Consider the following 72089-nt stretch of genomic DNA (forward strand, 5'->3'; position numbering starts at 1 on the left):
TGCGCGAGCGAGGCAGAAGACCTCGCGCATATGCGCGAGAAGAGGCGCGCATATGCGCGAGCATGTGAAATGAAGAAGTGCCGAGACAGTAGGACTTGCGCAGGGACAGGGCGCGCATGTGCGCGAGCAGATGAATCCAAAATTGCCGAGACAGAGAGTCTCGCGCATATGCGCCGGTGATTGTCGCGCATATGCGCGAGATGTGCAGTACAGAGAAATGAGCCACATGTCTTTGCCATGCAAGTTATATTAAGATAACTTCATTTCTCTTCAGATATAATAGCAAGAAAACCGAGAAGGCCCTGGGAGATTCTCAAATTTTCTTTACATTTTAGAATTTGATTTGCGCAAGAACCGCCCGTCTGATTTTCAATCCGAGTTTGGTACCGTATTTCTCTCGTCAAAGACTTCGACAAGATGTAAGTTTTATTACTTTTCTTACATGGTTCAAAACTAGATGTTGAAGGAACCAGAGTTTGATTTATATTATGTGTTCCTGAGATTGTGATAATCGTATAATCGAAATCGGATCGAAGAATGGACACCGTATGAAATTGTTATCATTTTCCAGATTTGATTTGATTGAGAATATATAGATTTGGTATTGGAATTGTGTTTATCGATCGATTATGAGTTGTTGAGATTGGTATCTATTGATATTGTATTACCGGTATCTCGAGATTGTGCCGTTATGCCGTCAAAAGTTGATTAGATTGAGAATTCTTGTGTTGGGTTGTATATTGATACTGTACTCTTCAATAATGTTATTCCAGAGTTGGTATTGAAGTCATCAAAGACTGAAAAGAGCTAGATTGATATTTGATTTCGTTGACCAGACTGATCTATGAAAAGAAAGGTATAAATCAATGTTAAACCGGGAAGATACGACTCGGGTAAGAGATATCTTGAGTTTCCCAAAAACGTATACTTTATTGTAACTGCTTGGATGTTTGCAATTCATGAGATTGATATGCTTAGTCTATTGATTTACAGCGAAGCATGCATAGAGTCTTTGGCAAATGTGCCATGTCTTTGGCAGAGGTGCCAAGTAACTAGACATTTGGTTTATATCGATGTTGCTTAGGAGTAGATCGACTCCTATTGTAGAGATTCGATATAGAAGGCTAAAGTCTGGGAATAAGAACGTACAAGCATCTAGCTGGGAAGAGTAGGTGGGATACTGTTGCGTTCTTATTCAAATCGGGATCCCTAGATAAGAGTCGAGTCAAGAATAAGAGTTCAAGTGTTTGATTTATTGGTTGGTATCGATTTATGCTTTCGTAGATTACGATGCATATTGTTTTACAAATGTTATATGCTTTTGGTATATGTTTATATGAACTACATGTATGCGTTTTTTATACTGGGAATATATTTCTAACCGGAGTTATCCGGCTATTGTTGTGTTTGTATGTGTGCAAGACAACAAGTGGGACTGGATCAGGGTCAAGAAGATCTTGAGAGATCGAGATTAGAGTGGAGATCCGGGCCTAGATGTAGAACTGGTTTTCAACACTTGATATGTCGTTGTTGAACCTTAGTTTGTTATGACTTTCATTTGTACAAGAATTGTACTTTGATCATGTTGTAGATATTAAACTTGATTTTGTAATGTAAATGAGGTAGGACCTAACTTATTGTAGATTTTGTACACTTGTTTATAAAGTGCTCAACTTTTAAAAAAAAAATTTATGACCCAGTTTATTTAATTGTTCCCAATTAATCCTAATGATGATTGAAAAGAATGAGTTAGCATTCGGGTCCCCACATCAAGTGACTAGGAATCAAACCGGAGGGTATAGAATTGGGATTCCGAGCATCGATTCCATCCAGGGATCAGATGTTTACCTCTCTGATAATGAAGAAATCTGAGCTTCGGTTACAGAAATATGCGGTGCAGACAGACTTGATTGTGCTACCGTTGCCGGAGTTTGATATTATTCTCGGTAGTGACTGGATTTCGTTGACCGGAGCTGTCATAAACTTCTGACAGAGATCATTATATGTCCGACCTCCGGCGGTAAGCCGTTTATTTTTTAGGCAGCTAGACACCAGCAGATGTCGCACATCATTTCCTGCGTGTGTGCGAGGAAGCTCATGAAGAGAGGCTGGCAGGTGTTTTTGGCCAGTATTGTGACAGTGTCAGAGCTAATAAGTCAGAGGCTAGAGGACGTCGATGTGGTCAATGATTTCCTCAATGTTTTACCTGAAGATGTTTCAGGCATTCCACCGGATATAGATGTGGACTTCTCTATCGAGCTTATGCCATGTACCGTGCCTATTTCAAGGCGCCATATTGTCTAGCACCTGTAAAGATGAAATAACTGAAGGATCAGATACGGGACTTGCTAGATAAGGGTTTCATTCGCCCTAACCTTTCTCCATGGGGCGCACCAGTACTTTTTGTGAAGAAGAAAGATGGCAGCATGCGACTATTTATTGACTACAGGGAACTAAACCATGTCACAGTCAAGAACAAGTATCCACTGCCCATGATCGAGCATCAGTATTCTCGAAGATATATCTCCGATCTGGATACCATCAGCTGAAAGTAAGACAGTCTGACGTGCATAAGAAAGTGTTCAGGACGCGTTATGTGCACTATGAATTTAGTGTGATGCACTTCGGCCTGAAGAACGCGCCAACGATCTTCATCGATCTACTGAACCACGTGTTTCAGCCATATTTTGATATATTTTTCATGTTTTTTATAGATGACATACTGATTTATTCGAGGAGCGGAGAGGAGCACAGTCAGCATCTGATGACCGTACTGCAGACTTTACAGGACAGACGGCTGTATGCCAAGTTCAGTAAGTGCAAGTTCGGGCTAGACAGAGTGGCATTCTTGGGCCACATTGTATCTCGGGATGGTATAGAGATCTATCCCAGTGAAGCGGAGGCAGTCAGAGATTTGGCAGTGCCTGAGAGAGTGACAAAGATCCGTAGCTTCTTGGGATTGGCTGGATATTACAGGAAGTTCATTCAGGGCCTCTCTTCTATTGTGGTACCTATGACCGCCTTGAAAAAGAAGAATGCCAAGTTTATCTGTGGATCAGAGTGCGAGGAGAGCTTTGACGGGTTGAAGCAGGCATTGACCACTGCACCAGTTCTATCTATGCCATCATGTCAAGGAGAGTTCGTGGTTATATAGATGCTTTGAAGCTCGGTTTGGGCGCTGTTATGATGCAGCATGACAGATTTATAGCCTACGCATCCAGACAAATGAAGATCCATGAGATGAACTATCTGACTCATGACCTCGAGTTAGAGGCAGTGGTATTCTCCTTGAAGATATGGAGACATTATCTGTATGGGGAGAAGTGCATGATTTTCATTGACCACAAGAATCTGAAGTACTTATTCACACAGAAAGATCTGAATATGAGATAGAGGAGATGCCTAGAGCTAGTGAAGGATTACGATTGTGACATTAGCTACCATCTAGGTAAGGCTAATGTAGTTGCTGATGCCTTGAGTATCAAGATCACAATGATCTCTCAGTTATCAATTCAAAGACCATTGCAGGCATAGATTCAGCGGTTTGAGCTTGCAGTTTATGACAGGGGCAGTGCCCCTAATCTTTCTATCCTGAAAGTGCAGCCGACACTGAGAGACAGAAATCAGGCAGGGCAAACTTCTGACGAGCAGTTGCTGAAGTGGAGACAAAGGGATGAGGCTAAGGGCCAGAGGTTTTATTCAGTTGTGGACGCCATAGTCAAATATAGGGACCGACTGTGGGTTCCTAGTGGTGATTCCCTGAGCAGATATCTTGAGCGAGGCCCACAACACCCTGTACTCCATCCATCCAAGGAGTACGAAGATGTATAAGGATCTTCAATCTCTTTATTGGTGGCCGGGCATGAAGAGAGATATTCTGCGTTTCGTCTCTGAATATTTGACATGTTAGCAGGTCAAGGCCGAACATCAGAGACCTGCAGGGAAGCTGAGACCACTCCCTATTCCCAAGCAAAAATGGGAGAATATTACTATGGATTTCGTGACAGGGCTCCAGAGGACGACTGGAGGATATAATGCCATTTGGGTGATCGTTTATCGGCTCATTAAATCAGCACATTTTCTACCGATCAGGAAGACTTTCACCATGACTCAGTACGCAGAGCTGTACATCAGAGAGATAGCCAGATTGCATGGGATTCTGGTGTCCATCGTGTCAGACAGGGATCCTAGGTTCACGTCTGCGTTCTAGAAGTGTAATAGCCAAGCCTGGTGTACGGTATGATTTAAGATTTCGTATGATTATTGACTATTTGGTTGAGTTTTAGTATAGTGTGATGTTAAGAGTTGTGTTTATGGGTCATAGTATTGTTGGTTATTATTGTTTTGTGGCATTGTTGATATTAGTTGTTGTGTAGTTGTATTGTATCAACGTTTCGATTCGATCTTTGTTGCATAGAGTTGGTTGTTGGATGCAGAGGGGACCGCACCCGCGGTCATATTGGTACCGCACCCGCGGTCTCATGTTCAGAATTGTGATGTTTTTCCAGTAGCTTCACCGCACCCGCGGTTCATAGTGCAGCGCACCCGCGGTGGATTGGCCAAGACCAGAGCGCACCCGCGGTCTTTTATGGAGCGCACCTGCGGTCAACATTTTCAGATTTTTGGTTGAGTTGCCGAGGGCACACCGCACCCGCGGTGCATGAACAGTAGAAGCGTGTTTTGAGATTTAAGTGAGTTAATTGAATGAGTGGGCTTCATTTCTCTCATTTCCTTTCCCTCATTCTCGATTTTTCTCTCATTGGAGGCTAGGGTTTCTTCATTTCCTTCAATTCCTTTCTTTAATCCAAGCTTCTTGTTGGTTATTTGTTGAGAGATCAAGGTTATTTTGGGATCAAGGAAGTTAAGGTAAGCTTTTGGTGTTATTTATTCTAAGTTTTGGTGTTGGAGATGATATGGGTTGTTGATGGTGTTGGTTTTATGGCTTTATGGTATTTTTGTTGGATTATTGAGTTGTTGATGGTATTTTATATGGTTTATTGTTTTAGGAATTCAACCAAGGGTTTAGATTGAAGGTGTTCTTGTTGGTAGTAAGTGGAATCTCATTCTTGTGCTCACACGATAATATATGTATTGTGTTGCAATGTTTTAACATGTTATTCCCTTCCATTTGATTCATATTATTTATAGATATACCTTGTTGTATATTAGAGGCAATTGAATGTCTCAATTGTGAAAAAAAAAAGGGAATACAAGAGATAGAGTATGCAGAGTGTTTGATAAAATGCCCAAAAGAGAGTTCAAATGTTTTATGGATTGATAGATACATAGTCAGAGATTGCATGCAATTAGTTGATCAACGACCATAGGCTTATATCCCTCAGAGTTATCGATTTATATCGATGGGATATAGGTACAGAGAGACAGAGATACTATATAGATATCAATCCAACAGAGAAAAGAGAAATACCATCTTATTGTTATATTATTGCTATGATATTCATGATTCAGAGTTGATGGTATTTAATGTTTTTAAAGTCATGTTTTACAGAGTATGCTATGTACATTGCTATGTAAGAGTTCCCCTTGCTGAGTTTTATACTCATTTCAGTTATTTTATGTGATGCAGATAAGAGCGATGGGTCGGGACGTTGATTGTGGGCCGGAGTCATATGCATACCCAATATGGAAGGAAGAAGATATTTTGATAGCATTTTGGACATGATCACAAGAATGATATTTTGCTTTTTGTTGTATCATTTTATTGATCATGTGTATACTTTTGATTATATATGAAATGTATTTTGAATCCTTCCTCCCTTCAAAGAAATGTTTATTTAAATTCCGCTGTTATTTTACTAAAACGGGTCAGAGGTGTCACATTTAGTGGTATCAGAGCCAGGTTCTTCGGACCAATGCATATGACTTCGTCTACTTTCAACAGTTCGGGTATGTCTTCTTCTACATCTATTCATTGTTATCTATTGATATGTTATGTGTTAGCACATTGTAGGAGTTATGCCTCCTAAGAGAAAGGCTGCAGAGGGTGAGGATAGTTCTTCCTCTAGAGTTGTCGATGAGTTCGGAAAGTTGTTGAAAGAGCAAGCTAAGGTCCATAGTGAGCAGATCCAACAGTTGCTCCGTCTGCAAGGAGCAGGCCAAGGGAGAGGCCAAGGTAGAGTTCCAGTAGTTCAACCAGTTGGAACCGATGGGATTTTTACTGCTTTCATGAGAATGGATCCGCCGGAATTTGCAGGAAGCACTGATCCGTTGATGGCCATAGAATGGGTCAAGGCACTTGAGGCTATTTTTGATCATCTCAACTATGGGGACAAAGACAGAATCAGTTGTGCAGTGTTCATGTTAGTCAAGGCAGCACGCATTTGGTGGAATGCTACCAAGGTTAGTGTGGATATTTCGACATTGAAGTGGCAAGAGTTCACTGATCTTTTCTATGACAAGTACTTCCCAGACGCACTTCGAGCTAGGAAGTTGACAGAGTTCTTGGAGCTTCGACAGGGAGGTTTGAATGTCGATGAGTATATTCTGAAGTTCGAGGAGGGCTGTCTGTTTGCCCCGTATATTGCTTCCAACGACAAGGATAAAGGTGCTCATTTCATTAGAGGCCTTCGAGCAGAGATCCGGAGAGACATCAACATGTCGAAAGCCGTGACATTCAAAGAGATTGTGGCTAAGGCTTTGTTTGCCAAACAAGATGAGAAAGACATTGCCAGAGAGAGACAAGCGAGGCAGCAAGCCATTGCTCAGAGAGGCCAGGGTTCGAATCAAAGAGGAAATGATCGTTTCAAGGGGAAAGGCAAGTTAGAGTTGAGTCCTAAACCACCGGCAGTTCCATTTGATCCCGAGAAACCATTGTGTCCCAAGTGCGGTAGGCATCATCGGGGAGAGTGCAGATTTGGTACTCATACTTGCTACAGATGTGGCACTGCAGGCCATATTGCCAAGGATTGTCCGAGAGGCTCGAGTAAAGAGAAGGTGTAGGGACGCATCTTTACCATGACGAAGGAAGGTATAAACCATGATTCTTCTGTGATCTCTAGCACTATTTTAATTTCAGGCAGAGTAGCTACGACATTGATTGATACAGGTGCTACTCATTCTTTTATGTTTGAACTATTTTTGAGATCTTTGGGTATCGTTCCTTCTGTTCTTCCCCTCCAGTTTAATGTTGTATTGCCTTCGGGGGATGTGTTGTGCCTGACATCTATTGTGTATGCGTGCTCTATTCAATTTGATGAGCGAGTGGTTTATGCTGATTTGATTGTTATCCCTATGGTTGCGTTTGATATTATACTTGGCATGGATTGGCTATCAACCTATCGTGCAGTGATTGATTGTGTTGCTAAGACGGTGAAATTTGCAGATGATGGCAATAAGGAAGGTATGCTCGCCAGTGCAGGTACTTCGCTGGTCCTTCCTTTTATTTCATGTCTTGAGGCTAAGAAGTTGTTGTTTAGAGGTTGTGATGGGTTTTTGGCTTCGATTGTGGATGTGGATAGAATTGTGAAATTGAATATTGATGATATTGATGTGGTGAGAGAGTTTCCTGATGTTTTTGAGGATGATGTGACGGGTTTGCCGCCGGACAGAGATGTGGAGTTTGTGATTGATCTAGTTCCAGGTACGGTTCCTATTTCTAAGGCTCCGTATAGAATGGCCCCAACAGATATGAAAGAGTTGAAGACGCAGTTGCCGGATCTTTTGGATAAAGGTTTCATTCGGCCGAGTTCTTCGCCATGGGGAGCTCCGGTTGTTTTCGTCAAAAAGAAAGATGGGTCTTTGCGGCTTTGTATTGATTACAGAGAGATCAACAAAGTGACTATCAAGAATAAATATCCGTTGCCACGGATAGATGATCTTTTTGACCAACTGCATGGGGCTACAGTGTTTTTGAAGATTGATTTGCGATCTGGCTATTATCACTTGAAGGTTAGGGAGTCTGATATCCCTAAGACGGCGTTCCGGACCAGGTATGGTCATTACGAATTTCTTGTGATGTCGTTTGGTCTGACTAATGCTCCTTCAGTCTTCATGGATCTGATGAACCGAGTGTTCAAGTCGTATTTGGATGGCTTTGTCATTGTTTTCATTGATGACATATTGATTTATTCCAAGACCAGAGAGCTTCATTCAAAGCACCTCAGATTTGTTCTTCAGTTGTTGAGAGAGAAGCGGTTGTATGCTAAGTTGAAGAAATGTGAGTTCTGGTTGGAGCAGATTTCTTTCTTAGGCCATGTTGTCTCGAAGGATGGTATAGCTGTTGACCCAGTAAAGATTGAGGCGATTCAGAAGTGGTCTATTCCTACCACAGTATCAGAGGTACGCAGTTTTCTTGGTTTGGCGGGTTATTATCGTCGTTTTATTTCAGATTTCTCCAAGATTGCCCTGCCGTTAACCAATCTGACGAGGAAAACTGTGAAGTTTGAGTGGTCCAATGATTGCCAAAGTTCATTCCAAGAGTTGAAAGATAAGTTGACGTCAGCTCCTGTACTTGCATTGCCCAGTGGTTCAGAGGACTTTGTTGTTTACACTGATGCGTCGAAGAAGGGTCTTGGTGCAGTGCTGATGCAGCGTGGGAAAGTTATAGTTTATGCTTCTCGCCAGTTGAAGGACTACGAGAAGAATTATCCTATGCATGATTTGGAGTTAGCAGCAGTGGTTTTCGCCTTGAAAATCTGGAGACATTATTTATATGGCAAAAAGTGTGAAATTTTCACGGACCACAAGAGTTTGAAGTATTTGTTTTCTCAGAAAGAACTCAATATGAGACAGAGACGGTGGTTAGAGCTTGTCAAAGATTATGATGTGACGATTAGTTACCACCCAGGGAAGGCAAATGTTGTAGCGGATGCTTTGAGCCGTAAGTCAAGTTCTTCTTTGAGTTCTTTGATTCAGAAGCCATTGTTGTTGGACTTGCAGCGAGAAGAGATAACTTTGGTGGTTCCGGGGACCATTGCTCGCTTTTCAGCGTTGGTTATTCGGGCTACATTGACGGACAAGATCCATAGAGAGCAGGCCATTGATGTTCAGTTGACAGAGTTGAAAGCCAGAGCAGAGGAGAGAGGTAATTCAGAGTTTGGATTGAATGGAGATGGTTTGGTGACTTTCAGAGGCCGTATATGTATTCCTGTTGGTGATGATATTCAGCGAGACGTCTTGACAGAGGCACATACCGCGCCATACTCGACACATCCAGGCAGCACCAAGATGTATCAGGATCTTCGTAGACTCTATTGGTGGCCAGGTATGAAGAATGATATTGCCATGTTTATTTCTCAGTGCCTAACTTGTCAGCAGGTGAAAATCGAGCATCAGAGACCTGCTGGGACATTGCAGTCATTGCCGATTCCTCAATGAAAATGGGAGCACATTACGATGGACTTTGTGACTGGTCTTCCAAGGACGCAGAAAGGTCTTAACTCTATTTGGGTTATTGTTGATCGTTGACCAAGTCAGCGCATTTTCTTTCAGTCAAGACGACGTATTCTATGAAGCAGTATGCCAAAGAGTACATAGCAGAGATTGTTAGACTTCATGGTGTTCCTGTGTCGATCGTGTCTGATCGTGACCCTAGATTTACTTCAGAGTTTTGGAAGAGTTTACACAGAGCTATGGGTTCACGGTTAGCATTCAGTACAGCATATCACCCCCAGAGTGACGGTCAATCAGAGAGAGTTATTCAGATTCTAGAGGATATGCTCAGAGCTTGTACTATCGACTATCCTGGTAGTTGAGATTCCAAATTGCCTCTTGTTGAGTTCACGTACAATAATAGCTACCAAGCGACGATTGGCATGGCACCATATGAAGCACTTTATGGCAGGAAGTGTAGATCGCCATTGTATTGGGATGAGATTGGTGAGAGGAAGATGTTGGGTCCAGAGTTGGTCCAACAGACAGCTGATGTTGTTGGTGTTATTCGAAAGAGGATGAAGACAGCACAATCGAGACAGAAGAGTTATGCTGATGTGCGTCGTAGGCCGTTGCAGTTTGAGGTTGGCGACCATGTGTTCTTGAAGATAGCACCTCTCAAGGGTGTGATGCAGTTTGGCAAGAAGGGAAAGTTGAGTCCGAGATTTATTGGCCCATTTGAGATCTTGGATAGAGTTGGTGATCGAGCTTACAGGTTAGCACTACCGCCAGATCTTGACAGAGTTCATAATGTTTTTCATGTTTCAATGCTCAGGAAGTATATTGCGAATCCTTCCCATATTCTTCACCACGAGCAATTGGATTTGACGCCGGATTTGACGTACCAAGAGATTCCGGTCCAGATTCTGGATCGCAGAGTTAGATTGTTGAGAAACAAAGAGATCAGCATTGTTAAATTCCATTGGAGGAATCATCTGATTGAAGAAGCCACGTGGGAACAAGGAATGAGATGAAAGAGAAGTATCCTGAGTTGTTTGCGCAGTGACATCAATTTCGAGGACGAAATTCCGTTAAGGAGGGGAGATTTTAATAGCCGAGCCTGGTGTACGGTACAGTTTAAGATTTCATATGATTATTGACTATTTGGTTGAGTTTTAGTATAGTGTGATGTTAAGAGTTGTGTTTATGGGTCATAGTATTGTTGGTTATTATTGTTTTGTGGCATTGTTGATATTAGTTGTTGTGTAGTTGTATTGTATCAGCGTTTCGATTCGATCTTTGTTGCATAGAGTTGGTTGTTGGATGCAGAGGGGACCGCACCCGCGGTGCATGTTGGAGCGCACCCGCGGTGCATGAACAGTAGAAGCGTGTTTTGAGATTTAAGTGAGCTAATTGGATGAGTGGGCTTCATTTCTCTCATTTCCTTCCCCTCATTCTTGATTTTTCTCTCCTTGGAGGCTAGGGTTTCTTCATTTCCTTCAATTTCTTTCTTTAATCCAAGCTTCTTGTTGGTTATTTGTTGAGAGATCAAGGTTATTTTGGGATCAAGGAAGTTAAGGTAAGCTTTTGGTGTTATTTATTCTTAGTTTTGGTGTTGGAGATGATATGGGTTGTTGATGGTGTTGGTTTTATGGCTTTATGGTATTGTTGTTGGATTATTGAGTTGTTGATGGTATTATATATGGTTTATTGTTGTAGGAATTCAACCAAGGGTTTAGATTGAAGGTGTTCTTGTTGGTAGTAAGTGGAATCTCATTCTTGTGCTCACATGATAATATATGTATTGTGTTACAATGTTTTAACATGTTATTCCCTTCCATTTGATTCATATTATGTATAGATATACCTTGTTGTATATTAGAGGCAATTGAATGTCTCAATTGTGAAAAAAAAAAAAAGGAATACAAGAGATAGAGTATGCAAAGTGTTTGATAAAATGCCCAATAGAGAGTTCAAATGTTTTATGGATTGATAGATACATAGTCAGAGATTGCATGCAATTAGTTGATCAACGACCATAGGCTTATATCCCTCAGACTTATCGATTTATATCGATGGGATATAGGTACAGAGACAGAGATACTATATAGATATCAATCCAACAGAGAAAAGAGAAATACCATCTTATTGTTATATTATTGCTATGATATTCATGATTCAGAGTTGATGGTATTTAATGTTTTTAAAGCCATGTTTTACAGAGTATGCTATGTAAATTGCTATGTAAGAGTTCCACTTGCTGATTTTTATACTCATTTCAGTTATTTCATGTGATGCAGATAAGAGCGATGGGCCGGGACGTTGATTGTGGGCCGGAGTCATATGCATACCCAATATGGAAGGAAGAAGATATTTTGATAGCATTTTGGACATGATCACAAGAATGATATTTTGATTTTTGTTGTATCATTTTATTGATCATGTGTATACTTTGATTATATATGAAATGTATTTTGAATCCTTCCTCCCTTCAAAGAAATGTTTATTTAAATTCCGCTGTTATTTTACTAAAACGGGTCAGAGGTGTCACAAGAAGAGTCTGCATCAAACGTTGGGTACTAAGTTACTATTCATGTAACGCCCCAGATTCGACGACTGTCTTCACTGTATCAAGACGAGTCTTTCCAGCGTGCTTATGTCCTCACTCACACGCACCCTGTGAAACTTCCCAGGAGGTCACCCATCCCAAAATTGCCCCAAGTCAAGCACGCTTAACTTTGGAGTTCTTATGTGATGAGCTACCGAAAAGAAGATGCACCTTCGTGATATGAGTAGTACAAATCAAATCTTTTAAGCCCTCTTCAACTGTACAGTCTATTACATTGAACAGTCTCGGAATCCCTCTCATTCCCGTGTGGGTTCGGTTCATTCATGTTCCCTTCACCTAGAAGCCTGCCAGGAGCCGCTCATTGTCCGTGCAACTGATGGCACCGGCGATCACCCCCCCGCCCTCTTCGGCCCCGGGCCTCACATATGCCCACCAGCTTCCGCTTGGTTCGTCCCCGAACCACACCGTACTAAGAGAGGTCGGCTCTGATACCACTTGTAACGCCCCAGATTCGACGACTGTCCTCACTGTATCAAGACGAGTCTTTCCAGCGTGCTTATGTCCTCACTCACACGCACCCTGTGAAACTTCCCAGGAGGTCACCCATCCCAAAATTGCCCCAAGTCAAGCACGCTTAACTTTGGAGTTCTTATGTGATGAGCTACCGAAAAGAAGATGCACCTTCGTGATATGAGTAGTACAAATCAAATCTTTTAAGCCCTCTTCAACTGTACAGTCCATTACATTGAACAGTCTCGGAATCCCTCTCATTCCCGTGTGGGTTCGGTTCATTCATGTTCCCTTCACCTAGAAGCCCTCTTCAACTGTACAGTCCATTACATTGAACAGTCTCGGAATCCCTCTCATTCCCGTGTGGGTTCGGTTCATTCATGTTCCCTTCACCTAGAAGCCTGCCAGGAGCCGCTCATTGTCCGTGCAACTGATGGCACCGGCGATCACCCCCCCGCCCTCTTCGGCCCCGGGCCTCACATGCCCACCAGCTTCCGCTTGGTTCGTCTCCGAACCACACCGTACTAAGAGAGGTCGGCTCTGATACCACTTGTAACGCCCCAGATTCGACGACTGTCCTCACTGTATCAAGACGAGTCTTTCCAGCGTGCTTATGTCCTCACTCACACGCACCCTGTGAAACTTCCCAGGAGGTCACCCATCCCAAAATTGCCCCAAGTCAAGCACGCTTAACTTTGGAGTTCTTATGTGATGAGCTACCGAAAAGAAGATGCACCTTCGTGATATGAGTAGTACAAATCAAATCTTTTAAGCCCTCTTCAACTGTACAGTCCATTACATTGAACAGTCTCGGAATCCCTCTCATTCCCGTGTGGGTTCGGTTCATTCATGTTCCCTTCACCTAGAAGCCCTCTTCAACTGTACAGTCCATTACATTGAACAGTCTCGGAATCCCTCTCATTCCCGTGTGGGTTCGGTTCATTCATGTTCCCTTCACCTAGAAGCCTGCCAGGAGCCGCTCATTGTCCGTGCAACTGATGGCACCGGCGATCACCCCCCCGCCCTCTTCGGCCCCGGGCCTCACATGCCCACCAGCTTCCGCTTGGTTCGTCCCCGAACCACACCGTACTAAGAGAACCTGGCTCTGATACCACTTGTAACGCCCCAGATTCGACGACTGTCCTCACTGTATCAAGACGAGTCTTTCCAGCGTGCTTATGTCCTCACTCACACGCACCCTGGGAAACTTCCCAGGAGGTCACCCATCCCAAAATTGCCCCAAGTCAAGCACGCTTAACTTTGGAGTTCTTATGTGATGAGCTACCGAAAAGAAGATGCACCTTCGTGATATGAGTAGTACAAATCAAATCTTTTAAGCCCTCTTCAACTGTACAGTCCATTACATTGAACAGTCTCGGAATCCCTCTCATTCCCGTGTGGGTTCGGTTCATTCATGTTCCCTTAACCTAGAAGCCTGCCAGGAGCCGCTCATTGTCCGTGCAACTGATGGCACCGACGATCACCCCCCGCCCTCTTCGGCTCCGGACCTCACAATTCAGTACCATCCTCAGACTGACGGGCAGTCGAGAGGGTGATTCAAATTCTGGAGGACCAACTCAGAGCTTGCATGATCGAGTTCCAGGGCAGCTGGGAGCCGAAATTACCTCTTTTAGAGTTCACGTACAACAATAGCTACCGAACATCGATCGGTATGGCTCCATGTGAGGCATTGCACGGGAGAAAGTGTCGGTTGCCAGTGTATTAGGATGAGGTAGGAGAGAGGGTATAATTGGGCCTGGATATTGTCAGGAAGACCACGGAGTTGGTAGTCAAAATTCAGGACAAGATGAGGACCGCTCAGAGCCGTCAGAAGAGTTATGCAGATCAGCGGTGCATGGATCTATAGTTTTCACTGGTGGATCATGTATTTGTGAAGGTCGCACCGATGAAGGGTGTAATAAGGTTTGGGAAGAAGGGCAAGGTTCGTCCTAGATTTATAGGACCATTTGTGTAATGCCCGATTACTCGTACAAATGATTAATGATGCGTTTTCGCAATTTATTATGTAGTTGTTTGACTCATTATGTTTCAGGTGTTTATTGAGGTATGTAGAGTGAGATTGGATATGATTTATATATTGTCCATGGTGTATTGAGAATGAATACATGTCTAAATAGTGGTAGTAAGATGCGTAGATAAAGTAGTGTAATGAAAGTTGGTATGGAAATACAGGAAATGAGATGAAAATATGATAGTTCTTACGGGTTTTAGCATAATGATTTGGATATTTATCCAAATTTTGTGAGGCCACAACCATTAGAAAGATAAGATATAAGTTACAACTTTCATGTTTTGTGTGTTGTCCATATCGTTGTGGAAGACAAGCCAAAAGCGCCCTGAAGTGTGTCGTGCGTATCATCATTCCTACAATGACACATTTTTGTCGATTGATCATAAATTTTTACTCAGGCCTTCAATTCACATGCAACCAGTTGGAGATGCAAGCCAAGACATATAGCGACAACTTTCATTTTTACCACATTGTCAGATTATAAAGGAAAGAGAAGTTTCTGGAGCGATCTTTGATGAAACTGTGCGCAGAGGCAAAATGTTTGGCGCCCGAGCGGTAAGATCTTACCGCCTGAGCGCAGTGCCCTAAAAATTCAGTACTTGGGTTTAATGTTCCATGCTCAAGCGGTAAGGTCTTACCGCCCGAGCGCCGCCTTATTTATAAGAAGATAAGTTGCAAAATTTTCAAGGCTTCTTCAACATTCTTCTCCCCTTTTTCACAGCAAAACTCGAGAGAAACACAAGGAAACCTCCTCCAAAAACTCCTTTCTTCTTCTTCTTCCTCATTTTGAAGCTATTTTTGCATTCTCCATCACAAGAACATCTTAGGGGTGTAAGTTTTCATCTCTTTTGATTGTTATACATGTAAAGGACAATAAAGGAGTAACTTTCACCTAGTATAGACATAGTGTAATGCCCGAGATTTTTATTCTGTTAATCTGCGGTTATTGATTATGAATTGATGTGATTATAGACGGACCACACCGAGACCAGATTTGGTAAAGCATGTGATATGACTTATGTGCGAGGACAGAACCCCTCACGCATATGCGCGACCACGAGTCGTGCATATGCGCGAGACAGGCAGAGAACCTCGCGCATATGCGCAAGAAAGGACGCGCAAATGCGCGAGCATGTACAGGGAAGAAGTGCCGAGACAGTAGGTCTCGCGCATATGCGCGAAGTTGGGGCGCGCATATGTGAGAGCAGTAGAACTCAGAATGCCGAGACCAATAGGTCTCACGCATATGCGCCGGGGAAGGTTGCGCATATGCGCGAGATGTGCAGCTTGAAGAGTGAGCCACGTTTCTTTATCATGCATGAGATATATATAAAAAATGCAATTCCTTCATTCAGACTCAGCAAGAAAGAACGAGAAGAGCTCCTAGGAAAGCTTCTATTCTTGATTTTAGAATTGTAAACTTTGGGCAAGCCAACCGTCCGATTTTCAATCCGACTTTAATACCGTGTTCCTCTCGACAAGAACTTCAACGGGACGTAAGTTTTGCTACTTTCTTTTATGATTTGAAAATCTGTTATGGGAGGAATCATGATATGACTTATATTATCTGTTGCTGAGATTGTTGTCATTGTATAATCGAAATCGGATCGAAGAACGGATACCGTATGAAATTTTTATCATTTTCAGATTTTATTTGATTGACAATATACAGATTTGGTATCAGATTATGTTTGATGATTGATTATGAGTTGAGATTGGTATCTATTGATATTTGTATTACGAGATCTATCGAGATTGTGCTGTTATGCCGTCGAAACAGAATGAGATTGAGTTCTGATTATATCCAGTATTTGTTGGGTTGTATATTGATATTGTACTTCTCAATAATGTCATTCCATAGTGGGTATTGACGACTTCGAAGAAATATCAGAGCCAGACTGGTATTTGATTGCATTGATCAGACTGATCTACGAAAAAAAAGATATAAATCAATGTTGAACCGGGAAGATACGACTCGAGTTAGATCCGACTTGAGTTTCCCAAAACCACATACTTTATTTTATTGCATTTATGTTTGCAATTCATGAGATTGATATGCTTAGTCTATTGATTTATAGCAGAGCATGTATTGAGTCATGGGCAGATGTGCCTAGTCATTGGCAGAGGTGCCAAGTCTTTGGCAGATCCGCCAAAACACTAGATGTTTGGTGGTATTGATGTGCTTAGGAGTAGATCGGCTCTTATTGCAGAGATTCGATAAAGAATTCCAATGTCTGGGTTCGACCGTGATCCCTAGATTAGGAAAGAGTCGAGTAAGAGATTATGAGTCAAGAGTTTGATTTACAGTGTTATATCGATTCATGTCTTTCAGATTATGATACATGTTATTGATATCTGTTCCATTCTTTTATAACTGTTTATATGATTGCATGTATACGTTGTTTATACTGGGAATATATTTCTCACCGGAGTTATCCGGCTGTTGTTGTCTTGGTATGTGTGCATGACAACAGGTGGAACAGGATCAGGGTAGAGAAGAGGATGAGAGATTGAGATTAGCGTGGAGATTCAGACCCAGAAGTAGATTTGTTTCATCACTTGATATGTAGTGAAGGAACAGTAGCTGTTATGAATTACTTTTGTACAAGATTTGTACTTTGGATCTAGATTGTTGATCTTGTAAATGAAATAAGATTTATTTCATATATTGCGCACTCAAGTATTTAAAAAAAAATTTTATGCCCCAATTTACTTAATTGTTACATTTGATCCTAATAATGATTAAAAGATGAATTAGCGTCCGGGTCCCCACACATAGCGATTGGTTTATTGATGTATTTGTGTGGGGACCCGGGCTCTCACTCAATTCTTTTCGGGATTAATTGGATCTTTATTCAAAAATACGGGTCAAAATTTTTCTTTTAACATTAAATCAAATGTTTATAATTCAGGCACAAGATAATTCTATATTCATTTCATTACAACAAACATAATATACATGTCTCGTTTTATTCATATTCTACAAACCAGTAATTAAATACAGTACATATCAAAAGTGCAACTACTAGTTCATCTGCTACGCCCGTGATCACCACGCTATGTCAATCTCTCATCTCTGTCGCGACCCTGATCCTGCCCTACCTGTTGTTATGCACACATACAGACATAACAACAGCCGGAAACTCCGGTGAGAACAAATCCCAGTATAAAACATGTATACATGCTGATACGAAATCATAAATCATGCATGAAAGCAATAACAATGGCTCCATAGTCTATGAAACCGATCTATCTAAACATGCAACTCAAATCAAATCATGTCTTGACTCGAATCGACTCTACTCTAGGGATCCCGGTGTGAATAAGACGTCACTGTCTGTCACCTACTCTCCCAATCGAGGTAACTGTACATCTTATTCCTAGACTTTGGTCATGTCTGTATCGAATGTCTACAATCGAAGTGAATCTGATCCGAAGCGTCGATACCACCGAACATCTAGTTTGGCAAGTCTGCCAATGACTCTCCTATCTCAAAGGCTTGAATATAAATCTATAAACAAGGCATCATCATATCAAGAGATTTGAATATAAATCTATACACAAATCACAATCATATCGAAAGATAAACAATAATTATAGTATGTGATTTTTGTTGGGAAACTCAAACTGAATCTCATTTGAGTTGTGTCTTCCCCAAACAAAACATGAATTATACCTTCTTGTCGTCGAATAAATCGAAGTCTCGCAGTAGGGATATCGAACCTGTCAATCCAAATCTGAAATGACAATGTTGAGATGCACAATATCAAATCACAACTCAAACTAATACTAGTATGGTTCAATATCAAATCTTGATACAATTCAACGGTATAACGGCATAGTTTCTCGATACCGGTCCATTCAAATCTCAACATATCTCAACCAATCATAATCCTCAACTCATAATCAGCACAATCTATGTGTCATATCTCAAAATCTGAATAAGCTCATACATATATATGCTGGAAATTCATAACAATTGCATATGCCCTCATTTTCTCGATTCGTTTACGTTTCTACGATGTCCATGATCTCAAGAACATATGATTATAAGCATAACAGAATTTCCCCAACACGTAACTTCAAAACATGCTGAAACATAACAAAAATTACATCATTTGATAGCCCTTGAAGAGAGGAGCTCATACCCGAAATCGGATTAAAGTTTGGATGTGTGAATCTTTCAAAATCACAAGCTCAAGAGCACAAGAGAAGTTGAAGCTTTCTCCCCTGAATCTCTCGATTCTATCTGCTGAAGAAGGAAAGGAACAAGGACAACTCATTATATTGCATGGTTAAGGGCAAGTGTTATATTTTCCAAGTAACACGTATGACCGCGGGTGCGGTAGTTCATGAACCGCGGCTGCGCTCAAGCTTCGGCAATCCATTCATTTTCCAAAATCGACGACCGCGGGTGCGCTACATATAAGACCACGCGTGCGGTGACATCAACGCAGGTGCGGTTACATTTGAACCGCGGGTGCGGTGTCATTTCTGTAATTAATTTCCAACTCTCTGTCCATCAACCGCGGGTGCACTCCTTCTTGGATCGCGGGTACGGTGACCCTACTGTAAAAATGACTAACTTTTTGTCCATGTACCGCGGGTGCGGTGCTTCTCTAGGCGCGGGTGCGGTCCCTTTCTTCAAGCAACACTTCATCTTTTCATTTTATCCACATACAATCTAGGGCATTACATTTCTCCCCCTCTTAGATATTAGTTCGTCCTCGAACGTGAAATTAATTAATCAAACTACGAACAAACAGCAGTAAAGTCAAAAGCTGAATAAATACTCACATCCTGAGAATAACTCGGGATATTTCTGTCTCATATCTGTTTCTGTTTCCCAAGTCGCTTCTTCAGTGCCATGACGACTCCAATGGACTTTCACTAGCGGAATAGTCTTCGTTCTGAGCTGTTTCTCTTTCCGATCAAGTATTTGTATTGGTTGTTCAACGTAACTCAACGTCTGATCCAGCTCAGCTTCGTCAGGCCGAATAACATGAGAATAATCTGGCATGTATCTACGTAGCATCAATACATGAAAAACGTCATGTATTCCGGATAAAGAAGGAGGAAGAGCCAGTCGATATGCTCGGTCGCCAATCTTCTCAAGAATCTCGTATGGACCGATGTATCTAGGAGACAATTTCCCACGCTTGCCAAATCCGAAAATGCCTCTGAAGTGAGGAATCTTCAAGAATACTCTGTCCCCTTTTTCAAATACAAGCGGTCTACGTCCGATATTGGCATATTTGGCTTGCCTATCCTGTGCTGTTTTCATTCTCTTCTGGATTATCTTCACCTTCTCAGTCATCTCTCGAATCATATCAGGCCCAAGTTCTGGTACCTCAGATATATCATCCCAGTACAACGGAGATCTGCACTTCTTGCCATACAATGCTTCAAACGGTGCCATCTTTATGCTCGTTTGATAGCTGTTGTTGTACGAGAATTCACACAACGGTAGTGAATCTTGCCAACTAGTGCCAAAGTCTAGCGCTACAGCTCTCAACATGTCCTCTAAATTCTGGATAGTCCGCTCTGACTGTCCATCTGTCTGTGGATGATTAGCAGTACTTAGGTGCAATGTCGTACCTAAAGCCTGCTGCAGACTGTGCCAAAAGTGAGAAGTGAATCGTGGATCACGATCTGATATGATAGACTTCGGCACACCATGTAATCTGACTACCTCTCGAACATATATCTCAGCCATCTGATCATGTCTGTACGTCATTCTGTACGGAATAAAACACGCTGATTTGGTTAATCTGTCTATCACAATCCAAATCGCATCACAACCCCGGGATGATCGAGGTAACTTCGTCACGAAATCCATGGAAATGTGATCCCATTTCCATTCAGGAATAGACAAACTCTGAAGTAAACCTCCGGGCTTCTTTCTTTCGGCCTTTACATGTTGGCAATTTAAGCACTTAGACACATATTCGGCAACATCTGATTTCATCTGTTTCCACCAGAACTGTGTCTTCAAGTTGTTGTACATCCTTCTGCCACCAGGGTGAATGCTGAACCGACTACAGTGTGCTGCTGACAATATCTGTTGTTTCAACTCTGAAACATCTGGCACTACAATACGGTTATTCACATACAGGACAAAATCACGTACCTGATATTCAGACTGATGTCCTGATCTGACCATCTGAATTGACTGCTGTATATTCTGATCTGTTCTTTGAGCTTTTTTGATTTTCAAAATCAAATCTGGCTCAACTTGAATCGTAGCAAGTCTTAATGGTTTACGATCTGTGTCAAATTCTAAACCAGACAAACAACAATCTTCAACTAAATTTGAAACACCTATCGTCGATAGGGATAGGGCACAAACCTTTCGACTCAAGGCATCTGCTGCTGCATTTGACGTCCCTGGATAGTACTTGATCTTGCAATCAAAATCTTTCAGTAGATCAAGCCATCTACGCTGCCTCATGTTCAACTCTGACTGAGAAAACAGATACTTCAGGCTTTTATGGTCAGAGTAAATCTCAAATTTCTCACCATAAAGATAGTGACGCCAGATCTTCAAGGCAAAAACAATAGCCGCCAATTCAAGATCATGAATGGGGTATCGAATCTCGTGTGGCTTCAGCTGTCTAGAGGCATATGCGATCACATGACCTCGCTGCATAAGAACACATCCCAGCCCTCTGTGAGATGCATCACAATATACAACGAAATCGCCAGTACCTGAAGGAATCATCAAGACAGGTGCACTGGTTAATCTCCTCTTCAATTCTAAGAAGCTAGACTCACAATCCTCAGACCACACAAATGGTGCATTCTTCTGTGTCAACTGGGTAATCGGCTTCGCAATACTGGAGAAATATTTAATGAATCGTCTATAGTATCCTGCCAGACCCATGAAACTGCGTATCTCTGGCACCGAAGTCGGTCTCGGCCAACTGATCACAGCTTCAACTTTACTCATATCCACAGAAATACCGTCTCCAGATATGATATGACCCAAGAAGACAACCTGTCTCAGCCAAAACTCACACTTGGACAGTTTAGCAAATAATCTTTCATTTCTCAATGTTTGCAACACAATTCTTAAATGATTGGCATGCTCATTCAGATTCTTTGAATACACCAAAATATCATCAATAAAAACAATCACGAACTCATCCAAGTACCTTTGAAAGACACGGTTCATCAGTCCCATAAACACCGCTGGAGCATTCGTTAAACCAAAAGGCATGACAACAAACTCATAATGTCCATACCAGGTTTGGAATGCTGTCTTCGGTATATCAACGTCTCTAACTCTCAGCTGGTGATATCCCGATCTCAGATCGATCTTGGAATAGATAGATGATCCCTGCAACTGATCATATAAGTCGTCGATACGAGGCAAAGGATATTTATTCTTTATCGTTGCCTTGTTCAGTTGCCTGTAATCTATACACAATCGCATCGAACCATCTTTCTTTCGCACAAATAGCACTGGTGCGCCCCAAGGAGATACACTAGGTCTGATATATCTCTTGGCTAGCAAATCTTCTAGCTTTGCTTTCAATTCTTTCAACTCAATAGGTGCCATTCTATACGGAGCTCTCGAAATAGGAACGGTACCTGGAACAAGATCTATGCTGAAATCCACCTCTCGAGCTGGGGGCAACCCTGGAATCTCGTCAGGAAATACATCTGCAAAATCCCGTACTACTGGCAAATCTGTCAATGTGGGGCTCGATTTAAGTAAATCTACTGAATAAATAAGGAACTCTTCTGCTCCTTGTTGCAACAATCTACTCATAGTCAGAGCAGATACTAAGGGAATCCGGGATCTGGAACCCTTACCATAGAATTTCCACTCCTCTGTCATTTCAGGTCTGAATCTGACAACCTTGTGAAAGCAGTCTACGGTGGCTCTATACTTAGTCAACATGTCAATCCCGACAATACAATCAAAATCAGATAACCCAAGTACAACACATTCTAAATCGATCTCATGCCCTTCAAACTGTAGTACACAATGTCTAACTGAAGTCACAGATATCATACCACTTCCCAACGGAGAAGAAATAGACACTACAGTAGACAATGACTCTACAGGCAATGCATGTGTCAATGCAAAATGTTCTGATATGAATGTATGTGATGCACCTGTATCTATCAATTCATAGGCAGGATAACCACAAAGAAAACAGTTACCTGCAATCACATCGTCTGGTGCATCTTGGGTTTGCTCTTCCGTCAATGCAAACACCTGAGCCTGTTGTCTAGAAGGTTGGCTCACTGTCTGGCTACCTCTGGCTCTGGTCAGGGACTGTGTAGGCGTGGGCTGGAAGGAATGGACAGACGAAGCTTGCCTCTCAGGCTGAGTCACTGATGCTGATGACCCTGCACCCTGAAATCTCTGTGCACCTCTCTGGGGACAGACTCTGGCAAAGTGTCCCTGTTGCCTACATAGGTTGCTTCTGCCCATCACTCCCTGACACTGCTCAGTGGCATGCCTACCACCACAAGAACTGCAATAAACACCAGTATACTCTGCACTCTGGCCAGGACCTCTCTGTCTTGACCTAATGGAGCTCGACGAACTGCTCCCTGACTTCTTAAACTGTCTGCCCTTTGCCTTCAGAAAATCCTTCTTGCCACTACTACTGCTTCCACTATCAAATCGAGGAAGAGGTGGTGGAAACTGTGCGGCAGACTGTGGCGGTCTCTGACCCTGAACACTATAGGAAGCTCCTCGCTGTCTAATCAAGCCAGCCTCTGCTCCCTTCGCTCGATTCAGTGCCTCAGAAAAAGTGTTGGATCGCTCCGTGTTCACTAGGGTAAAGATGTCCGGATTCAAACCATTTATGAATTGATCTGCAACTGCCTCATCATTCCCTGCTACATGAGGTGCAAATCAAAGCAAGGACGAAAACTTGGCAACATACTCTTCTATGTTCCACTGCCCCTGTCTCAAGTTGGCAAATTCGGCCCCTTTGTCTTTTCGATACGACACTGGAAAGAAACGTTGATAAATTCATTTTTAAAAACTTTCCAAGTAATATCAATACCTCGATGTTCTAAGGCTCGTTTCTCTGTTAGCCACCAACTCTTGGCCATTTCTTGCAATTGATGTCCCACCAGCTTCACTCTACGTTCATCTGTATAGGCAAGTGATTCGAATAACATCTCTATATCATCCAACCAGCTTTCACAATCCACTGCATTTTCTGTGCCCTTCAAGGTAGGTGGATGGAATGATTGAAATCTCTTCAACAAAGTCTCCATCGGTGTCGCAGTAACATCCATCTGAGTACCTGACGTACTACCTTGTTCTAGCACTTGTCTTGCAGCTGGTTGCGGTATCCTTCTAGGCGGCATATCTGATTATCAAACAGATTAGGATACAATCTATACAATCTGTCTCAGCCCTCCTCTGATCATATACTTCTGATCCAGAATCGGTTCTGATTCAGTCTTTACAAGTATATGCTGTAAATCAACTCAGATACAATACAACATATAATAGGAAAAGCATTAAATCATGCTAGCACATCAAAAGCAAGGAAGAAGACTCGATCTACCCCCGCTCATTCTATTCTATCTCAGTCTACAGAACCTACTGCTCTGATAACCCTGTTGTCGGGACCCGGGCTCTCACTCAATTTTTTTCGGGATTAATTGGATCTTTATTCAAAAATACGGGTCAAAATTTTGCTTTTAACATTAAATCAAATGCTTATAATTCAGGCACAAGATAATTCTATATTCATTTCATTACAACAAACATAATATACATGTCTCGTTTTATTCATATTCTACAAACCAGTAATTAAATACAGTACATATCAAAAGTACAACTACTAGTTCATCTGCTACGCCCGTGATCACCACGCTATGTCCATCTCTCATCTCTGTCGCGACCCTGATCCTGCCCTACCTGTTTTTATGCTCACATACAGACATAACAACAGCCGGAAACTCCGGTGAGAACAAATCCCAGTATAAAACATGTATACATGCTGATACGAAATCATAAATCATGCATGAAAGCAATAACAATGGCTCCATAGTCTATGAAACCGATCTATCTAAACATGCAACTCAAATCAAATCATGTCTTGACTCGAATCGACTCTACTCTAGGGATCCTGGTGTGAATAAGACGTCACTGTATGTCACCTACTCTCCCAATCGGGGTAACTGTACATCTTATTCCTAGACTTCGGTCATATCTGTATCGAATGTCTACAATCGGAGTGAATCTGATCCGAAGCGTCGATACCACCGAACATCTAGTTTGGCAAGTCTGCCAATGACTCTCCTATCTCAAAGGCTTGAATATAAATCTATAAACAAGACATCATCATATCAAGAGATTTGAATATAAATCTATACACAAATCACAATCATATCAAAAGATAAACAATAATTCTAGTATGTGATTTTTGTTGGGAAACTCAAACTGAATCTCATTTGAGTTGTGTCTTCCCCAAACAAAACATGAATTATACCTTCTTGTCGTCGAATAAATCGAAGTCTCGCAGTAGGGATATCGAACCTGTCAATCCAAATCTGAAATGACAATGTTGAGATGCACAATATCAAATCACAACTCAAACTAATACTAGTATGGTTCAATATCAAATTTTGATACAATTCGACGGTATAACGGCATAGTTTCTCGATACCAGTCCATTCAAATCTCAACATATCTCAACAAATCATAATCCTCAACTCATAATCAGCACAATCTATGTGTCATATCTCAAAATCTACATAAGCTCATACATATATATGCTGAAAATTCATAACAATTGCATATGCCCTCATTTTCTCGATTCGTTTATGTTTCTACGATGTCCATGATCTCAAGAACATATGATTATAAGCATAACAGAATTTCCCCAACACGTAACTTCAAAACATGCTGAAACATAACCAAACTTACATCCTTTGATAGCCCTTGAAGAGAGGAGCTCAAACCCGAAATCGGATTAAAGTTTGGATGTGTGAATCTTTCAAAATCACAAGCTCAAGAGCACAAGAGAAGTTGAAGCTTTCTCCCCAGAATCTCTCGGTTCTATCTGCTGAAGAAGGAAAGGAACAAGGACAACTCATTATATTGCATGGTTTAGGGCAAGTGTTATATTTTCCAAGTAACACGTATGACCGCGGGTGCGGTAGTTCATGAACCGCGGCTGCGCTCAAGCTTCGGCAATCCATTCATTTTCCAAAATCGACGACCGCGGGTGCGCTACATATAAGACTGCGGGTGCGGTGACATAAACACAGGTGCGGTTACATTTGAACCGCGGGTGCGGTGTCATTTTCGTAATTAATTTCCAACTCTCTGTCCATCAACCGCGGGTGCACTCCTTCTTGGACCGCGGGTGCGGTGACCCTACTGTAAAAATGACTAACTTTTTGTCCATGCACCGCGGGTGCGATGCTTCTCTAGGCGCGGGTGCGGTCCCTTTCTTCAAGCAACACTTCATCTTTTCATTTTATCCACATACAATCTAGGGCATTACAATTTGACAGTATAGGAGCTAGAAACATCGTCTCAACCCAGTATTTGTACACTTGGACTATAATTTGGCATGTTCTTGAAGTAATAAATGAGTAATATTATGTATTTCAAATGCTTCCCAATGATTATTTCTAAAAGTACATAGTTAATATGTTTATTGATGAAAACATAGCACCATATCCCATTGTTATGCTTTAAATATGAAAGACATTCATGAATAGTGAAGATGGGTGCTATGTCATGAACATGAACATGAACATGTAAGAAAAGGAAAATGACTAATTTTTATATGATATATGATCTTGTTGACATCATGGGTGGTTTTAAGTCCACCAAACCTATTGGCCAGTATATGTTCACGGGGCGTGGGGTTGTGAAAGGTGCTCCGTGACGTCCCACACAGTAGTAGCTATATAATAAAGCAAGCACAGTAGTACATGTCAACTAATGAGGCTCAAGTACAAAAAGGAACATGAATATATGCTATGGTATGACATGATTTACAGATTCATTGTTGATCACGACTTGATATGTATGTTCTTTCTATGCATATTGATACGTATAAGTGGCAATTTATTGAGTTTTATAAACTCACGTAGCTCATGTATTACAGGATCAGGTAATGAAGATACATAGGAAGCCGGTTTGCCAATTGATGCTTGTGACGTGCCTTACTTCAACAAGAACCTGGACATCTTATTATATAGCTTCCGCATATGTTTTATGATAAATTTTATGTCATGGTTTAAAACGACGTTTATGATTATATGTATAACGATACCACATATGTTTGTATATGAAAATATGCTTATATATATGCATCGATGTTGTTGCTTGAGTTTTGGCTTTTACAAAATGTGGGGACATCATGCCAAAATTTTTATAAACCGTCAAAGTGATACTCTTATTTGACTTACTTAATAATAAAGGATATCATCAAACCCTATTTTGATTATGAGTATGAGTATCATTAATCGTGTCAAGTATAGAATAAGGGTGTCTTAGTTTACATGGTATACATGGGGAACTCGGCAAGTAAGTATCTTTTTATCTCATAGTTTATGCTCAGTTTTGTGCTTCTATGTGACCTACATGTAGGATAAACGACGATGCCTCCCAAACGCAATGTACAAGAAGGAGAGTCATCTAAGGGCAAGGCCCTAGCAGTAGAAGGTGAAGGAATTGCGTCATGACCTATAGACGATTTTGCTCAGCTGCTCCAACAACAAGCTAAAGTCCATGGGGAGCAGATACAACAATTACTTGAAATGCAGCGGACGACGCACAAGCAGGCACAAGCACAAGCCATTCTACCCAGACAAGGGCATGTTCAAACATATGTGTATGATCGCTTTCGACTTCTAAATTCTCCTGAATTGATGGGAAGCACTGATCTAGCAGTAGCAGAAGAATGGTTAAGTTATTGGAGTCCATCTTCTCGTACCTCCATATGGAAGATACTGACAAAGTAACTTGTGCCATATTTTAGTTAACGAAACATGCAAGAATATGGTAGGAGAGTGCAAAAGTGGCATTACCTGCGAGACCATTGACATGGGATAAATTTACGTCCACGTTTTACAACAAATATTTTAGCAAAGATGTACGAGCCAAGAAAGCCAGCGATTTTCTCAATTTGAAGCAAGGAACCATGTCAATGACTGAATATATACAACAATTCTAGGATGGAGTTCAATATGTACCATATATATCATAGTATGACACAAGTGAGGGCGAACACTTCATGCGGGGACTTCACTTTGAAATTAAAAGAGATGTACGAATTTTGAAATTTTCTACATACGGGGAGATAGTAGAAAGAGCACTTATGGCAGAACAGGATGACCAAGACATTGACAGAGACAGGCAACAGCAAAGGCAACAGTATTTTCATAAGATTTAAGGAACAGGACAAGGCAAAAAGACTGATAGCAAGGGTCCTCGAGCAGAGGAACCCCGTGGCAAGGGTCCCCCTCCACGTAAGGAATAAGACAGACCACCTTGTCCTAAATGTGGCAAAACCTATGGCAGGAAATGTATGAAAGGTACCAATGTTTGTTATCGTTGCAGAAAGCCAGGGCATCTTGCCAAAAATTGTCCAGAGAGTTCTGATAAAGTACAGGGACGCCTCTTCTCGATGACCAAAGAGGAAGTGGATGCGGATACATCAATGATTACTAGTATGTTCTTGATTTCTAGTATCACTGTGATTGTTTTACTAGATTCAGGGGCCACGCATTCCTTTATTTTAGAGCCGTTTGTATTTAGACTGAGCATTACAGCAAGTACAATAGAGACACAACTTTCCATAGATTTACCTTCCAGGCAAGAATTACAGACATATCAGATTGTGCGAGGGTGTCCAATATATGTCCAAGGGCGTGAGATGTATATCGATTTGATAGTTTGAAAATGACCGATTTTGATGTAATACTGGGAATGAATTGGCTCTCGAAGTATAGAGTTACGATTGACTGTGGCATGAAAATGATCAAGTTATCGCCAGTAGGAGCTGAACCATTCACAGTAGCAAGTGCAGGTATATCCTTACCTTTTTCGATAATCTCTTGTTTGAAGGCATGTAAATTACTACAGAAGGGGTGTCAAGGATGTTTAGAATCTGTTCTAATAATTGACCCACCTGTTCGTGAGTTAAAAGATACATATGTAGTTTGTGGATTTCCAGAGGTATTTCCCGATGATATAACAGGCTTACCCCAGATAGAGAGATCGAATTTGTGATTGATGTTATAGCAGGAACCCATCCGATCTCGAAAGCTCCTTATCGATTGGCTCCTACAAAAATAAATGAATTGAAATAACAGTTACAGGAGTTACTTGATAAAGGGTTTATTAGACCGATCTTTTCACCGTGGGGTGCACCTGTTTTATTTGTGAAGAAGAAAGACGGTACCCTTAGTCTATGTATTGATTATAAGGAGTTGAACAAAGTGACAATCAAAAATAGATATCCACTCCCCAGAATTAATTATTTGTTTGATCAATTACAAGGAGCTGCTATCTTTTCAAAGATTTATTTACGATTAGGCTATCATCAACTAAAAGTAAAGTCAGACGATATCTCAAAGACAGCCTTCCGAACCAGGTATGGGAATTATGAATTTCTTGTAATGCCCTTTGGACTAACGAATGCACCAACTTCTTTTATGGATTTGCTGAACATAATTTTCAAGCCATTTTTAGACAAGTTTGTGATTGTATTTATAGATGATATTCTCATCTACTCACAAACTGTCGAGGATCATTGAGAACATCTGAAACTAGTTCTGCAAACTTTGAAGGATAAAAATTTATATGTCAAATGGAAGAAATGCAAATTTTGGCTTGAACAAGTAGCATTCTTGTGTCATATCATCTCCAAAAAAGGTGTTTTGGTTGATCCAAGCAAGATTGAAGCAGTTAATAACTGGCCACGACCAACTACTATTGTTGAAGTACGTAGTTTTCTTGGGTTGACTGGTTATTACCGTCGTTTTATATCAGGATTCTAAAAAATATCATTGCCCTTAACTGCTTTGACAAGAAAATATGTGAAATTTGTATGGAACAAAGCATGTGATCGCAGTTTCCAAGAGCTAAAGATAAAATTGACATCAGCACCGGTTCTTGCAATTGCAGAAGGACCGGGAGGATTTGTAATGTACAGTGATGCGTCAAAATAAGGCTTAGGAGCAGTTTTAATGCAGCACGGGAAGGTGATTGTTTATGCATCAAGATAATTGAAGGAATATGAAAGAACTATCCCACACATGATTTAGAACTGACAGTAGTGCTATTTGCGTTGAAAATATGGGGCCATTATCTGTATGGTGAGCGGTGTGAAATATACACTGATCACAAGAGTTTGAAATATTTTTTCACTCAAAAAGAACTTAATATGTGACAACGACATTGGTTGGAATTAGTGAAAGATTACGATCGTGTTATTAATCATCATCCCGGTAAAGCCAATGTTGTTGCAGATGCGAAGTCAAAAATCCAATTCTATTGCCGCAATGCAAGTACAAGAACAAATCTTACGGAATTTACAGAACTTGCAGATTGACATTATTCCAAAGGGAGCTGCAATCTGGTTATCATCCCTCATTGTTCGACCAACACTTGTAGACAGAATCATTGCCGAACAAAGTGTAGATAATGAATTACAACAACTGAGACAGCGAGATGAGGAAAAAGAAATTTTGAACTTTGGATTGAATGGGTAAGGAATTTGGACAAATCGAGGTAGATTGTGTGTGCCAAAACAAGGAAAGATAAGAACCGACATTCTTATATATGCTCATGCTACACCCTATTCAATTCATCCAGGAGGCATGCAAATGCACAAATATTTAAAACCATTATTTTTTGTGGCCAGGTATGAAAAAGGACATTACTCAATTTGTTGCACAATGTCTAAATTGTCAACAGGTCAAAACTGAACATCAAAGACCAGCAGGACTCTTGAAACCATTGCCCATTCCTGAGTGAAAATGGGAGCATATTACAATGGATTTCATTCTTGTTTGCCAAGAACACAAAGAAGATTAAAAGCTATAAGGGTTATTGTTGATCGACTCACAAAATCAGCTAACTTTCTTCCAGTGAAGACCACACCACCTACACGAAGAATCAATATGTTGAAGAATACATCAAAGAGATAATGAGGCTTCATGGCATCCCAGTATCCATTGTATCTGATAGAGATCCCAAATTTACGCCTGCATTTTGGAAAAGTTTACATCATGCTATTGGAACTCGATGAGCATTTAGTACAGCATTCCACTCTCAAACTGATGGACAATCAGAAATAGTAAATCAGATCTTTGAAGATATGTTGAGAGCCTGTACTATTGATTTTCAGGCAGTTGGGACAGTAAACTACCGTTGGTTGAGTTTATATATAACAATATTTATCAGTGAAATATTTGAATGTGTTAGGATCGGTCAAGGGGAGAAATCGATGAACTAGAATAGCTCGGTTCTTGAAATGTTGAACACCGATGAATTAAATCGAGTTTGGTGTTCAAACCAAGCGGAAATTACTCGAAATAATCCTTCGTAGAAACCGATTAAATATTATCTAAACCATTTAAAATATATGCAAGTTGAATGAGTAAAAATATTTTAGTTGGAGCATTTTATCAAACAATTTGTATGCAATATTTTGGTTTTTGAAGAACACATAAAATGCTTCAACAATGCTTCTTTAAAACTATAAAAATGATAAGTAAATGTAATAAACAAATAGACACGAATTTGTTTATGGATGTTCGGAGATTTAAATACTCCTACGTCACCCCTTCTTCCCTTTGGGAAGGATTCACTAGAAGACTTTGATTTATACAACACTTTGTACAAAACCATTCAGCTAGGACTTACCCACTGCCTAAACTGAACTCCTAGCACTCAAGATTGTAGGCAGCACCTCACAATCATCATATTGTTTAATGTCTCATATGCAAAGACTACATACACAAGTTTATTGTCTTTGTGCAAGACTCACTCAACTAATATTTGAAGTTCAACTCTCTTGTATATGTGTGAGTGATTGTGTGTGAGGAATTTATCATTTACAGTGTACATCTCAAATGTATCCTCACACAAGGGCTTGTGCTCTCAACTAGCTGATTTCTTCATGCTAACTGCCCATGCTTTGAATCCTCTTCAAAAGCTCTTGTTTGATCTTCAAGATGTTGTATTTATAGGCTCCAACACTGACATATACGTTAGACACAAGAATATGACCTTTTGGAAATTTTCTGTACTGTTTCTGGAATTGCAACGGTCAAATTCGTCTTGCTGGACATTTTCCCGACTGGTCAACTCAACTGGTCATTCAGTTCAACTGGTCAGCAGCTGGTTCGGTTCAGTTCAGTTGGTCAGCTGCTGGTTCGGTTCAGTTCAGTTGGTCAGCTGGTTCGGTTCAACTGGTTTGGTTCAGTTTCAGCTGGTCTGGTTCAGTTCAACTGATCTGGTTCAACTGGTCTTCAGTTGGTCAGCAGCTGGTTCAGTTCAGTTGGTTTGTCATCTGGTCAGCAGTTGGTTCAGTTTCAGCTGGTGTGCTGAAATCAGCCTAGCTGATTGCAGTTTGTGCAGAACCAGTAACTTCATCGTCATTTATCAGCATCTTAAGCTTCGATTCAGACTTTGACTTTTGAAGATGATTTGTAGATCATCGTCTTATCTTTCCAGCGCATAGTGAATCGCTTCATTTTGATAACCGAGCTGAGTGATATGACCAAAATACCGCTGCTGCTCAAACCCAACTGATTGCTGTTTTCGTATGATCGGTTCGGTAATTGAGCGATCAGTTAGACCTTGATAACATCCGATTTTGCCCAACTTACGTGAGATACGACTTGCTCCAAATTGAGTTTTCTAATCAGTCCAGTTGGCGGATTGTTATTTGGATCTTCCCGTTGAGATATATCTTCCTAACACTGAAGCTTGCCAGAAATTCAGTTTGTGCAGAATTCGGTTTTAGTTTGCTTCTTGTATTAACAACTTCACACTTGAGTAAATATGTTAGAAACACAATAACAAGTTTTGTTAACATCAAAATCAAGATTAAGAACTTGAAAAGTTCCAACAGAATGGCACCATATACTGCATTATATTGTAGAAAATGTCGATCTCCGGTACAAGGGGATGAAGTAGGTGAAATAAAGTTATTAGGCCCTGAATTGGTGCAACAGACAGTCGAATTGGTAAACAAGATTAGAGAAAGAATGTACACTGCCCAGAGTCGACAAAAAAGTTATGCTGATGTGCGATGACGTCAATTGGAATTTCATGTCGGTGACCATGTATTCGTAAAAATATCACCATTGAAAGGCATTTTGCGTTTTTGTAAGAAAGAAAAATTAAGTCCAAAATATATCGGTCCTTTTGAATTCTTGGACAGAATAGGAGACAGAGCCTACCGAGTTTCTTTACCACCGAATTTGTCAAATTTTCACAACGTTTTACATGTTTCCTTGTGACGAAAGTATTTGGCCGATCCATCTCACGTTCTTCATTATGAACCACTGGAGCTTGCATCGAATCTCACGTATGAAGAATGGCCAGTCCAAATCCTCTATAGGAAATCCAAAGTGTTACGAAGCAAGGAGATACCTTTAATGAAACTATAATGGCGCAATCATAAAATCGAAGAAGCAACTTGGGAGTGAGAAGACGAAATCCAACAGAGACTAAATCCAAAGTGTTACGAGGCAAGGAGATACCTTTAATGAAACTATAATTGAAGGAGAGAATAATCGTAATGCTCAGTTACTCGTGCAAATGATTAATGATGTGTTTACATCATTTATTATGTAGTTATTTGACTCATTATGTTTCACGTGTTGATTGAGGTATCCATAGTGAGATTGAATATGATTTATATAATGTTCATGATGTATTGAGAATGAATACATGTCTAAATAGTGGTAGTAAGATGCGTAGATAAAGTAGTTTAATGAAAGATGGTATGGAAAAGCAAGAAATGAGATGCAAATATGATAGTTCTTACGGGTTCTAGCATAATGATTTGGATATTGATCCAAATTGTGTGAGACCACAACCATTGAAAAGTTAAGATATAATGTTACAACTTTCATGGTTTGTGTTTTGTCCAAATTTATTGTGGAAGACAAGCCAAAAGAGCCCCGAAGTATGTCGTGTGTATCGTCATTCATATGATGACACATTTTCGTAGATTGAGCACAATGTTTTACTCAGGCCTCCGAATGACATGCAACTAGTTGGAGATGCAAGTCAAGACATAGAGCTACAATTTTCCTGTTTACCACATTTTAAGATTGTGAAGGTAAGAGACGTTTCTGGAGCGATCGTTGATGAAACTGAGCGCAGAGGCAGAATATTTGGGGCCCAAGAGGTAAGAACTTACCGCCCGAGCGCTAGTGCACTAAAAATTCAGTACTTGGGCAGAATGTTCTGCGCTCGAGCGGTAAGGTCTTACTGCCCGAGCGCCGCCTTATATATAAAACGATAAGTTTCGAAATTTTCAAGACTTCTTCAACATTCGTCTCCCCTTTTTCACAGCAAAACTCGAGAGAAACACAAGGAAACCTCCTCCAAAAACTCCTTTCTTCTTCTTCTTCCTCATTTTGAAGCTAGACTTGCATTCTCCATCACAAGAACATCCTGGAGGGTGTATGTTTTCATCTCTTTTGATTGTTATACATGTGGAGGACAATAAAGGCTTGACTTTCACCTAATATAGATATAGTGATTGGTTTATTGATGTATTTGACAGCATATGTAACGTACCGTATTTTTTACCACTTCAAATTTGCGGAAAAATTAAAAATTTTCTTGATTATAACATAACTCTCAATTTCAATTTAAAATAAACTGCACGTCTCCAAAAGTGATTGCGACAAAAGATCTAAATATAAAGTTCACCAAAAGCAACTGATTAAAATCTCATAACCAGTAACATAAATAAGAGTATTTCGCTCATTTCAAAAAAAGCTTAAAACATGGCTGTCCTCGGGTTTAGCCTCCTGCTCAGTCAAAGCCAGTTACTTGGTCCCCACCCCTAGTCTCCTCGAAATCATCCTCACCTGCATCGATCAAGTCTAGTGAGTCTAAAAACTCAACACGTATAAACTGGAATTAACAAGTAATACGTAATAAAAATCACAAGCAACTTTAAAATAGGAAGTACATACTGAAACTTGAACTTGCACTTAAACTTGAACTTGCATACGTACATACAAAGAAGTGCCATAAACATAAAACTTATCATAAACGTGCTTGCGTACTTGTACATACATGAACATACATAAACTTCATCATTTTGCGTAGAGGCATGTTTCAAAGCAAGTGACCCATAACATAAATATCCTGATCAGACTAAACCACAATATTGGGCTGACAGGGAAAAATCCACTACTGCATACATGAGATCCCCGTTCATGCTTTAATGGGTGGATTGGTCCTCGTTCATGCTTTAACGCTTTCCAATCCTGATCTAGACATGTTCATGATTTAACGGGGTGGATTGGTCCCTGGTCATGCTTTACCGCTTTCCAATCCCATACATAAATTGGTCACAAGACATTTAGCATACCTCAAAAACTTAAAATATTTTCTTTGCACGTCAAACATACTTACTTGGCGTTGAGGGATTCGTTGGATCTCGCTTGGGGCCACTGCTGCACATACTAGCATGAATTTCAACACTTTACTTGCATAACTTAGACATAGGTATTCTTGCTCACCACCGAATTAAATAGATATCATATGACATTCTAGACCATTCAGGACTTGACCTCGTTAAATCATCGTACTAACCCATGACATCGAACCCCGAACAATCTCTAAAATGATATGTGAACATTTCCCAAAAATAAAAGACATGAACTCACTAATTGAATTTGAAAAGAAGGGGAAATCAAATATTCGGACAAAAGGAGTGGCGCTAGGGCGCCGAGCTAAAAAAAATTAAATGCTCGACAGTGAGGGTGGCGCTCAGGCGGTAAAATGTTACCGCTCGGGCACCGAGTTTTCTGAAGCTCTACTCTCGGACAGAATGAGTGGCGCTCGGGCGGTAAGAAATTACCGCTCGGGCGCCGAGTGTACTGAACTCGCGATTTGCCTCTTAATACCCTTAACCAAAAATACGTTTCGTGAACCAATCCATTGAGACTTATCCTAGGACACTATGACATTGACTTGACTCCATAAAACGTCCCAAACGTTCCCAAGAACACGACGCACCACACGCAACGCAATAAAACCCATAACCTCAAATTTTAACACCCAAAATAGTTTTCACGACTACTCGTTCTCCCAAGTGTCTATTGACGCAAAAAAAACGTCAATGACCTTCCCAACATCATTAACGACATACCTAAATGCAACAACAATCACCCGTCAATCCCAAACGAAGCCTGCAACCAAAACCTTCAAGAACACATCACTAGCTTATATTTTCAGAAAACGCAGTTTGAGCAGTCCCACGAAAAATGTCATAAATCGTTCAATTTTATCCAAATATTTCGAATTTTATATAAAATCGAAGGTATCAAAAATTTCTACGATTTTCACGTTGAAATTTTTCTCAAAATCGCGACCAAAAAATCGCAGCTTTAAAAAGAACAACAGAAAACGAGATTTTTAGATCCAGAAGCGTTCAAAATGTGATCTAAACAATTTCCGCTCAAACTTTACACATCACACATGTATTTATATGCATAAAAACAATGCAACACATACTATGACATGATCGACGCAGTAAAAATAGAATATATGTGCCTTATGATGTTAAAGTTTACCGAATCGACGATACCGAAGCGGAGATGACGCGAGAATTGATCCGGGACGATTGTGGCTCGATTTTCTTGAAGCAAAATGGACGAAAATCTGCTGGAAAATTTCAGAGGGAGGGGCGGCTGTTGATGGCTTAAGAACCCTAAGCTTCTTTTCAAAAAAATAGAATGAAATGTGTATGTGTGTGTTGTGTGAAAAAGAGCGTAAATGTGTGAGTGTTAATGGGTGTGTGCGTGAGTTTAGAAATAATTAGGGGATGATTTTCCTTAATTATACCATTAACCATGCTAATCAAGATACTAATTAAAATGTTAACTCAATTAACAAATTAATAAAAATATTATTCCTACTAATCTTTAAATATAATCCCCTAATTAAAATAAAGAGTACAAGCACTAAATCTTTAAAGATTTTAAAATCTTAAAATCACCTAATAAATAAATTAGGCTTTAAAAGACTAACACTTCATAAATTAATTAAAATGCCCCATCCTTAACTTAAAATAAAATACCGCATTAAAATTTTTGCCAAAAGTCGTCGCCGATCTCTTCTCCTCGATCCCGCATCGGATAATCGCCTGAAACATGAAACTCAAAAAAATATTTTAACGTGCATCACATAAACATACATAATTTAAAATAATGCAATTTAATAAATCATGCATCACTAAAACCATTTTAAATTTAAATAAATGATTTAACAATTAAATAAATGCATGGGTTTTACGTGTACTGAAATTAGGCTCTACAGCATAGGAGCGAGAAACATGAGCGAGAAACATCGTCTTAACCCAGTATTTCTACACTTGGACTGTAAGTTGTCATGTTTTTGAAGTAAAACATAAGTAATATTATGTATTTCAAATGCTTCCCATTTATTATTGCTATATGTACATTGTTATTATGTTTATTGATGAAAACATAGCACCATATTCCATTGTTATGTATTAAATATGAAAGACATTCATGAATACTGAAGATGGGTGATATGTCATGAACATGAACATGAACATGGAAGAAAAGAAAAATGACTAATTTTTATATGATATATGAGCTTGTTGACATTATGGGTGGTTTTTAGTCTACCAAACCTATTGGTCAATATATGTTCATGGGGCGTGGGGTTGTCAAAGGTGCTCCCTGACGTCCCACACAGTAGTAGCTATATAATAAAGCAAGCAGAGTAGTATATGTCAACTAATGAGGCTCAAGTACAAAAATGAACATGAATATATGCTATGGTATGACATGGTTTTAAGATTCATTGTTGATAACAACTTGATATGTATGTTATTTCTATGCATATTGATACGTATAAGTGGCAACTTATTGAGTTTTATAAACTCACGTAGCTCATGTATTACAGGATCAGGTAATGAAGATACATAGGAAGCCGGTTTGCCAATGGATGCTTGTGACGTGCCTTACTTCGATAAGAACCTGGACATCTTATTATATAGTTTCCGCATGTTTTATGATAAATTTTATGTCATGGTTTAAAACGACGTTTATGATTATATGTATAACGATACCACATATGTTTGTATATGAAAATATGCTTATATATATGCATCGATGTTGTTGCTTGAGTTTTGGCTTTTACAAAATGTGGGGACATCATGCCAAAATTTTTATAAACCGTCAAAGTGATACTCTTATTTGACTTACTTCATAATCAAGGATATCATCAAACCCTATTTTGATTATGAGTATATGTATCATTAATCGTGTCTAGTATAGAAGAATGGTGTCCCAATTCGAGATCCTAAAGAGAGTTGGGACACTCGCGTACGGAGTTGCATTACCGCCGAATCTGGCGGGAGTTCATAATGTGTTCCACGTCTCTATGCTGCGGAAGTACATGTCGAATCTTTCACATGTATTGAACTATGAGCCGCTACAGCTGACACTGAACCTGTCTTTCGAGGAGAGACCCATGCAGATCTTGGACAAGTAGGAGAGGAGGCTCCGGAACAAGGTGATCCACATGGTGAAAGTCAAATGGTTGAATCATTCTGAGAAGGAGGCTACTTGGGAGACAGAGGCCGACATGAGGACTCGCTACTCGGAGTTATTCAATATGTTTTAAATTTTGAGGACGAAATTCCGTTTAAGGAGGGAGAATTGTAAGGTACAGGAAATTCAAACTGCGTAACATGAATGCATGAAATCTAGGGTTTTATTTAAAATATATGTTTAAGGATTTTTATGCCTGATTATTGCATGAGTAAGGTCTATTTCATGATTATTTCTATGTTTTATGCATTAGGGTTTTATGTTGAATTTTGCGCTCGAACAAGTAACGGAAACATGAGAAATTGAGGAAAAAAATATATTTTTATGAATGATTAATTTTAATTAATTAATATGAAGTGTTTTAAGTGTAGTTTTTGAAAATTAGGCCTTGGTGGATATTTTTACTTGCCGATCGTATTTTAAACTAGTACGCAAATTTTAGCGAATCGAGGGACTTTTTGAGGGATCAGGTAATATATTCAAAAACTTAACTAACAGAAATATTTTTCGGGTGTGTTATTGGGCTTGTTGGGTTGGTTTTAATGCTTAATGGGCTAAGACCATTTTTAATCCTTTTAAATTTTAATTAATGGCCCATTAATGTTTTGTATTTTAATCAAACACACCCTAAGTTAACCCTAAACCAAATTACACATTGTGGCCACGCCTTCCCCTTCATTCAGCAGCTTTTTTCGAAAATACCCAGCAGCCTCTCTCGAATCCCTCTCAAGTTCTTCAAGAAAATTCACTTCCGCATCTCCGGTGCTCGTTCTTCGCAAGGGTAGTCATGTTTTGAGTGTACAAAAGGCACGTCTTGTATAATTCTTTTTCTCATCATTCATGCTATATATGCTGATTATTATATATTTACATGAGGAATACTTTGATTTGCCTTGTGGTATCATTTTTGAAAATATTTGACATGAAATTCTTTTTAACTCATGTTCACGGTTTTTTGTGCTTGATGTTAGGGCTTCCGATTCTAAGTTTGTAAGGGGTGTGTATGCTGAAAACTAAGGTGTATTGATGCTGGAGTCTCGCTTTGTGCACAGTTGTATGATTTTCGAATGGTTTCTCTTAGGCGGCTAGGGTTTTGGGTTGGCTTGTGAAAGATTATGATAGGCTCGGTTGAGAGAGGGTTTAACCAGGCTAAAGTGCGATCCAGGAGGGTCCAACAAAGGTCTAGGGGAGTTCCATACCCATTTGGTCTCGGGTAGAAGGGAGGTCCCTAAGTTAGGAGCTGAGGTGTTTCGAGGGAAGCTCGGGCGTGCGCTTATCTTGGTGTTTCGAGTGGTGCGCATGGATGGGGCTGAGGGCTGTGCTTAGATCAGTCCAGTAGGGTCCTAATGTGGGCTAGGGAGGGCTAGTCCAAGGCTGATACTCGAGGATTAGGTCTAGGGTTGGCAAAACGACGAGTTGGTGTGACTACGGTTTGAGGAGTACAAGTACTGATTTTTCCAGCAGATTGTAGGGGCTGTCCGAAGGGTTTAGTGTGCTGGTCTAGATGGTTTAAGGGCTGATAAGACGTGTACAAGGTGTGGTAAAATTTGGGGAAAAAATTGGTTAAGTTCCGGGTTGATTCGGATTTAAAACTGGGACCCCGGTCCAAGTTTTAAAAAGAATCGTTTAAGTTTTGATACGGGCTCGAGTTTACATCTAAGAAATATTCTTAAAAATGTTTTGAGGTGTTTTAAGGAGTTTGGTAAGCTTCGGTTCGATATTTTGAGGTACATGGGTAAAATGGTCATTTTGTGTTTCCATGGGCAAAATGGTCATTTTGCATCAGGATCTAGTTTTAGTCCTGACAATACCCTGAGCACAATTTGACATGTTTTTAAACGTTTATGTTATCTAATACATTCCTTTTTACGTAATTATGAAAATACATTGCATGCTTGGTTTTAAGGAAAAAATTTTGTATACGCATGCTTTTTTGTTAAGTGATGAAAATGATGATGTTTTGAAGGATGGGAGTTGGTTGTGACTAATACGATGACATGTTAATACGATGATATGTAAGGCCAAGGCTCAGTGGATGGGTAATACTGTCGTTGATGTCCCCACCGCCGGGTACCGTGGTTATATGTAGATTTATCCATCGCCTAATACGATCATACGAAAGTCATAGCTGATGAACGATATTCAAATTACCAAAACGAAAATGTATATGTTGATATGATGATATATGTTATGGATATGATTATGGATTATGCCTTGACAGGTTGCGCTTTTGCATACGACTTTTTAAGACCATGAATTTGTATTTTGATTATGGTATTTTTCACTTTTACATGATATGTATACGTATTTGTTATAATGTTACAGGTTTGTTGAGTTTTTACACTCACTAGGTGTGAATGATACCCGTGAGCATGTTTTTGAGACGGCTGGAGGTGCCGAAATCTGAGTAGGCAGGGCTGGATGTGCGCACTTGACCCGAGGACCATATTTTCCGCACATCACGTTTTATGAATTTAGAATAGACATGAACATTTTATTACACTTGGTTTTGACCTATTGTTAATTAACAGGATTTTTACTTGATTTATTTTTACGTACATTTATGATGGCTGTGTTGGTAATTTTTTTTAACTGCGGTATTTTATCTGTTATTTGATTACGCTTATTTTAAAGGTGTATTTATCAGCAATATTGCATGCATGCATAACTTAAGAGTTTCGAAAATAAGCTTGCAAAAACAATATTTTTTAGTAGCATTTTTATGTTGCAGTCGTCACTTACATCATATATTAAATAATTAAAAATAATTATTTAATAAAAACAATTTTTCTTAACTGTCAAGGGTCTTCGTTTCTCGTTCGAGTGTCGATTGCTTCTAAAAAGTCCTATTTCATGCCTTCAAGTAATATATACAAATAAACCTGAAATCATGATTTAAACATGCATTTAATGCATTTAAAATAAATTAATTAAAATACATAAGAAATTTATAACTTGTATGCATGTAGTTCACGTGACATTCAAATTTTTGGGATGATAAACTCTTGCCCCATCATGGGCCACCTAATGACAATTAACTACGTTCTAAAACGTAACCATACATAGCAGCAAGCCATAGGATCGATCCATCGAAGATGACGATTAAAATCTCGACAAAACGAATAAGTTTAAACGTAATATGTATCGAAACGAGTTTTAATCAAGTTCTAGCATACATATAATTAAACCAAATGAGTTTTCATGCATAATTATATAAAAATACAGTATATAACATGATTGATGAATAAAGTAAAGTTTTAGACATGCATTTGCATTAAAACACACGAATAGTCGACAAACGAACGCATGGGAAAACGGAGACCGATTGCTACGTTTAATGGCTTGAAAAGTGACTAAATTAACTAAAGATTGTAGTTTAATAGTTGGCTCAAGCTTGCTAATGGAGAAAATGGAAAAATCAAAGCCCAAGGGGGGTGAAACTCTCGGCAATGTGTATGTGAGTTTAGTGTGTTTTTGGTGTGTGTTGTGTGGTGTGCGTGAGTTTGCAAGTGAGTTAGTGTTAGGACTCTTTTATAGATTTTGTTATGTGTTTTAGTTTAATTAAAACACTAATTAAATTTACTAATTAAACCCTTTTAATTCAAATTACTAATTTAGCCTTCCAATTTTTTAAAAATAAGAGTCCCACAAATTTTAAATTTTACTTATAATTAAATATTACCTAGTTTATTTAATAAAATCATAAAAATAATTAAAATATTTTATTTCGAGTGGACGTAAATAACTTCATTATTTTCGGGACTTTCTAATTAAAAACACTTAACGTTTTTATTTCATTCGATAAATTTAATTTAGCCCTAAAATGATAAAATTTATAAATCTTTTAAAATACTATATTCTTGACTTAAAATAAAATTATAACTTATATTTTTAATATCTTAATCGTTTTCGTTCTCCTTTCCCGATTTGGCATCAAATATTCGTCTGAAAACTAAATCTCATGGAAACATTTTAAATTGCTTAATAAAATAAATACATAAATAAATATACTTTTTAAAATAATTTAACACATAGCATGCATTACTTAAATTATTAAATAAATAAATAATTTATTTCAATCATGCATGTGCTTTATATGTACTAGTTTTTGGGCACTACACATACTACCTATTAAACAAAAATAGCAAGAATCTCATTTAGTACTTCAAGTGTTGCTCTTAGGGATGTAAACGATCCAAACCAAATCAAACAGTATTAGGCTTGAGCTTGGCTCGTTTAAGATTGTATGAGGCTCGAGCTCGATTCGAGCTTTTGTTATTAGGCTCGAGCTTGGTTTGTCTTGAAATTTTCAAGCTCGGGAAAAGCTCGAGCTCGGCTCGTTAAAAGCTCTTCTAGCAAGTTAATCAAGTCAGACTCGAGCTTGATTCATTAATAGCTCGTTTTGCATGTTTAACAAGACTGGCTTGATATTTACTCGTTTTCCAGCTCGTAAAGCATAGAATTGAGCTCGAGTGTGAGTTTGATTCGAGCTTATTAAAAATTAAATATATCTATAAACTAATTTTTAATCAGACATAAAAATGTGAATTCATTAATAAATAACCAAAACGACACAAATAAGAGGTAAAAAAGCATAAATAAATATATTATTGAACATTCCAAAATAATACATCCAGATTATTCATCATACACTGACATTACCATATAAACAACAATGAAATAATTTCACCCCTTTAATACTTCAACTAAGTCTGGTGAGAAAGTAGGGAGGACGTCAAAGAATCCATTAAAATCAGGAATTACAAAATCATCTCAAATAACAACTAATCAAGTATGCTCCAAAGTTCATAATAATATTAGTACTAATATTTTTGTTTGTCTTGTGTTCAATTCCTTCCATTGACATTAGTACTAATATTTTTATTTGTCAACTCAACAAATGAGTCAAGCTCAAGCTTACGAGCCACCTAAACGAGCCGAGCTCAAGCTCGCGAGCCTAATATCAAACATGTTTGCGAGCTCACGAGCCGAATATCTTTAGGCTTGAGATTGGTTTGATAAAATTTTCGAGCTCAAAATCGAGCTTGAACTTGGCTTGATTTGATTAACAAACGAACTCAAACTAGCTTTTTATCGAACCGAGCTTCGAATAGCTCGCAAACGGTTTGGTTCATTTACATCCCTAATTGCTTTGATACCAATTGAAAGAATTGTTTAACTTACAAGTACTTATTAATTGGAGAATTATATATTTATATAAGAATTATATGCGGTGTTGGAGCACCTAAGACAACATGCAGTGGGATAAACAATTCATCACACAAATAATTTATGTGAATAAATTAAGAAATAAATAATTTTGCACAAGTGCACACATCTCTCATGGAAAAAAAATTCACTAGAAAATATAGTCAATTTATACCAAAGGAATATCAGTTAATAACAAAAGGCTAAGTCCGCTAACCTAGTGAAATATAACCAAACAACTACGAATACAAAATCCAGTTTGAATAAAAATTCTCAAACAACACTTTGATTAGGTGTTGCGTTTGAGAGTCTCCAACACTTCACGACAATACAACAATATAGCGAGGCTTGGTCACTTGATTACTTCATAACAAGACATTTTATGTTTTTCATTTCTTTCCCTTGCTCGCCTCTACGTAGCATCTATTCTTTGATATATATACAAGGTTTCTTTGACCTAGAGAGAATTATTTGAATAGATACCTACACAACCTGAAAACTAGAGTTTTATTAGAAAAATAAAGTTTTCCAATAAGAAATTCATATATAGAGTTGGTATAAATATTATCATTAATAGCATTAGTCTAAAAAGACAAAATTCTTATACTTGAATATTTTAATGCATATTATTATAAAAATAATAATTAATGAATAAATTTTGGCTTTCATGCCAAGACATGTCTTCTTTAAGAGCTTTACAACGACATGCCTTATCATATATCTCTTCTTAGCAAACAATCTCGAATACGTGATCTAAAAAGCAAGCACCACGGCGTTGAAACAAATCTTAGGGGAAGAATGGCTGTCCAAACTCCAAAACAAGTTGAAACTTTACGCAGCCAACTACGAATCAATAGCTTGGAGCAAAGCACTTTTGTGGGGATCCGGACGCTAATTCAGTTCTTAATCATCTTTGGGAATAATTAAAAAAATTAAATAAATAGGGTCTAATTTTTTTTTTAAAATACAAGAGTACGCAACATATGAAATAACTCTTATTTCATTTACAAGATTAATATCCAGATCTAACTACCAGTCCTGTACAAAAGTAAATCATCACAACTACTGTTCATTCACTACATGTCCGGTAATGAAACTGAAACGTCTGCCCTCTTTATTGCTTTAAAAGTACTAGAAATTTTTTTTTTACAAACACTCGATTTTCGGCCCTGACATATAACACATGAAAATATTTTTATAAAATATTTTGCCCCTTTTAAAATAAAATATCAGCCAACTAGCATTTAAAAATCAAGTGAAATAGTCACAAAATGAAATCGTCTATTGTTTTACCAAACCTAAAGAAAGCAATAATTTGAAAAGAATATCCCAGACTAAACATCTCAAAAATCTCTCAAAAGTATAAATAAATAATCTTAAAAATCTCTAACATAAATCATGAGTCATAATCGTAAATGCGGAAAGATAGAAGCGTTGGTCCTCGGGTTGTGTGCGCCATCAGTCCAGTCAAATCATCCGTCAAGACCTCCCTCAACCTCACCTGCATCCATCACACCTAGTGATTCTAAAGACTCAACACACCATAATCTTTATAACAAATAATACGTAATACAGTAAACATATAATAGTGAAAAATATTTGTACTTAAAATATCGTTTTCATGAAGATGCATAAACTTCAAACATGAACATTTTCGTAAACCTTTTATGATGCATGAACTTTAGATAGAAACATTTTCAAAATGATGCATCAACTTTAAGCATAAACATTTTCATGACATGCATATCATAAACCTTAACCTTTTCCTTTTTTTCCTCAACATGACATGACATAAAACATTTTTTCATGATCATAAACGTTTTTCCTTTTCCTTTTCTTTTTCCTTTTGTTGAATTCAGATCGTTAATTGTGACTTTCTTCAAACCTCAAAATTCGATGGATCCATATACATGTAACCACAGTACTGGGCGGCGGGGGACACCAGCAACACTCTCACGGTCAACTGGTCCCTGGCCTATCATGATGGAATAAAAATACGATCGTCGGGGCTCCCTCTGGGGCCTTCTATCATAAATGGGCTCCCTCTGGGGCCTTCTCCCCTCACGATATTCCCATTCTTACCTCAAACCTCATATCCTCATAACCTCATATTCGCAATAATGGAAACACGATCGTCGGGCTCCTATTAGGACCATCACCCTCACGACATCGCCATCATTAACGAATTAGTCACAATCACCTCACTTCCTTCAACATTTTTCATTCCCAACACTTTAGAAAAATCATGAATAATATTAGCATTTTTCATTTTGAAACTAGGCATGCAACATGTATTTTAAATGTCTTCCCTTAATCATAAAAATCAAATAGTCATTTAAAAATCATAATTTAATCATGAACATTTTATAAACAATTAAAAATGACATTTTAGCCTCAAAACATGTAAAATAACATTTTTACATATTAAATCATAACCATCTAAAATTTCTTAAACATTTAAAATATCATTTTAACATATAAAATCTCATAAACATTTAAAATATCATTTTAACATAAAAAAATTCCATAAACATCCATAACTATAAAAAATAATCATATTAGCACATAAAACAGAATTCAGGGCACTGTCATGATGTTTACTAATTTTCTAGGTGCAAAAAGATCGTTTTACCCCTAGACGTAAAATTTCCCATTTTTGACATTTTCTTGAATTCATTGACTCTAACATGTCCCAAATAATTATTTAAGCCTAAATTAATTTTTTCATAATTTTATTTATCTTAAATATTAAACTTTTTCATTTATCTTTAATTACTTGTTTTGATGGTGTTTTAATCCCGAAAAATCCAAAACTTTATTATAAAAATCCTAAACTTTAAACTTAGACTTATAATAATTATTTAAGCTTAAATATAAATTTTCATAATTTTATAAAGTCTAAAACTAGACGTTTCAATTAACTCGTTAATTAGCGTTTCGTGCGGCGATTAAATCTCGAATAAATCCAAAACTCGTTATTTTGATCCCAAATTTTTAACATAACCTTTTTATGATTTATTCTACTCTTTCAAGTCATAAGCCACACCTGTGGACCCATGGATTCGATTTTAGATTTATTATTTTCGTTTTTGACACCATATCGAACACACCGAGCCATCTCCTAATTTACCCGAGCCACGCCGGAGCCACCTTGGGCCAAAACCTAGCCAACCCACCTAGGGACCCTCCTGACCAAGACCAACCCAAAGAACAAGCCCCTAAGTCGCTCAAACTCCCCTGGACAGAAGCACCAATTTCTTCATGTGTGTGGGGTGTGTTTCCTTGGGTTTTAGGACTCCTAACTAGTCTAGGACTCTCCCAAACGAGCCACCACCGAACCCACCTGTACCTAACCATCCCTGGACCAGGACCACACCCAGCTCAAACCAACCCAACCCCTGGAACCCAGCAGCGAAGCCCCTGAACCAAAGGACAGCAGCCTCGCTCAAAGCATCCCTCACGCGCACTGCTGATATATCTTCGTGGAAGTTCTTACCCAGGCTACCACCGAGCCCAGCCCTTCCTAACCCTCACTGGACCATCCTAAAGCACCATCTAGACCACCTAGCCCAGCCCTCAACCGAGCCACAGTCCTGAAATTCTCGGCCACGCCAGATTTCACTTCGTGAAGAGTCCAACCAGCCGAGGTCTCTACACCAGCCCTGTTCAGCGAGCCCTTGCCCCCTATGACTCTACCAGACCCTCTCCCCTGACCCTACTCGAGCCTCAGCCAGCCTTGGCCAAAGCCCCAAGTCCCATGCAAAACAACCGAACACTTGCACCATACAAAACCCAAAACAAAACTCACGCTATTCTTTCCTTGTTCCGGCTTACGTTTCTGTTTATTTCTTTTTTTTGTGCAGCGTTTTGTGTGAGTGCTTAGGACCCTAAACTTTGTAAAAACATGCTTGATCATATCCTAAATCATGGCAGTCCTTTTTCCATCATACAAACATGATTTTGAAACAAAACCCAAGCCTTAAAAATCCATGATCATGTATAAACGAAAAATAATTAAAAAGTCACTTGTTTTTCATGCAAGATTCAATTAAATAAAATACTATGGTGTGATAGATGGTTCAAGGAAAGAAATATGGCGTGTCTTTGCGTAATTAACGCACGAAAAAGCGTTGACGATTTGCGAAGAACGGACAAAAACCTTGGCTATGAAACCTTAGCAACTCCTCTTTGAAACTTTCAAAATTTCCCTTCAAATTGTGGTAAGTGGGTGCCGTGTACTTGGAGTGATTTGGGAGAGAAAAGAATTCTGAAAGTGGCGTGTAGGTGTGAGAGTTTGGGGAGGGTTTAATCATATTATATAGTTTAATTAATAACTAATTAGGCTTAAGCCCATTAAGGGATTTAATTAGGCCCATTAGTCTATAATTAAATACTAAAAATAATTTTGTTAAAATAAGTTTGTGAATTTATTAGCCGGGTTGCTAAAGCGTTCGTATTTTTGTTGAAAATCCAACACCGTAAAAATTACGTCCCGGCATATAAAATCACTTCAAAACGCTATATTTTCAAAAATACTAAAAAGTATCAACCATATTTTAAATAATCAAAAATAATTATTTAATAAAAACATTTTGCATTTTTCAACCTTCGGTCCCCATTCCTCGATCGTCACTTAAATAACCTTTAAAAATACATTTTAATGCAATCATGTAGAAAAATATATTTTAAATTTTCGAATGCATGTGGTTCGCGTGGACCTTTAAATTTTCGGGGCGTTACAGAAACATATCTACGAATCTCCACGCTAAACTAGTCCTCTCTCGTCCTCGTCTTGACCCTGATCCTGTCCCACCTGTTGTCATGCACACATACAAACAAGACAACAGCCGGATAACTCCGGTGAGAAATACATTCCCAGTATAAATCATGTATACATGCAATCATATAAACAGATATAAAAGCATGAAATAAATATCAATAACATGTATCAAATCTGAAAGACAGGAATCAATATAAAACTGTCAATCAAACTCTGACTCACAACCTCTGACTCAACTCTCTTTCCTAATCTAGGGATCCCGATCTGAATAAGAACATAACACCCACCTACTCTCCCGATCGTGGTGGTGGTACGTTCTCATTCACGGACTCTGGTCCTCTCTGTATCGAATCTCGGCGATAGGAGCTGCTCTTCTCCTAAGCAACATCGATACGACCAAACGTCCAGTGTCTTGGCGACTCAGCTGAAGACTTGGCACATCAGCCAATTACTAGGCACATCAGCCCAAGGACTAGGCACATCAGCCCATAACTCTACATCTCACATAAGCTTAACTATAAATCAATAGAATAAGCATAACGATCTCAAACATTGCAACATATTGAGGCAATGACAACTCAGTATGTGATTTTGGGAAACTCAAGTTGAATCAAACTCGAGTTGTGCAATCCCGAATCAACATTAATTTATACCTTTCTCTTCTCGGTCTGACGAAGTCGAAGTCTCGAATTCAACTCTGTCCATATTCAATCTGGTAATGACAATATCGAATATACTGTGTCAATGTACAACTCAATTCAAGACCTGTTCTGATCAATACTCAAATCTAGACATAATCTGATCAATTTCAACTATACAACGATACAATCTCAATCAATAGCAAATCTGATTAATATCAATCTATTAATGTTAGCGACTGTTTTACCTATATCGTCGCTTATTTGAAATTAGCGACAGTTATATTGAAACTGTCGCTAAAGTTAGCAACAATATCAAGTAAAACCGTCGCTAATTTGATATTAGCGACGGTTTAAAATTTACCGTCGATAAACTTAGCGACGGTTTATCTGAAACCGTTGCTACTATTTGCAACAGGTTTAATCTAACCGTCGCAAATTCAAAAATTCGATCCCGCCTAAACTTCTCATTCACTTCAAATTAGCGACGGTTACCTATAAACTGTCGCTAATTTCAAATTAGCGACAGTTACATTTAAACTATCGCTAAAGTTAGCAACAGTATCATGTACAACCGTCGCTAATTTGATATTAGCCACGGTTTTAAGAATACTGTCGCTAACGTTAGCGACGGTTTATCTTAAACCGTTGCTAACATTCGCGACAGTCCTAAGCCAACCGTCGCAAATTCAAAAATTCGATCCCGCCTAACCTTTCCTCCATTTTCTTCCACCACTCTCTCTATAAATACCTGCAAATTCGCATTTTCTTCCATTCACTTCACAATACTTAAAATTTTCTCACTTACAAGATTTTACAACTTCACAACACTTAAAATTTTTATCTCTTACACGATTTTTTTACCACTTCAAAAAAATTAAAATTTTTATCTCTTACACGATTTTTTTACCACTTCAAAACAATTAAAATTTTTATCTCTTACACGATTTTATCTATTCACGACACTTAAATTTTTTTATCCCTTACAAGATTGTACCAATTCAAAACACAGATTTATTAAATTCTTAAATTTTTTTTTATTTTACCTAAAATATTAGCGACGGAATGTATAAACCGTCGCTAATTAAAGACGGTTTTGGACATGAATACCGTCGCTACATTTAGCGACGGTTAATAGTAAACCGTCGCTAAATTTAGCGATGGCATAAAGAACAGTCGCTAATTAGCGACGGTTAATATATGCTGTCTGTCACAAATATCTTTTACGACGGTTGTCAAAACCATCGCAAATTGTAGCTACGACAACGGTTTTTAATTTGCGACGGTTTTCAAAATCGTCGCAAATTGTAGCCACGACAACGGTGAAAAACCGTTGTCTTTGAGCGGACCATTTAACAACACTGGCTTTAACAACAGTTTTAAAATGGCTACGACAACGGTTAAAAACCGTTATCGTATGGCATTTTTCTTGTAGTGACTATGTCAAGAACAACATATATCAATCATATCTGATTCTGGCAGTATCATAAATTCAAATCATATCAAAACGTAATAAAACTTACGTCCAATTGAAGCATGCGTCGATAGAAACTCAATACTGAAGTCGGATTAAAAATTGAACCGACGGATTTCTTGCAAATCAATTTCTGGTCTACGAAGAAACTCGCTTTCCCTGAAGTCTTTCGTTCTTGCTTCTTGCATTCTTGGGGAAAAATCGTTTTTGATATATATATATTGCATGCCAAAGGACGGGTGGCTCATTCTTTGTTAAACACGTCTCGCGCATATGCGCGACCTATCTCGGCGCATATGCGTGATACAATATGTCTCGGCGCGTCATTCTCACGGCAGCTCGCGCATATGCGTGCCCTTGCTCGGCGCATATGCGCGAGGTCCTTCACAAGTTTCTGCCACCCTCGCGCATATGCGCGAATTCGGGTCGCGCATATGCGCGAGGTCCTCTGCCTGCCTCGCGCATACGCGCCCGGCGGGGTCGCGCATATGAGCGACGGCTCTTCCTGCCACATAATTAAATCTTCTTTTCGTCTATCCCCGTCTCACCCGTTCCTTCTATAATCACATCAATTTATCCACAAATCATTTCAGATTATGATAATCAAATTCTCGGGCCTTACATTTCTCCCCCCTAAGATATGATTTCGTCCTCGAAATCACAAGCAATTCAATCAGATATCAACTGAAATATCCATCAGATACAATAAGGAATGGAAATAAAAGCGAAATAAGAATACTCACATCAATAAAACAATTCTGGGAATCTCTGTCTCATGTCTAACTCAGTCTCCCAGATAGTTTCTTCGATGCTATAACAATTCCCCTGAACTTTCACAAGCGGAATAATCTTCGCTCTGAGCGGCTTTTCTTCACGATTTCTGATTCCAATCTGAAATAATAATTCAAGAAGTATAATATTATAATACAATTCAAAGTAACTCAGTGTCTTATCCATTTCGGCCTCGTCTGGTTGAATAACATGTGAAACATCGGAATATACTTCCGTAACAAAGATACATGAAAGACATCATGTATCCCAGATAAAGAAGGCGGTAATACGAGTCGATAGGCACGATCTTCTATCTTCCCGAGAATCTCATACGGCCCAATATCATGTGAAGACAACTTCCCTTTCCTTGCCAAATCTGACAACTCCTCTGAAAGGTGAAATCTTCAAGAATGCTCGGTCTCCTGCCTCAAATACCAATGGTTTACATCGAACCTTGGCATATTTGGCCTGTCTCTCTTGAGCTGCTTTCATTTTCTTCTGAATCAGCTTCACTTTTTATATCATACCTCTGATCATATCAAGTCCAATCTCAGGAACCTCAGAGATATCATCCCAATAAAAAGGGGATCTATACTTCTTACCGTACAACGCTTCGAACGATGTCATCTCTATACTCATCTGATAGCTGTGGGTGTACGAAACTCACAAAATGGCAATCAATCCTGCCAACTAGTGCTAAGATCAAGCATTACAGCTCTAAGCATATCCTCCAAAATCTAGATAATCCACTCTGACTGTCCATCACTCGGTAGATGATATGTGGTAAACAAACATAATTTTGTACCTAGAGCCTACTACAGCGCTGTCAAAAGTGCGAAGTAACCGAAAATCACGGTCTGCAACAATCCACTTCGGTACTCTATAAAGTCTGACCACCTCTTGGACACAGATCTCTACCATTGGATCATATCTGTACGTCATTTTGTATGAAATAACACATGCAAATTCGGTCAACCTATTAATCACGACCCAAATTGCATCACAACCTCGGGAGGATCTCGGTAACTTCGTTACAAAATCCATGGAAATGTGATCCCATTTCCATTCAGGAAGGAAAATTATGTAATAGTCCTCCTAGTTTCTATCTTTCTGTATTTACATGTTGGTAATTCAGATATTTTGATACAAACTCTGCAATATCTGATTTTATCTGTTTTTCTCAAAAACTGTCTTTTCAGATCATTTTACATTTACTTCCATCAAGATGAACGCTGAATCGACTGCTATGTGCTTCTGACAACATCTGTCGTTTCAAATCTGAAATATTCGGCATACAGAACGATTATTAACATATAACACACTGTCACAAACCTGTTACTCTGATCGATGCTGTGGGGACCCGGACGCTAATTCATTCCTTAATCGTTTTTAGGAATAATTCAAACAATTATAATAAACAGGGTCTACTTTTTTTTTTAAATACAAAGCGGAAACGTAATGTAATTCAATTCAAATTACATATTAAACATAAACATACAAATCTTGTATTATCTACAAGAATTCAACTAGGTTCAACTATAAATCAGTGTTGAATCCTAAGTTGCTTCGAAGCCTGGATCTCCACGCTATCTAGTCCAGCCTCGTTCTCTTCTTGACTCTGATCCTATCCCACTTGTTGCCATCCACACATAAAAACAAGACAACAGCCGGATAACTCCGGTGAGAATTACATTCTCAGTATAAATCATGTATACATGCACTCATAAAAACAATATAAAAGCATATAACAGATATTTCTAACATGTATTCAGATCAGAATATAAATCCATATCAAGAATAAATCCTATTCTAAACATGTACCATCATCAGGAACATAATTCATCATGTACCCTATTCAGGAACATAATCAACATAACTCGATATAAACTGTCAATTAGACTCCTGACTTCACATTTAAGACTAGACTCAATCCTAGTCTAGGGATCCCGGTTTCCAGAAGTTGGCATTCCCATATCGACCAACAGTAATAGAAAAGACTCCAGTTCTATCCACGTCGATAGGGTATCGATCACCAGTAATAGAAGAAGCTCTGATTCTATCCACATCGATATAGTATCGATCACCAGTAATAGAAGAAACTCCGATTCTATCCACATCGATATGATATCGATCATCAGTAATTGAAGAGTTACGATTCTATCCACATCGATACAGTACCGATCACCAGTAATAGAAAAAGCCACATTTCTATCCACATCGATAGCCAATCATCCGGTGACAGACTTTGGCACTATCGCCAATACACGATCTTGTGACATCGTGCAATGTGCCCGTGGCGATCCCACCACTATCAGGCACTTCTGTCACAAGATTACTCGTCTAATACCTGCTGTTTATAAATCAAGAGAACAAGTACATCAATCAAATCAATACAATAAGGTAAAGTATGTGATTTAGGGAAACTCGAGCCAAACCTCACTCGACTTGTGCAATCCCAACTCAACATTAATTTATACCTTTATCTTCTCCCTCTGACGAAGAAGAAGTCCTGAATTCAAATCTGTCCATTCTCAATGTCCTGTAGAAGCCAGCGTCGATAGGAACACAGTACTGAAGTCGGATTCAAAATCAGACGGACGGATCGCAATATAAAGGCGTAAGGATTTTCGTAGGATTTTCTCGAGCTTCCTCTTTCTTCGTTTCTGCCAAATTCTGAAGGATATATGTATATATATATCCTAATGCATTTCTAAGCTACGTGTCTTCTTTTCACATATTTCAGGCGGCGCTCGGGCGGTCCAGAATTACCGTACGGGCGCGGGATGTTCTGCCCAAATATTTCTGGATTGCGCATTGGCGCTCGGGCGGTCACAAACTACTGCCCGGGCGCCGCACCTTCTGCCCGAGCACTTAACTTGTTATGCACTGGCGCTCGGGCGGTCAAAAACTACCGCTCGGGCGCCAGACTCTCTGTCCAAAATCCATTCTTGTGATGCATTGGCGCTCGGGCGGCCCTTTTCTACCGCTCGGGCGCCAACAGTTCTGTACAAAATATGCTCCCTTCATATGCTTTGGCCAATCTGGTCTCAGAATAGCCCGTCTATAATCATATCAGTTCATAATGAATAATCTCAGATTAACAGAATCAAAATCTCGGGCATTACATTTCTCCCCCTCTAAGATATGATTTCGTCCCCGAAATCACAAGCAATCAATTCATATCAGAAGAAATGTATACTAGAGGTTACTTCAGAAAATTCATTCTATCAAACCATTCTGATAAAATTACTTGCAAATACTGGCTATACAACATCCGTATATACCAATCAACTGCTCATACCAAATCAATATCATCAGCTGTTATCAAATTCAATCTCAGATATCATCGTAATATCATTCCCATTCAGTGAAAATCTGCAGTACTCACTGTACAATGTCTCGTCTGTAGCTATCTCAATACTCGTTTGATAGCTATCATTATACCATAATTCATAAAGTGACAAGACATCAGGTCACTAGTGCTAAAATCCAGCACTACAGTTCCTGGATATCCTCCAGTATCTAGATAGTTCGCTCCGACTATCCGTCAATCTATAAACCATAGATAAAAAATCATGCTATACATTCTGCCAACATACTAAATCAACCAAAAATCACGGTATGATATAGTTAACTCTGGCATTCAATACAATCTGACCCCTTTTCTGACATACCTCTCAGTCGTCTTGTCATATCTGTACGTCATCCTGTACAATATACATATGCCGATTTGAACAATCGTTCAATCATAACCACATCCTGGTACATTCTTGGCACGATTTCGGTAAGTCTATCACCAGATCCATAGAATTATACTCCTATTTTATTCAGGGATCAATAATCTGTATATTCAATCTCCTGGTTTCTATCTTCCTGTCTTCATCTGTCAGCGATTTAGACATTTCAATACAAATTCTGACATAACTGATTTCATTTGTTTACATCAAAACTGTCCGTTCGAATTATTACACATTTCCTGTTACCAGAATAATACTGAATCTATTACTGTGTGCATCTGACAATACCTGTCATTTCAAATTCGAAATATCTGGGACAAACAAATCAGCTAGTTATATAAACTAAAATATTACCTACCTGGTATTCTAATCGACGCACTGTTCTGACTATCGAAATCAAGTTCTGAACAGTCTGATCAAACTTTTGAACTGCTGTAATTCTCAAAATCAACTCCGAGTCAGCTTGAACTGTATATAATCTCAAGGGTTCATAACAATCGGCATCAAATACGGATTCAGAATAACATCAATATCGGATCGGATTCAAAATACCAATCATTTATACTAATCTAGTAAACACATAAAATGCAATTTCTGACATTTCTGACATTTATGAAGTTCTTCCATTTTCAATGTCGTTCTCATCCACAGATCACGGTCTCAACTGTGCTATAGTCAGTCAATATACTATCTTCAGATATCATAGACTCTGAATACTCTCTGTTACAATAAAGATTCATATTCGAACAATTCTGTATACAACAATCTTAGTTCCCAGAATATTCAATACAGATTTCAACTGTTTGATTCAATCAATCATACCCTGATATCGAATCAAGGCTGAAATCGCTTTCCATATATAGGACAAATCGGGAATTTCATCTGGAACGACTATAGCAACTCTCCTGCTGCTGACAAATCATTTCCAGATAAGCTCAACTTCAGTAATCAACTGAAGACATAAGGAATTACTACATTCTTTTCGATAATCATCGAATCATACATAATACGGATATCAAGGAATTCAAAATCGAGAATCCTTACCGTATATCATTCATTCTTTGGTCATTTCAGGTCCGAATCTTACCATCTCCTGGCAAGAATCTATAATAGTTCTGTACTTGTTAGCATATCAATATCAGTAGTGTAGTCAGAATCAGACAACACAAGTACAACACAATCTAATTCAATCCCATTCCCTTTTTACTATAGTATACAATATAGCACAGAATTCACTGATATCAATTCCTCTCCCCAAAAGGTAAAAAGATCAATACTACAGTAATACAGACCCAACAGGTATAACATATATCAATGCAACTCAGTCAAAGATAATCGTAGGGAATGCATTAGTATATATCAATACATATACAATATAATCAAAAAAGATTATTACCTGCCACTATATCATTACGTGTGTCCTGGGTCTGTTCCTCGATCACTACAACCAGATGATTTTGCTCCTTGAAATCTTCGGGAACCTCTCTGCGGACAGACTTTACCAAAGTGTCCTGGTTGTCGACAAACATGACAACTACCAAGTACACCTCGGCATTGTTCTGTGGGATGCCTTCCTCCACAGGTTCTACAATAAACTCCGGTGTAACTCGGGCTAGAACCGCTGGAGCTAGTAGAACCGCTCCCTAGCTTCTTGAACTGTTTCTTTCGAGCTTTCAATAAATCTTGCTTCCTACTCGTACTGCCACTATCCAATCGGAGAAGGGATTGTTGTGTCTGGGGTTGCATTGCACACAACCTTTCTTGTTGTCTAATCAGACTCGCCTCAGCTTTTTTTGCTTTATTCAAAGTATCAGCAAAATGGTAGGGTTGCTGCATATTTATCAATGCAATTATCTCTGAATTCAATCCTTTGATGAACTGCTCAGCTACAGCTTCATCATTCCCAGCTATCTGAGGAACAAAACGCAGTAAAGTGGAGAATTTAGCAACATATTCTTCAATAATCAGTTGGCCCTGTCTCAAATTCTCAAACTCTGCTCTCTTGTCCTCTCGGTACGATCCTGAGAAGAATCTTCGATAAAATTCAGCTTTAAAGACTTCCCATGTAATCACCGTACCCCGCTGTTCTAATACTCTTTTGGTTGTAATCCACCAACTCCTAGCGACCTCGTGTAACTGATTGGGCACCAGTTTAATTCTCCGTTCATTTGGATAATCAAGTGAATCAAACAGTATCTCTATGTCATCTAACCAATTCTCACAATCTTCAGACGTCTCAACACCCCTCAGAATCGGCGGCTGAAATGACTGAAACTGTTGCAACTGTGTTTCCATCGGAGTTTCTGATACATCTATCTGATCAGTAGAAGTACTACCCCTTTCCGGAATTCTTCGAGGAGGTATATCTAATCACCACAAGGGTTAGCAATCACAGGAGATAAGTCCATCTCAGTCCCTTCCTGATCAGCTTACCTCTGATCAAGAATTGGTTCTGATTCATTTTCAAATAAGACATATTACCAAATCAATTCAGATATTCAGGTAATCATGTAATTAAAAGCAGTAAACATAATAGCATGCTAGCATACACAATGTAAGTCAACATTATAATAAGTCACATGCTAGCAATCACATGCAGGAAAGAAAACACATTCTACCCCGCTCACTCTCTTCTATCTCAATCTCAAGAACCTACAGTTCTAGAACCTACTGTTCTGGAACCTAATGCTCTGATACCACCTGTTGTGGGGACCCGGACGCTAATTCATTCCTTAATCGTCTTTAGGAATAATTCAAACAATTATAATAAACAGGGTCTACTTTTTTTAAAAAAAAAATACAAAGCGAAACGTAATGTGTAAGGCCCGAGAATTTGCTTACCGTAATCGGAAATGATTTGGGGTATATTTACCGTAATATGAGATTATTCTGGGATGATTTCTTGCTTAATTGAAGTAATTATAGACGGAACGGAGTGGACTGGGAAAGACGAGAAAAGACGTGAATATATGTGCAAAGGTGTGTACTCGCGCACATGCGCGGCTGGAATGCGCGTACATGCGCGAGCATGGCAGAGCAATTGGCGCATATGCGCCGGATGGAGGCGCGCATATGCCGAGTTGTGCGGAAAGAGTGGTGCGTGACCAGAAGGTCTCGCGCATATGCGCGACTTGTGTGCGCGCATATGCGCGAGTAGTCCTGTAGCCAAAGTTTTGAGACAGAACCTTTGGCGCATATGCGCGGAGTTGAGGCGCGCATATACGCCAGCAGTTGTGAATCAGCGAATCGAGACCAGTAGGTCTCGCGCATATGCGCCGGTTGGGGTCGCGCATATGCGCGAGACATGCAGATTGAGGAGTCGCCACGTTTCTTTGGCATGCAACATATGATATATATATATATATATATATATAACAAACGTAATCCTCAGAATTGAAAGAAGAGGAAACCGAAGGAAATTGATTTTGGTGCTTCAAGTTACAATCGTTCAAAATCCGTCTGTCCGAATTGTAATCCGACTTCAGTACTGTGTTCCTATCAACGCAGGCTACAACTTGACGTAAGTTTTGTTACGTTTTGATATGTCTTGAAATTATGATATTGCCAGAATTGAATTGAATTCATATATGATGTTCTTGACATGTTAGACATCATAGAATCGAAGTCAGATTAAGAAACGGACTGATTATGGAATTATTATGATTTTCGGAGTCGATTTGATTAAGATTCGATATCAGATTGGTGTTATTATTGAAATTATGAATTGCATCGATATTGATTATGAGTTCTGGTATTATATCTGTGGTGTTGGAATTGACGGGGTTATTGAGACTGTATTTTTATGCCGTCAAAACATCAGTAAATTGATATTGATCAGATTCGGTATTGGTTGAGATTGTATTGTGGTATTGTATGTCGATAGGCATTGATCAGATAATGTTTTGATTTGAGTATTAATCAGAACAGGTTTTGAACTGAGTTATATACTGATATTATATCTATTCGATTGTCATTATCAGATTTGGGTATGGACAGAGTTGACTTCAATACTTCGTCTTCGTCGGACCGAGAAGATAAAGGTATAAATTAATGTTGAGTTGGGATTGCACAAATAGAGTGAGGTTTGACTCGAGTTTCCCTAAATCACATACTTTACCTTATTGTGTTGATTTGATTGATATACTTGTTCTCTTGATTGATAGATAGCAGGTATTAGACGGGTATCTTGGGACAGAAGTGCCTGATAGTTGTGGGATCGCCACGGGCACATTGCACTATGTCACAAGATAGTGTATTGGCGATAGTGCCAAAGTCTGTCACCGGATGGTTGGCTATCGATGTGGATAGAAATGTGGCTTCTTCTATTACTGGTGATCGGTACTGTATCGATGTGGATAGAATGTAACTCTTCTATTACTGATGATCGATATTATATCGATGTAGATAGAATTGGAGTTTCTTCTATTACTGGTGATCGATACTATATCGATGTGGATAGAATCAGAGCTTCTTCTATTACTGGTGATCGATACCCTATCGACGTGGATAGAACTGGAGTCTTTTCTATTACTGTTGGTCGATATGGGAATGCTAACTTCTGGAAACCGGGATCCCTAGACTAGGATTGAGTCTAGTCTTAAATGTGACGTCATGAGTCTAATTGATAGTGTATATTGAGTTATGTTGATTGTGTTCCTGAATATGGTACATGATGAGTTATGTTCCTGATGATGGTACATGTTTAGAATAAGATTTATTCTTGATATGGATTTATATTCTGATCTGAATACATGTTAGACATATCTGTTATATGCTTTTATATTATTTTTATGATTGCATGTATATATGATTTATACTGAGAATGTAATTCTCACCGGAGTTATCCGGCTGTTGTCTTGTTTGTATGTGTGCATGACAACAGGTGGGATAGGATCAGGGTCAAGAAGAGAACGAGGCTGGACTAGATAGCGTGGAGATCCGGGCTTCGAAGCAACTTAGGATTCAGCACTGATATATAGTTGAACCTAGTTGAATTCTTGTAGATAATACAAGATTTGTATAATTATGTTTAATATGTAATTTGAATTATATTACATTATGTTTCCGCTTTGTATTTTAAAAAAAAAATTAGACCCTGTTTATTATAATTGTTTGAATTATTCCTAAAGACGATTAAGGAATTAATTAGCGTCCGGGTCCCCACATAATGTAATTCAATTCAAATTACATATTAAACATAAACATAAAAATCTTGTATTATCTACAAGAATTCAACTAGGTTCAACTATAAATCAGTGTTGAATCCTAAGTTGCTTCGAAGCCTGGATCTCCACGCTATCTAGTCCAGCCTCGTTCTCTTCTTGACTCTGATCCTATCCCACTTGTTGCCATCCACACATATAAACAAGACAACAGCCGGATAACTCCGGTGAGAATTACATTCTCAGTATAAATCATGTATACATGCACTCATAAAAACAATATAAAAGCATATAACAGATATTTCTAACATGTATTCAGATCAGAATATAAATCCATATCAAGAATAAATCCTATTCTAAACATGTACCATCATCAGGAACATAATTCATCATGTACCCTATTCAGGAACATAATCAACATAAATCGATATAAACTGTCAATTAGACTCCTGACTTCACATTTAAGACTAGACTCAATCCTAGTCTAGGGATCCCGGTTTCCAGAAGTTGGCATTCCCATATCGACCAACAGTAATAGAAAAGACTCCAGTTCTATCCATGTCGATAGGGTATCGATCACCAGTAATAGAAGAAGCTCTGATTCTATCCACATCGATATAGTATCGATCACCAGTAATAGAAGAAACTCCGATTCTATCCACATCGATATGATATCGATCATCAGTAATAGAAGAGTTACGATTCTATCCACATCGATACAGTACCGATCACCAGTAATAGAAAAAGCCACATTTCTATCCACATCGATAGCCAATCATCCGGTGACAGACTGGCACTATCGCCAATACACGATCTTGTGACATCGTGCAATGTGCCCGTGGCGATCCCACCATTATCAGGCACTTCTGTCACAAGATTACTCGTCTAATACCTGCTGTCTATAAATCAAGAGAACAAGTACATCAATCAAATCAATACAATAAGGTAAAGTATGTGATTTAGGGAAACTCGAGCCAAACCTCACTCGAGTTGTGCAATCCCAACTCAACATTAATTTATACCTTTATCTTCTCGCTTTGACGAAGACGAAGTCCTGAATTCAACTCTGTCCATTCTCAATGTCTTGTAGAAGCCTGCGTCGATAGGAACACATTACTGAAGTCGGATTCAAAATCAGACGGACGGATCGCAATATAAAGGCGTAAGGATTTTCGTAGGATTTTCTCGAGCTTCCTCTTTCTTCGTTTCTGCCAAATTCTGAAGGATATATGTATATATATATCCTAATGCATGTCTAAGCTACGTGTCTTCTTTTCACATATTTCAGGCGGCGCTCGGGCGGTCCAGAATTACCGCACGGGCGCGGGATGTTCTGCCCAAATATTTCCGGATTGCGCATTGGCGCTCGGGCGATCACAAACTACCGCACGGGCGCCGCACCTTCTGCCTGAGCACTTAACTTGTTATGCACTAGCGCTCGGGCGGTTAAAAACTACCGCTCGGGCGCCAGAATCTCTGTCCAAAATCCATTCTTGTGATGCATAGGCGCTCGGGCGGCCCTTTTCTACCGCTCGGGCGCCAACAGTTCTGTACAAAATATGCACCCTTCATATGCTTTGTCCAATCTGGTCTCAGAATAGCTCGTATATAATCATATCAGTTCAAAATCAATAATCTCAGATTAACAGAATCAAAATATCGGGCATTATAGATGCCTTGCTCTGACAGTCGATATCGAGTTCTGCACATTCTGATCAACTTTCTGAACTGCTTTAATTCTCAAAATCAGCTCTGGTTCGGACTGTACAATATAAATTCTCTACTTTATACTATCTGTTTCAAACAAGGATTCAGAACAACAGCAATATTCAATCAGATTCGAAACATCACTCATCGATACTGATATGCCAAACTCATAAAACTGTAATTTCTGACAATGCTATCGGTCTCAGCTAACTGATCACGACTTCAACTGTACTAAGATCAATCGATATACTATCTTCGGATCTAACATGTTCCGAATACAATCTGTCTCGGCCAAGATTCACATCTCAACAGTTTCTGTGTAGAACCCGTAAATCAGTAGACGTATAAGCCATGCATAATTCTAGATTTTTAAAATTTAGTTGACTTCATTGCATGATTATTTTAAATGCATTTGTTTGAAGTTAATTATTTTATTATTTCAGTTCAGTAGCTTGATTTTTAGCATTTCAGTTATTTCATTGAGGCCGGACTGGAGTTGGAGTTTTGAGATAGAATTTAAGATTTGAGAAATATTTCCAGAAGTTAATTTAGCTAGCAAGTAAGTTCATTTAAGTTAAAAAGAAGTTTAAGGAATTTTTTTAAGTTACTTGAGGATTTAATTTAATTATTTGAGGTGATTAAGAAATGAGCTCATTTAAGTTACTTAATTAAGGTTATATTCAATAAATTATTTGAGGGATTAGTGAGGCTTTTAAGAGTTATTAATTATCAACTAGATGGAAATATTTCCCCTTCATTTTATTTGTAGATTTTCGGCCACACCCCTAGAAGAACAAACTAGGACTTGCCAACTCACCTTTGACCCATTCTTGGTTGATTAGCATGCTAATTCTTTTAGCTATTTTTCAACCTTAATTAATTAATACTAGACCACTATCCTAACCCTTGATTTGCATGATAAAATCGGCCACTATACTCTAGAATCACCCAAGAGATCATTTGATAGCAATTCAAATTCAAAATTCAAATGCATGAAGACTTGGTCTTGATATGATCCTTATATCCTGCACCATCCTCCTCACCCCTCATAACCACTCCATCACACTCCCTCCCCACCGAAATCAGACCCCTTTTCAGTAGAAAAAAACGTGAGTAATAGCTAGGGAGAAAGGGAGAAAAATCGAGAACTAGAAAGAACAAGAGTAGCGCTCCACCTCCTCCGTGCCGCGTCGTTGTGGTTTCGCTCGTTTCTATTTCAAACGATAACCAGGCATGTCTAGATCTCTTTCAAACCTCAATCAAGTCATATTATTAATTATTTTTCAGTACATGATAAGATTTTATCATTTCAAAAACCGAAATTTTCAGCAAAACAAGAAAGAAAATTCTGCACAGATTTTGTCGACTTTCATGCTTCACATTTGGGTATGTTCCTTTTGATTTCAGGGATGGATCGTTCCAGGGGCTCGAGGCTACATATAGACATGTACTAGGACATGTTAGGGCCATGATAGATCATGAGTTTCAGTTCCATACATGCTGGAACGAGCACATGACAGCAACCTCCCCATTAGTGCAGAATCTTGTTCGAAAAAAAAAAAATTTCAGTTTGTTGTCATGGAGGAAGGATCTGATCATGGCTGCCCCAAGGGCCTATAGCCATGGTTGGATCACTCCCCTAGCAAGTCTAAGACGTGACTAAGTCGCCCTTTTGGTGGCTTGGTCCATGGCTCCTCGGTTTTAAATAAAAACATCACAACAGCCCCCATGTCCCTTCGGCCCCTTCAAATTTTCAGCATATGTATTTCGGTTTTGGTTGCTTGGTATGGATCTTGTTTGGCCTATGGCCCTTAGCCACGGTTCATACCATACCCATTATGTATAGATCGTGCCATGGTCAATCAAATGGCCACTGGAACGACGCAAGACATCGATCTAAGCAAAACACTACACACGCATGCACGTTGGTTCTCGGTTGGAGTTTTGGTTGAGTTATGGTGTGATGCGGGTTGTGGCTGGCCTAGGGCCCTTAGCCATGGTTCAAATCACTCCTTGGGATGTTTTTAAGAGTCTCTGGTCGGTGGTTCACGCCCCAATGGCCGGTAGTCTCGAAAACAACACAAGTTACACGATTGTACAGTTGCTGGAATTTTACAGCAAGTTGCTATGTTGATTCGGTGGCTCGTTCGAGTTCTCGGTTGGATTTTAGCCTATGGCCTTGGACTGGACAGTGCCCCTTTGAGTTGGGAAAGTCATGTTTTTGACCGTTTGTGATTCGGATCATTTTTGAGGTCGTACGAGAATTTACGGTGCGATGTGCCAAATTGACTCTCGAAAGAGCGTTTCGTGTTTTGGCCTCCACTCCACCTAGATTTCGACCCTATCATTTTAGGAGCATTATTTTATGATTTTTTTTGCGTATTTTAATCATGACTATACGTCGGTTCAGTGTCGGTTCAGGTTGGCTCGGAGTCATGATTAAATACGAAGTCATTAGGCATCATAGTCGCATCTTTTGAACGTAAATTGTGTAGTTGGTCATGTTTAAGCTATTGCATATTTTTCATAGCACAGTTAGATTGAAGCGAGCCTGGGGACGATCCAATCCAATCCAATTGGTAACATATACAGGAATTTTCATTATGCCAGTTAATTATTTTACGTGCATTAAATAGAAAATGATTGTTTTTGAGATTTATGCGATATGGCTTGTGGTTCATTCACTATGTGGGAGTATTATTTTATACGGTCTCCAGTGACCGCTCAGTTCAGTTTGGTACCACCCGGTCGCCAGTGACCGGCCAGCTTAGTTCAGTTTCAGACTCCCCGGTAGCCAGTTACCGATCAGTTCAGCTTAGTGCAGTGGCCACAGGCGTAAAACATAATCTCAACAGAAAATTTTACCAGTTATTTCAGTACAGGCTCCAAGGAGCAAACATTTTTTTCTGTGATTATCAGTTCAGTTATGCACGTATTATAATTGCTCAGTACAGATTATTTTCAACATGCCTCAGGACAGGATATGTTATCTCATGCATATTTTAATTCATATTTTTACTCGTTACCTGCGATATATGCATGCTGAGTCTTTAGGCTCACTAGACTTGATTGTTGTAGGTACTGATGAGGTCAGGGCCGAGGGCAGGGACCAGTGAGCCAGCTTGGGTCGGCAGTAGTGGCACCCGAGGACCTCAGAGCAGCAGTTGTTATTTTATTCCGCAAACATTTTATCAGTCGTTGGATATTTTTAAATTGTGATTTTTGGCAAACTTTATTTTCTTCCGCTGCAATATTTTGAAATATTGAACTTGATTCACCAGTGATTTTATGAATGAGGTCATTTAAATTCTTTTAAAAAGAAAATTTTTAATTTTCCGCAAATTTTCAAGCAAGAAGTTCTAGGGCCTTTTGCAGTTGGTATCAGAGCGGTGGTTCTGTATAGGGTTACACTACTACTGACCACGAGAAGCTCACGAAGCCACGCCTTCGGTCTGTAATTTTTACAGTTCAGCATTTTATTTATAGCATGAATTATTTTGACAGCATGCTTCCATGAAATAATTTCAACCAGATTTTCAGTATTTCAGTGTTCATTCAAAATAAATTATGGAATTATGCATGTTAGTTACGTATGGGTTATGTTGGAACAGTATGCCCCCTAGACGTATTCTAGAGCGCAATAGAGAGGAGGAGCCTCGCCGAGAGGACAGAGAGGAGCATAGACAGGAGGGAGACCTACCACCTCCTCCACCGCCCCCACCGGACATGAGTGCCCAGATGCTAGCTGGGATGACACAGTTCTTCGCACAGTTTGCGGGGAACAATGCGGTGGTGACTAGGTCGACAGGGCCAGAGGCCGTTTACGAGCGATTCATGAAGATGCGTCCAAAGGAGTTTTCTGGGACGTCTGACCCCATGATTGCCGAGGGATGGATCAAATCCCTCGAGGTTATCTTCGAGTTTATGGAGCTGAGAGACTCAGACCGAGTCCGATGTGCCACCTATCTGTTCACTGGAGATGCTCGCTTATGGTGGGAAGGAGCAGCAGTAGCCCTGAACTTGGCTACACTTACTTGGATACGCTTCACGGAGGTTTTCTACTCCAAATATTTTGCCGAGGAAGTGCGCACCAGGTTGACCACTGAGTTCATGAACCTGAGACAGGGAGATATGACGGTTACGGAGTTCATCCGTAAGTTCGAGAGGGGCTGTCATTTTGTGCCCCTGATCGCGAATGATGCCAAAGCCAAGTTGATGCATTTCCTGGTGGGTCTACGGCCGATCTTGCGCCGGGATGTTAGGGTGTGTGACCCTGCTACTTATGAGATTGCTGTCTCCAAGGCCCTAGCCGCAGAGCAGGATCTGCGGGATATCGAGAGGGATCGCCAGGGCAAGCGCCCAGTTCAGGTACCACACCGCCCTCCTCCTCATCAGCATCAGCAGCGTAACAAGAGGCCATTTCATGGGCTGCCTAGAATCAAAGGCCAACAGCAGCAGCAGCAGCAGGGGCGCCCAGCCCCGAGGACTTTTGAGCACCCAGTCTGCCCCAGGTGCTCACGCCGCCATCCTGGAGCATGTAAGTTTGGCTCAGGAAAGTGTTTTAAGTGTGGCAGCCCAGACCACATGTTGCTGCAGTGCCCTCAGAGAAATCTGCCTACTCAAGGCAGAGTTTTTGCTCTCCATGCCGCGGAAACCAACCCGGAGACTATGTTGTTGACAGGTACCTTTAAACTTTAAGTTATTATTTGAATTTCGTGTTTTGGGAATAAGGATTAAGATTGAACTTAGAACTGTGATAGGATTGCATGTCTATAAGTTTAGTTCTTGTAGCTACTGGATTCAACTTAGAGCTCCGCTCTTTCAGGGAGAATTTTTATATCTGGTTCCGCTACCAAGGCCTTGATAGATTCAGGGGCCACTCACTCTTTTATTTCGGAGGTCTTTGCAAACTTTCTCAAGATCAAGACCATTGGGCTAGACATAGCCTTTTCATTAATGTTACCGTCAGGCGAGGAGATGGCAGCCAGCAATGTTATCCGAGATATAGACCTTGAGCTGCACGGTAATCTTGTTTATGCAGATCTGATTGTGCTACCGATGCCGGAATTTGACATCATCCTAGGGATGGACTGGCTATTGAGGAACAGAGTGTTGATAGACTTCCAGCGGAGATTTGTTCTTGTTTGACCGCCTGGAATGGAGCAGTTCTTATTTGAGCCGGACAGGTACTTTCCTTTACCGCGCATTATTCCTTATGTCCACGCCAGGAAGCTCATGCATAGAGGGTGTCGGGCATTTCTAGCGACCTTTTTATCTGTCCCCGAGAAACCCAGCCAGTCAGCCTCAGATGTTCCGATTGTCAGAGATTTCTTAGACGTTTTTCCCGAAGATGTCTCTGGTATGCCACCCGAGAGAGAGGTGGAGTTTTCCATTGAGCTTATGCCAGGTACGGCTCCGATATCCAAAGCGCCGTACCGACTAGCACCGACAGAGATGGCAGAGCTTAAGAAGCAGATTCAGGAACTTCTCGACAAGGAGTTCATTCGCCCGAGCTTTTCACCATGGGGCGCGCCGGTCTTATTTGTGAAAAAGAAGGATGGTTCGATAAGGCTTTGCATTGACTATCGGGAGTTGAACAGGGTTACAGTAAAGAATAAATACCCACTTCCGAGGATTGAGGATCTGTTTGACCAGTTGCAGGGAGCTTCGATTTTCTCCAAGATTGATCTGCGCTCTGGTTATCACCAGTTGAGGGTGAGAGATGCTGATGTTTCCAAGCCTGCTTTTAGGACTCGTTATGGCCACTACGAGTTCCTTGTGATGCCGTTCGGACTGACGAATGCGCCAGCGATCTTCATGGATCTCATGAATCGCGTATTTCAGCCATACCTCGACCAGTTTGTGATAGTGTTCATAGATGACATTCTCGTCTACTCCAAGAGTCGGGAGGAGCACAGCAGACATCTGACCACAGTGTTGCAGACATTGCAGAAGCACAAATTATTCGCAAAGTTCAGTAAATGCGAATTCTGGTTAGAGAAGGTGGCGTTCTTAGGCCACATTGTTTCTAGCAGTGGTATTGAGGTAGACCCAGCAAAAGTTGCAGCAGTCAGAGATTGGGTTGTGCCTCAGAATGCATCAGAGATCCGCAGTTTTCTTGGGTTGGCAGGATATTACAGGAAGTTCATTCAGGGATTTTCATCCATTGCCGTTCCACTCACAGCACTGACCAAGAAAAGTATGAAATTTGTGTGGAGCGAAGAGTGTCAGAAGAGCTTCGATACTTTGAAGCAAGCTCTTATCTCAGCACCCGTTTTGGCTGTACCGTCAGGATCTGGTGAGTTTGTCCTTTATACCGATGCTTCGAAGCTTGGTTTAGGTGCAGTTTTGATGCAGCATGGGAGAGTGATAGCGTATGCTTCTCGACAGCTGAAAATCCATGAGAAGAATTACCCTACCCATGATCTGGAGTTAGCGGCCGTAGTTTTTGCTTTGAAGATTTGGAGGCACTATCTGTATGGGGAGAAGTGTCAGATCTTTACCGACCACAAGAGCCTCAAGTATTTCTTTACGCAGAAGGAGCTGAACATGCGTCAGAGGCGTTGGTTGGAGCTTGTGAAAGACTACGATTGTGACATTAGCTACCACCCGGGTAAAGCTAATGTAGTTGCGGATGCATTGAGCAGAAAAGTCGCAGTGATGGCTCATTTGACGATTCAGAAACCTCTTCAGTTTGAGATACAGATGTTTGATCTCGAGACTTATCCTCGAGGTAGAGTTCCTCGTCTATCTACCTTGACCATTCAGTCTTCCCTTTTGGACCGTATTCGCAGTGGTCAGTCAGCAGATGAGCAATTAGCACAGTGGAAGAAGAGAGATGAAGCCAAGGGCAGTGTCTTGTATTCAGTCAGTGATGGTATTGTGAGATACCGAGACAGGATATGGGTTCCTAGCAGTGATTCTATTCGAGCAAATATCTTATCAGAAGCCCATACGTCGCCGTACTCTATTCATCTAGGGAGTACGAAAATGTACAAGGATCTGCAGCTATTGTATTGGTGGCCTTGTATGAAGAAGGACATCAGACGTTTTGTGTCCGAGTGTCTGACCTGCCAGTTAGTGAAGGCCGAGCATCAGAGACCAGCAGGTTTGCTCAAGCCTCTCCCTATTCCCGAGTGGAAGTGGGAGAATGTTACCATGGACTTTGTGACCGGATTGCCGAGGTCAGCCAGAGGATCGAATGCTATCTGGGTGATTGTAGATCGTCTTACCAAGTCAGGGCACTTCTTGCCTATTAAGACGACTTTCACCATGGTTCAGTATGCAGAGCTGTATATCCGAGAGATAGTCCGATTCCATGCTATTCCAATTTCGATCGTATCTGACAGAGATCCCAGATTTACTTCCTCATTTTGGAAGAGTTTGCATTCGACTTTGGGTACGAAGTTGCTGTTTAGCACAGCTTTCCATCCGCAGACAGATGGGCAGTCAGAGCGAGTTATTCAGATCTTAGAGGATCTTCTCCGTGCTTGCGTCATTGATTTTTCCGGGAGTTGGGAGTCGAACTTACCATTGGTAGAGTTCACTTATAACAACAGTTTCCAGTCGTCTATAGGTATGGCTCCGTATGAAGCACTATATGGCCGCAAGTGTAGATCTCCTGTTCATTGGGATGAGGTAGGAGAGAGAGCAGAGTTGGGTCCAGAGATTGTCCAGCAGGCATCAGAGGTAGTAGTCAAGATCCGTGATAAGATGAGGACTGCTCAGAGCCGACAGAAGAGTTATGCCGATCAGCGGAGGAGAGATTTAGAGTTTGCAGTGGGCGATCATGTCTTTGTGAAAGTGGCACCTATGAAGGGTGTCATGAGGTTTGGCAAGAAAGGGAAGCTCAGTCCGAGATTCATTGGACCGTTTGAGATCCTTGACAGAGTTGGGACGCTAGCTTATCGTGTGGCTCTTCCGCCGAATCTGGCCGGAGTACACAATGTGTTCCACGTCTCCATGCTGAGGAAGTATATGGCAAATCCTTCGCATGTGCTGAATTTCGAGCCGTTGCAGCTTACTCCGAACTTATCTTATGAGGAAAGACCCGTGCAGATCCTAGACCGGCAGGAGAAGAAACTTCGGAACAAGTTTGTTAAGCGAGTCAAAGTCAAATGGCTCAACCATTATGAGGAGGAAGCTACGTGGGAGTCTAAGCCGGAGATGAGAGATCGATACCCCGAGTTATTCGGTGAGTTCTAATTTCGAGGACAAAATTTATTTTTAAGGAGGGAAGGATTGTAGAACCCATAAATCAGTAGACGTATAAGCCATGCATAATTCTAGATTTTTAAAATTTAGTTGACTTCATTGCATGATTATTTTAAATGCATTTGTTTGAAGTTAATTATTTTATTATTTCAGTTCAGTAGCTTGATTTTTAGCATTTCAGTTATTTCATTGAGGCCGGACTGGAGTTGGAGTTTTGAGATAGAATTTAAGATTTGAGAAATATTTCCAGAAGTTAATTTAGCTAGCAAGTAAGTTCATTTAAGTTAAATAGAAGTTTAAGGAATTTTTTTAAGTTAGTTGAGGATTTAATTTAATTATTTGAGGTGATTAAGAAATGAGCTCATTTAAGTTACTTAGTTAAGGGTTATATTCAATAAATTATTTGAAGGATTAGTGAGGCTTTTAAGAGTTATTAATTATCAACTAGATGGAAATATTTCCCCTTCATTTTATTTGTAGATTTTCGGCCACACCCCTAGAAGAACAAACTAGGACTTGCCAACTCACCTTTGACCCATTCTTGGTTGATTAGCATGCTAATTCTTTTAGCTATTTTTCAACCTTAATTAATTAATACTAGACCACTATCCTAACCCTTGATTTGCATGATAAAATCGGCCACTATACTCTAGAATCACCCAAGAGATCATTTGATAGCAATTCAAATTCAAAATTCAAATGCATGAAGACTTGGTCTTGATATGATCCTTATATCTTGCACCATCCTCCTCACCCCTCATAACCACTCCATCACACTCCCTCCCCACCGAAATCAGACCCCTTTTCAGTAGAAAAAAACGTGAGTAATAGCTAGGGAGAAAGGGAGAAAAATCGAGAACTAGAAAGAACAAGAGTAGCGCTCCACCTCCTCCGTGCCGCGTCGTTGTGGTTTCGCTCGTTTCTATTTCAAACGATAACCAGGCATGTCTAGATCTCTTTCAAACCTCAATCAAGTCATATTATTAATTATTTTTCAGTACATGATAATATTTTATCATTTCAAAAACCGAAATTTTCAGCAAAACAAGAAAGAAAATTCTGCACAGATTTTGTCGACTTTCATGCTTCACATTTGGGTATGTTCCTTTTGATTTCAGGGATGGATCGTTCCAGGGGCTCAAGGCTACATATAGACATGTACTAGGACATGTTAGGGCCATGATAGATCGTGAGTTTCTGTTCCATACATGCTGGAACGAGCACATGGCAGCAACCTCCCCATTAGTGCAGAATCTTGTTCGAAAAAAAAAAAAATTTCAGTTTGTTGTCATGGAGGAAGGATCTGATCATGGCTGCCCCAAGGGCCTATAGCCATGGTTGGATCACTCCCCTAGCAAGTCTAAGACGTGACTAAGTCGCCCTTTTGGTGGCTTGGTCCATGGCTCCTCGGTTTTAAATTAAAACATCACAACAGCCCCCATGTCCCTTCGGCCCCTTCAAATTTTCAGCATATGTATTTCGGTTTTGGTTGCTTGGTATGGATCTTGTTTGGCCTATGGCCCTTAGCCACGGTTCATACCATACCCCTTATGTATAGATTGTGCCATGGTCAATCAAATGGCCACTGGAACGACGCAAGACATCGATCTAAGCAAAACACTACACACGCATGCACGTTGGTTCTCGGTTGGAGTTTCGGTTGAGTTATGGTGTGATGCGGGTTGTGGCTTGCCTAGGGCCCTTAGCCATGGTTCAAATCACTCTTTGGGATGTTGGTAAGAGTCTCTAGTCGGTGGTTCACGCCCCAATGGCCGGTAGTCTCGAAAACAACACAAGTTACACGATTGTACAGTTGCTGGAATTTTACAGCAAGTTTTCGTGTTGATTCGGTGGCTTGTTCGAGTTCTCGATTGGCTTTTAGCCTATGGCTTTGGACTGGACAGTGCCCCTTTGAGTTGGGAAGGTCATGTTTTTGACCGTTTGTGATTCGATCATTTTTGAGGTCGTACGAGAATTTACGGTGCGATGTGCCAAATTGACTCTCGAAAGAGCGTTTCGTGTTTTGGCCTCCACTCCACCTAGATTTCGACCCTATCATTTTAGGAGCATTATTTTATGATTTTTTTTGCGTATTTTAATCATGACTATACATCGGTTCAGTGTCAGTTCAGGTTGGCTCGGAGTCATGATTAAATACGAAGTCATT

Source organism: Primulina tabacum, chromosome 6 (genome assembly GCF_025594145.1).
Source record: "Primulina tabacum isolate GXHZ01 chromosome 6, ASM2559414v2, whole genome shotgun sequence".
Lineage (NCBI taxonomy): Eukaryota > Viridiplantae > Streptophyta > Magnoliopsida > Lamiales > Gesneriaceae > Primulina > Primulina tabacum.